The sequence below is a fragment of the Musa acuminata genome, chromosome BXJ2-6 (assembly GCF_036884655.1).
Source record: "Musa acuminata AAA Group cultivar baxijiao chromosome BXJ2-6, Cavendish_Baxijiao_AAA, whole genome shotgun sequence".
In the NCBI taxonomy this organism is placed as follows: domain Eukaryota; kingdom Viridiplantae; phylum Streptophyta; class Magnoliopsida; order Zingiberales; family Musaceae; genus Musa; species Musa acuminata.
In genome coordinates, this window is record NC_088343.1 from 33467643 (window position 1) to 33538725 (window position 71083).

A 71083-nucleotide genomic window follows, 5' to 3' on the forward strand; every position below is an offset into this window, starting at 1 on the left:
AAGAGCACACCGAATTTATACCGAATTTATAATAGTTCGATCGTTGTGACCTATGTTCACTCTCGATTCCTCTTCTATCGAGGCCACCAACTTTTACCAATGATCTTCTTTCAAAGGGCAAAAGATTAACTACCCTCTTACAACTCTCTTCTCCTTTTGACATGCTCGGGAGAGAAACTTTATACCCCTTTTTTATAAGGTAACCCTCACACACCTCCCTTAGATTAACTTCTAAACTCAAGGAGGAGGGAACTCAACGTTTTGGTAGAGTTTTCTTAGTTTTTTGCTTAAGAATTCTTACTCCTTTCTTATTACCCAAGTGGGGTATTTATAAGCCCTAAGTAGTTTCAAAAATGGAGCCAAAAATTTAAATTTTTTGGTCTTTCAGGTACGAGCGGTACCACCGCCTGCTAGTCTAACACTGGGCGATACCACTGTCCAAAATGGCAATTCCATCGCCTGACACATTGACACTAGGTGGTACCACCACCTAGTCTAGCGGTACCATTTCCTAACAGTCTCGGAGACTGGTCTTTTGACTTTTCTAGCTCATATATGGTTCCACTGCTAGTTTGGCGGTGCCACTACCTAACCCAACTTTTGGATTATTGAATAGGCCTCCCAATGAGCCCAAATCAATCCCAATTTTGGCTCAATTGGCCTCTAGTTGAGTTAGCATGATTATACTAAAAACTAACTCAACTAGTCCCCTAAACTACTTCGATCTAGATAAATGATTACAAAGCATGAATCCTTTGTTCGGCATATAATTACTTCATCCGGCGCTTCGTCCGATCTTTCAGCGCATTGGCCTCTCCTTCAGCATATTATACAATCGGCATGTTGACCTTATGCAACTTCTAATTTCCTTGGCGCAATGTCTGATCTTTCGACCCGATGCCCGAACTCACGGCAAGAAGTCCTTCCGGCATGTCGACTAATCCTTTAGCCCAATGTCCAATCTTCTAACATGTTCAACTTTAGCCCAACGTCTGATTCTTCTACTTTAATTAATTTATCTTTTCATGATCAAAGATATTCTTGCATTATTCAAATATTGATTAGATTATAATTTCATTAATTAATTTTATCATCAAAATTCGAGATTCAACATATAGTAGCAGGTGCATGTTGTGCATAAGTTATATAAATGAAAGACATTTTAGACGACTATGGAATTCACTTGAAAAACATCCATATAAAGTGTGATAATACTAATGCAATATGTTTATCAAAAAAATTCATTCGATATTCTAGAACTAAACATTTTGATATTATGTATCATTTTATTAGAGATTATATTTAGTCAAACTAAGTACGCTTTAGATTTATTAAAATGATTTAATATACATAGTGCTAAGGCTATTAATACACCAATGAGCACTTCCACAAAGATAGATATGGACCATTATGGAGAAAATTTTGATCAAAAGGCCTATAGGAGTATGATAGATAGTTTACTATACCTTACAACAACTAGACCGAATATTATGTTTAGTATTGGATTTTGTGCTAGATTTCAATCTAATCCCAAACAATCCCATTATAAAGCAGTTAAAGAGGATTTTTAGATATTTAAAAGGAACCCCTAATATAAGATTATGGTCTCCAAGATCAAAAAATTTTAAAATAATTGCCTATGCCGATTATGATTTTGTTGGATATAGAATAGATAGAAAAAGTACATCTGGAATATGTCAATTCCTAGGCCATGAACTTATCTCTTGGTCTTCCAAGAAACAAAATTCGGTTGCATTATCTATAGTCGAAGCTGAATATATAGTAGTAAGTGCATGTTGTGCTCAAGTTATTTGGATGAAAAATACTTTAGAAGATTATGAAATTCACCTGAAAACATCCCTATGAAATGTGATAATACTAGTGTAATATGCTTAACAAAAATCCTATTCAAAACTCTAGAACTAAATATGTTGATATTATATATCATTTTATTAGAGATCACGTTAACAATCATGATATATCTTTAGAATTTATTGATACAAAATATCAATTAGCTAATTTTTTTACAAAACAAGGAACAATTTGATTTTATTAGAAGAGAATTAGGCATATTAAATCTTCTGAATGCATGAGTTCCTCTTTTACCTTTTCCGAATTTCTCATTCTTTTTTTTAACTTGAGTTTCCTTTTAAATCAAAATTGTTTCCTTCACTCCTTCTTGCAATTCACAAAAAAAGAGATTTGATTCATAGATTTTTGGCATAATTAATCTTTTATGGGATAATCATTTCCATATAAATCCTTCCTCTTTCTATTTATAAAAGTAGAAATTTTATTCATGGACTTTTGGTATACTTGATCTTTTATGTGATGATCATTTCCTTGAATCCTTCCTCCTTATGAAAGTAGAAAATTTATTCATAGACTTTTGGTATATTTGATCTTTTATGAGATGATCATTTCCATATGAATCCTTCCTCTTTCTATTTATGAAAGTAGAACCTTGATTCATAGATTTTTTATACTTATGACTAGATGTGATGAATGAATTCCTCCCTTCTTCTTCTTCTTCTTATTTTTTTATAATAAAGGAGAGAAAGAAACTTGTTAGTATCTCAAGAAATACAAAAATGCTAACTTGAACATCTCAAGAAGAACCAAAAATGCTTGCACATCTTTTAAAAAAAATGCTAATTTGTCCATTTCAAGAAGCAAAAGTTACTATCTTGCACATCTCAAAAGTTGCTATTTTGCTCAACTTCACTTGCTAGCTTGCATGTTCTAAAGTGATGCAAAACTTACGTATTAGGTTCAAATATTTGTTGAACGTTTCTCCTTTTTGTTGATAACAAAGGGGGAGAAATGATGAATGTTTGGTATCATGCCTAAAATAATGTTAATTTTGGTATCATGCATTAAGTGATAAATGGTTAAAATTTTAGTATTATAGTATCATGTATGTTATGCCCAAAATGATGTTAATTTTGGTATCATGCATGCATGAAATGATAAATACTTTAGTATCATGTATGTTATGCCCAAAGTGATGTTGATTTATTTATCATATCATGCATGAAGTGATAATGAATGGTAATGTTTTGAAATTGTACATATTACATTTTGATAATTTGAAACTATAATTATGCACAATGAAATTTTGATATGATATATTATATTTGATTACTATGATTGAAATTGTTTTACTTGAATTTAAAGGTTACGATTCCTTTTAAATACAAGTTTATCTTATCTAAATATACAATATAGATAGAGAGAATTAAGGTTAACTCCGTCATCAATTGGTTGTCATAATCAAAGGGGGAAGATTGTTGAATCTCAAATTTTGATGATGAAATCAATTGATAAATTAATGATCTAATTCATATGTTAAGAAAAATAATGTAGAACTAACTACGATCATGAAAAGGTAAAACAATTAAAGAATAATCAAATGTTGGGCCAGAGTCAAAGATCGGGCATCAGGTTGGAAGAATCGGGGGTTATGCTGAAGGTTCATATAATGCGTCGAAAACTCACCGGGAGTCCGTCGAAAGCTCATCGAAAGATCACTAGGAGTGCGCCAGAAGTTTCGTTAGAAATTCGGATGAACAACTGATGTGTTGGACAACTAGGATTGCATTATAATTGTTTAGCCTTAATTATCATAGTTAGGGTTTCAATTGAGTTAATTTTGGGTGAAATCCTACTAACTCAATTAAGGGCCAACTAGGCCTAAATTAGGGTTGATTTAGGCCGGATGGATGACCCATTCAGTGACCTAGTGCCACATCAAGTGGTGGCACCGCTAGAGCTGGCAGAGGAACCGCTTGAGGCTTGGCCTCCCAAGGAGTTTGGGCGATGGTACCATTAATAATTAATGCTACCACGCAATGGTACCGCCTAGTCAAGCAATGGTACCACCAAAGCCCAATCTCTGAGGCTCTGTTAGGCAGTCATATCGCCCAAACTGGACAGTGGTACCACCCAATGTCAGTCTGTAGGTGGTTGTACTGCCCAATAATGGTGGTGGTACCGTTAGTATCCCGAAAATCGAGGATGTGATACTTTTTGGCTCCAATTCTGAAGCTATTTTATTCTTAAAATTATACTTGATTTCATATCAAAATAATAAATATCTATCATTATGATGAGGTATCGAACTTATCATGCTTAATTTCCTACTTCCAATTGGTATCATGCCTCGAATTGATGAATTATCATCTTTTATCAAACTTAAAATTTGAATCTTGCTAAATTTCATATTTGAAATTTGTATCATATTTGAAAATGATCATTCGATATTGGACTTAAAAATGGATGTCAGACATCACATTTATTGTGATAAATATATTGTATCGTATTTTGAGATGGTAAATCATGATTAGTATCATGATATGCATGCCGATAAGTTTAAATGCATACAACTTATCAGTTTGATGCTTGAATTCAAAGGCCTTGAATTTAAGAGTGTATTTTCTCAAGTATGGCATATAGATAGGGGGAGTTAAGGTTTACTCTGTCATCAATTGATTGTCATCATCAAAAATAGTGAGATTATTGAATCTCAGATTTTGATGATGAAATCAATTGGTAAATTGTTTGATCCAATCTCTATATGTTGAGAAAAGTGTGCAGGATTAACTACGATAGCGATCAAGGCATAAAGCAAAACAAAGTGCCGGAGTCAAGATCGAGAATTCGTTGGGAGTTCGAGAGTTCGTCAAGAGTCCGGAGGTTCATCGAAAGTGCCAATGGAATTGGCCAAGAAGTCCAGGAGCTTGCCAAAGAAGCTCGTCAGAACTCGTCAAGAAGATCATCGTGAAGTCTAGGAGCTTGTCGGGAGTCTACTAGAAGATTGCTAAGAGATCATCGAAAGTTCACCGAAAGCTCGCTAGAAGAAACATAGATTTATTGGACTTGTTTTGTTTAGTGTATGCTTTAAAAATCGAAGTTAGCACATAATTATGATTAGGTTTGGGAGGTAATCCTATTAAACCCGTTAAGTACCAACTGGGCCCATAATTAGATAGGTTTGGGCCAGATTCAAGGCCCAAATAGGTTGCTAAACCTTGTTTGGTGGTGGCATCGCCAAATTGGGGTAGTGGAACCACCCAGGGCTCAGTCTCCAAGAAGCCTAGGCGGTGGTACCACCAGAACCTTGAAAACCGAGAATGTGACACTTTTTTGCTCCAATTCTAAACCCAATTGAGGGCTATAAATTCCTCTTACTTCTCAACTGGTAAAACATAGAGATGTAATAAGAACTGAACTGAAACTATAGTGAAATAGCTTGCAAAAGTTAAGAGTTCACCTCCATCATTTCTAAGTGTGAAAGTTTGTAAAATGAGAGTGAACCACTTATAAAAGTTCTGTAAAAGGGTGATTATAAAAGTTATGTAAAAGGGTGATTGATCTTTGCCCTTCAAGAAAGATCAATAGTGGAAACCAGTAACCTCATTAGAGGAGGTATCGAGAGTGGATATAGGTCAGACGACCGAACCACTATAAAATTAGCATATTCTCTTCTTGGTGCGTACTTTACTTTTGCTGCATTCTATTTTACTTCATTTCAAACTGTCCAATCCCCTCCTCTCTACTCACTTACAAACTTATTCGAGTCAAACGTCTTTTCAAAATAGTTTTTGTCGAACTAAGAGTTTCATCGTATGAAGTTTTTCGAAATTAATTAAATTTATCGTTTTTGTCCCCTGCACTAATCCCCCCCCCCCCCCCCTTTTTATTGTCGTTCTTGATCCTAACAATAAATACTCCCCAAACCCATTGTCATTACCTCCTTTTATATGTATTGACGCTCCAATGATGCACAAATACTAGTTGTAAGATCTAAGTCAACCTTACGCTACTAAGTCCTCTCATAAAATCTCATATGCCACCCTACCTTACCCTAACTTATGCTATCAATCTTGCTCAACTAAAGAAGAGTCATTGGTTACTTTATGCTAATACTCCTCTAAAATGTCTATGGCCTAAACCCATTTTCATCATCATATTCTCATTTTGAGTCACGTCATCGATATCTTATTAACTCCTTTTATATGTATTGACACGCCAATGATACACAAATACTAGTTGTAAGATCTAAATCAACATCGTCGTTGCAACTATCGTATTGATCATACATGAGTTCATGCATGGCCTATCTATATTTTTCTTGTTCTTTGGCTTTCTTTTGTAATGAATCCTCATTTGTTTATTGTAACTTCTATTAAAATATTTTATCGACATCCATAAAAATCTTTTTACATTTTACAAATTTAAAATATTTGCCAACCAAATGTTATTCTAGTCGGGTGATTTCTCTACCCGATTGATATAATCATAATAAATATACTGCGAATGATAATGGTTGTTGTCCAAATGATGGATATGATCTTAAGTAGTATTATATGTCTATTCCTTTAGTGCTATTTTTCTACTAATATTTATAAAATTAACAAGCTACAATTAACTCTAATTATCATCAAATTTGAAATAACAAGTTATGATTTATGTAATAGGTCTAATTTGACACTAAAAATATGTGTTTGACCCTAATCATTATTCACTAGTTTGAATGGAGGGTCTAATATGGTTCTAGTCAACATTAATTTCACTATCACATAATTAAAAAGTTATGATAATGCTTAACCCTAAAACACATTAACTAGATAGAAAGGAACAAATATGAGTCTAATATGGATGGAATAACATTAATTTCACTAATCACATACTTTAAAAACTATGATAATACCTAATTAACCTTAATTTGTCATTATAAATGTGTTTTACCCTCAAAGATATTAACTAGATAGAATGAAGCTAATCATGTCATAAATTAATTAAGATTATTTTTTAAAAAAATATCGTTGATTGAGAGTAAGAGTGACAAATGATTTGAGTGAGAAAGTGTTAGATTTATTATGAATGAAAGAGGGGGAAGGAATAAAGTTAAATACCCATTCAAATTGATCCAATGGTCATATTGACTATTGGAATCAGATAAATCTTAACGATTGATCAATCTTAGTCATCGACCGATATCGACAAAACAATCTATGTTCCGATCAACTATTGAACTGGTACATATCATCTATCATCTATATCGATACATTCTGTGTTCCGGTACATATCAGGTGTGCCTACTGACAGGAAAAACATAGCAAACCTCAGGCTGATCTGGTAATGTAGCCAATTCTGGATTTAAAGGTGATTGCCACTGAAACAGTTGATCCAACGAACAAGCAGCAACAAAGCAGATCATAATGCCAAAGAAGCAACATATTGAGGCCTTATCAACGAAAGTTCGACCATGTCCAAAATTGCAGCAGAAAAACTTTCTAACAGTTCCTTAAATTCACTGGCAAGATCTTGTGAGACTGCTAATAAACCTTAAAAGAACTAACAGAATGCTAGACAACAGCAAGGGCACAATATGGTCGTATGAAATGTTGAGAATCTTCATCTTCGGGGATGATACTAAAAGTTCGAGCACCGTTTCATTTCGTAACTTTTCATTGGCTAAGGAGCACAATGAAGGCCCCTTCTCTCAACTCCAGTAGAAAGACATTAGTAAAAGTTACAAAAGACAGTTGATTCCTTAGGATGACTAATTCAGTACGACCTGCACAATGGGTCCTAATAATCAGATTTCGCTCTTTTGCTTTTTCTTTTGCCATACTGCTTGAGTTTACTGGGGACTATAACGTGTGTCCATGCTTGCCAAATCCCTAGTCTGGATAGACAACTTTCTGGCAATCTCCTGTCATCAAGAATGGAAATTTAAGAGAAGACAACAAAATTAATTACTTCCTCTCCTTTCAAAGATCATATTATAAGAACTACTTGCACTCCATTAAAAGAACAAGGGTCTGTTGTTACCTAATTGATAGCTTCCGGAGCAATACCATCCAAGCAAAATGCTATAAGAAACTCCATTGTGTGAAATTGCCAGGAAAAGTACCAGAGCATGACTGAGTTGTTAGTCGCTAAAACATTTCGTGGCAGAGACAACCTTAAGTAGAGTTCAGAAGTTCCAACAGCCTCACTGTCTCTTCTTCTTTCACAACCTATCACCGTTCAAATTTGAAAATGAATAGTCCACGTCAGATAGATAGAGGACAAGAAACAACCAAAGTTTGAGAATATCAGAAAAATACATGTACTTAGGAAAACCATTATACAGTAATTCACCAAAGTTGTGATTTTTATTATTCTAAGGCATCAGATTCCAAATAAATAATTTATAATACAAAAAAGTCTCCTGATATTGATGATACTTGAAAATTTCAATTCAAAATGATAGACCATGCGATTGCTGTATTGGCAGTTTGCTTTTACTCTATTAACAATGCCTATCACTGACATCATTTGCAGTCCCTGGAAACAAATTTAACCTTTACATTTTTTTCCTTGATCCAACCCAGAGAAATATTAGATGAAACTTAAAAAAACCAAATAGTATCCACAGAAAAATGATGATAATAATCTCCTATGGAAAAATTCAATATTTACAGAATCGACAAATTAGGAGGCATTTTGTTGCTCACAAGTGGCCTGCCTGCAAGAAATTTTGCAGCAAGCAAGTAGCCGACTTGAATGTATTGGAATGTATTGGACAACTTGCAGCACATTGTCAGCTGCAAGCAAGCATATGCTGCAAGTAGACCTGTGATTTGAGAAACCGCATGATGCCCTTATCAGCTGTGTTGCAAGTCAAATTGGATTTTAAACTTTCTTCATCCTCTCACACATTGTCTAATCAGTGTCCTCTGTTCCTCCTCTATTTCAGTCTGTATGGCCGTTACCTCCTTCCTCTCCAAGCACTGCCTGCATCCTCCTCAACCTTAGTAGCAAGTGCAAGTAGTTACTATACATGCAACCATCCAAACAACTGTACACCTGCTATTTGTAGCATTTGTTTTGACTTTTGTACACAACTACTACTTGCAGGTATATAGCAGTTGTAGGCAACCAAAGGCCTCCTTATTAATATAATTCTTATTTAAAAAGGAAAACTAATATTTAAATGATTGAAGGATTAAGTTGTCTGCTGCAAAGTAATTCCTTATGCTCCTCTATTTCTGGCAATGGATCTATAGTTGCAGAAAATACCTTACAAGTCATTCCTTAGGTTCCTCTTTAAAATTCCTAGGGCATGTTTGCTTACTAGAAATTTTGTTTACTCAAATACGAAGTTCAACTTAAGAAAAAGATGGATATGATACTCCCCTCCATTCCAACCGTCTTTCTTCCCATGTACAGCATCCCACTAATTTTACATTACCATACATCATTATCTACACAAATTGTAATATCACTTATATCTTGTAAACATTAAAACCCAACCACACTTGCAAAAAGTTACAAGCTGTGGGACAATGACATAGCAAAACAAATTACAATAAATAGCTCCACCATAATGAAGGTGATGGCAATAATGCATCACACTAGTTGCCAACAAGAATATCAATAAAAATGAAACAATTTTTTTACAGGATAAATCATTTGAAAAAAGATCAGTTGATGTATATTTTAGAAAAGGTAAAATAACCACAAATCAGCAAGAACATATATATATATATATATATATATATATATATATATATATATAGCCTTAATGGGAATAATGCAATACAAATGCATTATGATGACTATGCAAATGTCATCTTACTAATAAACACACCATTTCCATGACTGTCTTGCCTTATTGCAACAATCCAACAATCACAATGTTTCTGTCTTTATGTAAAATTGATAATTCTATTTTAAGAGAGACGAAACCTCTATCTACATGCATGTTTAGATTAGAAAGATGCCTCTGGAACTTCTTTTCAAGTGCAGGCACAGTATCACTTGATGAAGGTGGCCGAAACCGGTCGGTAGAAGCAAGATGGAACTCGCATGCAGATGGTTTTTTCTCTCTGGAACATGCAACTGTAATTCATTCTAAAAACATGCTATTCTTTACATGCATAAACCTTCCTATGCGAAAAAAAAACACCTTCCTCTGCGGATCAAAAGGAATTTTTACAATGATAATGAGAATCATCAGATGTGAAAATTTATTCTGAGGTCTCTCGAGTCTGTCAATGATCAGATCCCTAAATTTACAAATAAATGTTTAGCATTTAATATGCCACTCAAATAAGTAATCGTTAAAGAACAACCATCAAATAAGCGGATGATGCAAGCAAATAAGATATGCTCAATATTCATAAATCTGGCACCAACAAAATCAATAACTTACTGATGCTATGAAATTGATAGTGGAACTATCAAACATATGGATGCAAGGACCAGTTATTTTATAAAAGATTACCTTAATTGGGAGATCCTTTGGCAGACCAACTGAACTAAGAAAATCACGTCCAACTTGGTGCCAATCAATTGAAACAATAAGATTGTCCCTACTGCTTCTTAGTTGAGTTTGCCCATTTGCCTGTTCAAATTCACTCCCTATCCACAAATGAACACTACTACCTGTTTCTCCACTTCTGGTACTAGGAATCAAAAAAAGAAACACTGCTTTTGAATCGAGACCCTCTGTAGAAAATGTTGCTAGCTTTTCCATACTAGGCCAGCGGTACACTAGTGGCAGTTTTGGACTTGCGTTCTCTGATCTAATATCAACAAGTCTAGTTGAGCCTTGTAAAAATTGATCATCTTGTTGCCGATGATTTCCCTTATTGTCTGCATAGTTTTCGGAACTACTAATTGTAGATTCACCTAAGCATTTGACATCTGACTCTAGTCTTACACTACTTGTACAGCCTATAGCATCATTGCCTGCGGTTTCACTAATATTACTTTTATCTATGACTTCTTGTGTACTATCACAAGCAGAAGATGTATTTAACACCTTCTTGGATATTAGTGAAGGACCTTTGCAGAGTGTTGGCAGTTTCAAGGGTGAAAAGCCTCCCCTTCTTTCAGCAATAGACTGTGCTAGATGTTTAGAGGAACATATTGCTCTGAAAGATGGTTTTGATGATTTGATGGTGCTCAGAATTTGTGGGGAAGGCCCAGTTGATGACAGCAAAGTGTCAGGCATGTCATGTGATTCAGGTGACAGCACAAGAGGAGTAGAGCATGCGGAAGGAGAAACTGAAGGTGAGTCTAAACTAGACTTTGAGCAAGTGCTTGAATCAGAGGAGTGAGAGCTGGGAGATGAATATGGAGGGGAAATCAATGTCTCTGCATTCAGTGACCGCATCCTATCAGAGTGGGTATCCATATCTTTCGATGATGCAGTATCTAAAAAAACTCGACTAATGTTTCCAGGTATAAACTTCCGCCTTAACACACTCCAGTTGCTTTCTCTTGTCGGAAGGTGCATCTCATACTCATGTCCTGAAGAGGAAAATGGTGGCACGATACCTCCAGTAAGAGCCTTGTAGAAAAGCTCAAAATCTACATCATAGGACTCAACTCTCCTTTTCCCTATGCCAGTCTTGGTTGCTGACTCAATTTGTACCTTCTTAATCTTTGTTCCATCATCTGAAGGTATAGCACTCAAGAACTTCTCCCAAAAGTCCAAGGGCTCCTTCCCTTCTTCAATCATCACGATTGGCCCCTGTACTCGTTCATACCTTACCACCTGAAACGCCGCAGCTTTTGCATCCTTCTCCATAATGGACTCACAAATCTTACCAATCCACACATAAATTGATGAGAGGACATGAATTATGAATGCGCCCCTCGAATCTAGTGCAGCTGGAGAAGGATCATTTAACATCTTTGGGACAAGGTGCAAAGAATCATACGGTGAGTGAGGTGCCATTCGGTACATCCTCAGCACTGAATTGGGGCTCAGTGGGATAGCATGCACCCTCTTCTGGCACTGCAGCAGCTGACAAGCAAAACCCATGTTCGGGTTGGCAATCCCTCTTGCTGCCTTTACAAACTGAAAGGCATCATCAAAGCTCTGCCCTTCCCTCCACATCAGGTAAGCTATAACCAGCGAGGTGGACCGCGAAACGCCCTGGCAGCAGTGGACAAACACTCTCCCCCCCTGCTGTCGAACATCCTCAAAGTAATCAAACACATCATACAAGATGCTCGTGATATCCTCTGTCGGGCTATCTTGCAACCAAAGGGTCTTGTAAACAAGATCCGACTTGAAATACTCCGGGCAGACGAAGCCAACGCAATTTAGGACATGGGTGATCCCATGCTGCCGGAGGATTTCACGGTTCCTAGCCACGTAATCTCCACCAAGGTATATATGATCTGCAACCTTGGAACACTCCTTGTCAAAGAAGGCGATCTGATCCCTCTTTCCTTGGGATCTCAGTGAGGAAAGATCCAGCTTTAAGCTATCACCCAGCTTTAGGGCGTCAGGCTTTGCACCTGGGGTCGGGGGGTGTGGCCACTCTCCGATGTCGTCAGAGCCCGCCTTCGGCCACTCACCCAAGCTCCGGCGGGAGATCGCGAGCGGCTGGAGAGGCGGGAGGCAAGACCTAGCCTTCTGGGTCTGGGATCTAGGGGTAAGAGGAGGTACCATGCGGTGCTTGAACTGTCCATTGCTCGCGCTCTTCTCCTCGGAGGCACAATCCCTGGGGTGGTCCAGGGCGGAGGTCCGGGAAGCAGACCACGACGCCGATCTCCAGAAAGTTCTCCGGCCACCGGGGAGCGGCCCGGCGGCGGAATCCTCTTCACCTCCCATCGCCGCACTCGCCCTCTCGAACTGCGCCTGAAAGAAACCCTAAATCGTACTCCTCGACTCCAATCAGAACCAGATCGACATCCTCTCAAACCTAAACAATAAGCAAGATGAAATTTTTACTCAAAATAAAGCCAAAATGAGCCAAAATGCATCAAAACCCCCAAATTTAGGCTCGAAAAATAGGGAATGAGTCGAATTTTAGCTTTTCGCCAGCAGGACGCACTGGATTCAGAAAAAAATGGAGCTTGAGAAGGAGCCAAAGAAAGCCAGGAAGTAACTTTAACACATACTAGCGTGGATCGACGACTCTTGGCATCGAATCGATGGATGGAGAGACCGAGAGGTGAGACTTAACCCTACGCGAGAGAGAGAGAGAGAGAGAGCGCGCGATGGGTCGGATCGAGTACTTCGCGTAGCGAAAAAAGCACGGCCGCGAAATCGAACCATTCCGCATCCGAAGTCACGTCACAGCCGTCGGATGGATCGATCACGGGCGCGATTTCGCAATGAGGCAAGGATCACGGTACAGCTGGCGTAAGAGGGGGCCGTGTTTGACCGGTAGGGTAGTTTGACTGGCCGTCGTCTCGTGGACTGCCCGCGGGCGAACGGTGACTTGGGCCGCGTCAACATTTGGGCCCACCAGCAAGTCAAACCAGCTTGAGCTTTAAGACCAAATTGTCCATCTTCCGTGTAAATATACGACTTTCTATATTGATCGTACAAAAATTAGATTGCGTTGAAATCAATTATTTCAAGAAATAATCTAATGTTTCTAAAGATATAAAAGAAAGTTAACAATGGAATCAACTATATTAAACATACAGAATAATAAATCAAACAAGATCTGATAAATTAATGGCATGTCCAAAATAATGCAACTAAAAAAAATGATATTTGAATAAAAATCGATATTTTAAAATTTTAAACTAAATCAAGGACGAGATTATCAGTGAATATTGTGGATCATTAAAATAAGTTTTATTTTATATATATATATATATATATATATATATATATATATATATAGAGAGAGAGAGAGAGAGAGAGAGAGAGAGAGAGCTTTGAGAAGCCCAGGCCCATTATTAGGCCTAATCGGGTCGGATTTTGACTCGATCGGGTAATTGCTCAAAATGGGTCGGGTTTCACTTGTGCCCATATAAAAGCCCAGACTGGTCACCGGCCCAAGGCTTGAATACGAACACCGGATCATCAATTTAGGTTATAGGGGGAGGAATCGGGGCGGAGAGAGAGAGAGGGGCATCAGTTCGAAGCGGAAGAAATATGGCGGCTTCGAAGCTGTTCTTCCTCAAGAGCGCCCTGAGATCGAGGATTTCGCCTCAGAACCATCCCCTCATTCGAATGGTTCAGCTGAGACGCCTTTCCACCGAGGGCGAAAAGCCGCAGGATGCTTCGGAGGATCCATTCCTTCGGTCTTCCGAGGAAGGTAGGGTTGCAATCCTGCATTATTGGGGTTCTCATTTCGAGTCAAATGCCTCAGCCTAATTTCGTGCTTTAGGCTTTGGATCATCGAATATTTTTGCTGATGTTGCAGTTTGATGTTGTGCAAACATTGTCTTAATTTTACATCATGCTCGTAGTGTGGCACTGGGATTACATCACTAGGCCACACATCACGTGTTCATAGCTCAAGTTCGTTTCTTGTCAAAATGCTGACTTTCCTGTTACGATTGGTTATGACACACGATATACTCACCAACAGTTCCCTTCTATATTCAGGTTTGGTCTTTGGTAAATTGACAGGCACCGGGAGAAATGTACTGAAGACTGATGTTATCCATTTCTTTGAGGGATGTAATTTGTCAACTACTGATATAAAAGTTGAGTACAACAAGGCATATAATCCACTCGGCATGTATGTCTTTCTTTTACTCTCCTGTTTCATTGATTTAGTTCCTGTGGGTTTTGATGGATAATGTTTGCATGGATAAAGCAAATTCGTCACAAACTGGATATTGTTTGCATGGATGTGCATCTTGTTTCCCGATTGTTTGCAAGGGGTAATATATTCACACTTTCTTTGTTCTTTTTTGATGCACATGGTGAATGCTGAGCTAACCTTTTGACTGGGAAAAGGAATCATATACTTAGCATGTAGTTGATATATGAAAGAAAATGTTTTTCATACTGTTGCCATTTAGTGAATTTGGTATATTTTAGGATTTGACTTGGCCAATCAATGAACAGTTACTGTGATCTTCTGTTTGTATGCTTCTGACCTTCTTCCATAGAATTATTAGAAACCACAAGATTCGAAGAGTTTAATGTTTGTTTTTTTTTAAATCATGCCCTTTTGCCATGGTCTTCTGTCTTCATGCCTTCTGAACTTCTTCCAGAGAACTATTAGAAACCGAACATTTCAAAGAGTTTAATGTTTGTTGTAGAGAAACTCATGCCTTATGAGGAAAAACAGAATATTTAGTAAAAAATCTGATTTTTTTTAGCTCTTTGATTGTTCTATAAATTTTTTGTAACATGATATGCACAGAATTAACTTTACTTTCATCCAATCTCTTTATGTGCGATTCATGAAGAACCAGATAACATGTTCAGCATCATTTAATTTTGTAAATTTGGACAAGTGGAACATATTTTTTTGATGTTTGTTTCTTAAGTGATACATTCATATATTCAGTTGCTTCATCATACTCTTCTTGGATTTTTTTTTTCCAATTTCATACATCGGCATTAGTACCATTGACATTATATTACACACTTTATATGTAAAATATTGACAATCTGAAAGCCAAAACATTACTTGTGAAAATAGGTTGTTGCAGTTCTCTTCCCGATCTTCATTTGACATGGCAGCGAGACAAACTGTTAGAAAAGGCCGCCTGTACAAGTTAGAGAAAGTAAGAGCAGTTAAACCTGTTCTCCAAAGTTTAGTTGATTTATTCGATGAACTTCTTAGCTGAATGATCATAATTATTATCTTACAGGTGGATCGCTCCCATTGGGACTTTACAACCTCATATGATGGGAAAGCAGTGAGTAATCTATTATATTTCTTTATTAAAGTCAAAATATTTGGTTATCTAATATTTATGTGCATTATTTAATTCAGTCCTTAAGAGTGAGGAATTTTCAAGAGTCTAATTTAGCGAATTCTATTAGTTGGGGATATCATGTACATACACCCATGCTATTACTTTGTTCCATATTTGTAGAGAATTTGCGCACTATTCTGATAGATTGCTTAAAGTAGATGATTAAGCATAAAGGTAAGATTACTTGCAATTTGGAAGGAGATTTTTGGCTTTTGATCAAGATGAATTTCTTGATGTCCTCTGAAGACAAAGTGAAGTGATTGTTGAACATTACATAATCTACTGATGATTGTTTAGGTTTCAACTACCAGAGCTGTGCCCTTGATGATCACGCACAAACCTTAATGATTTTCCATTTCTATGCAACAGTCACATTGATTTCCTTTTCCAACAGATCCAACATATAGACAATGAAGTGATTTTCATATTGGCAGATTATCGATTATGAGTTTTAGTTTGTTGGTTGCAATTCTCCATTAAGAAAATTCAAGAATTTGATCCATATTTTGGTAGGAAGTAAGATCTTTGTTTGAGGGATCAGAACGTTAGATTTGCTTGCACTATCTAAGATGGTAAAGAAGCTGCAGAGGACCTGAGATTTTTTTATATTGATCAAAGCCTAAGTGACTATCCAGAGAATCTTAGCAGCTAGAGATGTTTGCATATTGTTGGGTGTTATTAAATGTCAAGCTGAAAGTTTTCTTACTATTGGATGAATAAAACAATGAACTAAACAATCAAATCTGCAATCTTATCTAAGAGTAGATAAATTAAAAACCATAGTGATGATTGCATATTAAATAAGAATTGTTATCAGGCGATAACAATGGAGTAAAGAGATTTTAGAAATGAAGAGCACATGGAGAGACCGAGAGAGGACTCCAGAGAGGTTATAGTTGAACTTGTCTCCAAAATTCATTTTTGATTAGATAAAAAGAAAGTTGGACACCACTTGAGACTTATTTAAAGACAGTAGACACAGGATTTGATTACTTTTTTTCAAACCTAGACTGGATATTAAGTATCTATATTCTATTGTCAACTAATGTATACATGCAGATGTATCAAGACCAGTAAAATTTTGTGAAGTTTTGGTTATCCAATGGCAGCTAACTTATTGAAGCCTATAATCTTTTATTTCTGCCAAGGCAAATAACTATTCCTATACATTGTTAATTGTCATTAGTATATCATTTAAGTGACCATGGCCAATGCATGCTGAGTTTGATTCTTGGTTTGCACTGTCTTCATCGTGCAGTTGTATTGTCACAATTGCTTTTTTGTTTTGGCTGAAATATTGAACAACTATTTTGGATATATTGTTCACCCATAAGTCAGATGACTAATTGCAGTGTCATATATTATACCGTAAAAACTATTCTGTGATTATGTTCTTTATTTCTGTCTTAACTTGTGGTTTAACTGATAGAATATTTGTGTTAAAATGTTTGACAGGTTCTGCTGCAAGGTATTCCTCGTAATGCCCTTCAAGAAGACATAGAGCGCTTTTTGAATGGTTGCAACTTTGATCCTTCGAGATTTCAGACCTTTGTCAGGTGTCATACTCCCCCATTATTTGCATTTATGTAGGTTTGTATCATTTAACATTAGGTACCTTATATTATTTCCTCATTGCAGGCAAGGTTTCCCAGATCCTATAAGGGTTTCACTTGTCCACTTCCCTACGCGAATTGATGCAATGAATGCCATCTGTTGGAAAAACAGGAGTTTCTGTCTCAACAATCCTATCACGATGCGAGTTCTCCAATAGATGGATGTGCTCTTTCCATTAGAACGACATGATATGGATTGGTTGGTGTGATGAGCTTATCTTTGCTGAGGTACAGAATCTTTGTTGCATTTAGCTGGTTGGTTCACTCAATCTGCTACATATTTGCAGTGACCTACACACTAGGACAACCAAAGGCTACAAAGCTTTGGATCTGATTTCAGTACTCCTAATTGCATCATTACATATTTCAGATTCCAAAAGCTACTGATTTATATGCTACAAGTTCATGAATAATAGTCTTTTTGAGTTGCTTGACAAGAAGGTTAAACCGAAGGGTTGTCTGGTCCAGTTAGACTAATTTTACTGGTGCAGTCTTCTGAGATGAGTATTTGAAACATCTAATTCTGGGTGCTATTTCTTCAGTTAGATTATTGTGGATGCATGTTAGTGTCTGTAATCATGTGCATATTATCCAGTTATCTTAGTGTTGCTCTAATCATTTATACATGGACTAGATTCTATAATATGTTAAATTCCTTCTTTCGAAGTGTTTTGACTTTACTAGATTCTATAATATGTTAAATTCCTTCTTTCGAGTTGATAGAAGAGAGCCGGCCAGCCAATTAAGAGATCAGACGGACTGTTGTTGAAACTCGCTAACCTGACTGCTGACTGCTTTCATTGCACCACTTACTACATGCAAGTACTGATCAACTACTAACGTACTCAGAATAATGACCTACCAATTGTAACATCTTTCTTTATGTTTGGAATCGGTAGCTATATAAACGCCACAGCCAATGCCCAGTTGAATGAGAAGCTGCTTATAATTACCTCTCCATTCCCTGCAAGAGTTTTAGAATAAAATGCTACCTTATTGGGTGATAAACATAGTCATGTAGTAGATATTTGACTGATACAAGGGAACATTCAACCTGATGTGGTTTTAGAATGACATGCCACCTTTACATCCAAAAGATTAGTTTTGGTGTTTGAGAGTTCAAATACTAGTCTAACTATAGTTAAGTTGGTAAAAACTATATTAGATCATGCTGTGTTAATATCATTAATGAGAATGAAAGGGTTAGAGTATCTCCAGGATATAATACTAAGGGTTAAGGTGTAGCGCACTGTCAACATATCTATTCTTGGCAACAGTGATGAAGATAAGATTTAAGGTTTTTATTAATTATGCTAGCTATTACAAGTTTGGTAGTCAGCTAGCTATCATCATCACCTTCCACACATCACAAATTTGGTAGCTAACTAGCTATATATATCACCTTCGATACTTAAAACAAATTTGGTAATGAGAAGTGGGGGAAAAAAGTGAGGAAATGTGATGGAAGGAGTCGTAGGAGAGGAAGGAGAAGGCAAGGTTTTCATCTTCAAAACCATAAGAAACATACATAGTAGTTTGCCCAGCAGTGAGTGAGGGATTGAGACGAGTGCTCTGGACGGAGTCGTAAAAGTAGCGATGGCGACTGTCGATTGCTCTACTACGGAGTTAGGGACTGCATAAAGGAATCAATCAACGGTGTTATCGGATTGCATTCACTTGAACCCGAATCCGATAAACTTATGAATTCAAAACAGGATTCGTACGGTACCAGGTTTGTGCGCATTATTGCGTGCAGGTAAGAAGGAGAGGGGACCCATCCCCAGTCCAACAAGTTTATTGAAGTTTAGATAAAATATTGAGGCTCCTCCGTATACAATAAATTAGGCAAGAAGTTGAAACTACATTCCACATACTCTTTAAGTGACTAACTTCAAATCAATCATAGTTGGCATTCACACTTCCATAATAACCATCACTTTGAGTACACAATTTTAAATAATAAGATATTTAGAATAGTACATTGTGGTGTATATTATTTTTAACGATTTAAAAAGATATTATTATAATAATAAAATTTGAGCTTCATTGCAATATACTATAATGTAGGTATTGTCGGAACGCTCAAATCGATATGAAACAGGTGATATGTTTCGATGCAGACGTAGATTAATATACAAAATCGTCATCCTTTTAAACGATCCAATCTAACTCATATAAAAGAAAACCTAAAATAACTATTCATGAGCCCTCTTATTGTTATCCTCTTCTCTACTGTAATCATTAGATGTTTTCGTTGTTATTTAATATCCACTCCTTCTCCTTTCTCTTTTTTTGGCATCCCCTTCTTCCTTCCTTTTTATCCTCCCTGTCTTTCTTTTCTCCTTCATCTTTATAACATTAGTATTGATTTCTTGTCTTTCTTTGCTCCTTCGTCTTTATAACATTGGTATTGATTTCTCCTCCACTCTCTTTATTTTCTTCTTCATCTTTATAACATTAGTATTGATATATCAAGATATCTCGATACATCAATATGGTTCGATATGAATATAATATAATTCTTGCTATTATGTGTGTATTTATTCAACAAATTAATTTTACAATGTGTAGGGGCAATTAAAAAGAATGGCAAGTCAATCACGGGCGTTGGGCCTCATAATGTTCAATTTGTGTACATAACTTTAACATATAGAACGGAAATTATTGATCTATAAAGACTAAATAATCATATTATTACCTATTAGACACTTTTGAGTTAATGATTCAAGATCAATAAATTTAATCAATGGATTAATCCATCAACTGCGAACGTGACAATTTGATGACCAATTAGTGAGGTCTCACGCTACTGCTACAGGATACAAACGAGACTAATCTACGGATATGCTTCCAACTTCATAAAGGGATTTCTGTCGCATAAGATCCTGACTTCCTCCTGAAATCATACAACACCAAAGCAACAAGAAAAATATTTATGACCATCGAAATAAGTTTCAAAGATTATTTCACCCTTCATACTCAATTTCATGCTTCAACAGAGATACTATCAGCAAGTGGAACTGCATCCAGATTCATCTTCTCACCTTGAAACCAACGCTACTTCCCACAAGAGAAGAAATCCTCAGTCTCACTGCCAAACCAAAGAGCAACATTAAATGACTCGGAGTCAAATATTGTCCTGTTGCTCAATAATAAGCACAAGTACTATTTCACAAGATCACTTAGATCCCTATACCTGTGCACCATATAGGCTGATACCACCTGAACAAGGTTTTGTCACAAACGAAGCCGAGCCCTCCACTGTCAAACAAAGCAAAGCAAAGTTCCATAATTGCTAATTGTATCTAATTTTGGTGCAAATTTTCATATCGTCATGTTAGATCAAAAAATCCTCTTCCTATGATGCTATACACCTCTTCAAACACCAGATTCTTGTATTTTGCTCATGGTCTGATGATACCAATAGCAAGATCCAAGGTCGCTGAGTACATGAAGATTCTGACTCACATCCCGGATCACATTCTGCTTAGGTAGGAACACCAGCTCCTTTAAGAGAAAGTATTGGACTATGGCACAAGTTCTTATTTATCAGGGCAGAGTCTAGAAATAGAACAATGACAGTAATGTCGTCATGGAAATGTCTCCTGGTGCCACGATCCATCTTTTCCAGGTCAGAGTACCTCATCTCTCTTTTCCTTGCCGCTTCTTGAATTGCAGCTTTGACAAGCCTCCTTGCTATTCCCTGCATGATTAAGCACTATAGGTTACCTATCGTGAAATTTGGATATTTAATAGCAGATGGAAAGCCGAACCTTAAGCATAAGAAAACAAATTCCATAGCAAAAATCAAAAGACACTATGAAGCTGCTCAGAATCATAATCAACAAAATAATTTTCTGAATGAATTGCATTGATGAAACTAAGAATCCTGAAGTAGTAGGATTTGTTACTTTGGGCTGATAGCACTAATATAGAAACTTGTAAATTTATTAGTGAAGTGTGACTCAAAAACAAGTCCACCATATGAACTCAAACTTAAAATATGATCTACAATGCATAAGCATTTGACCGGTAACTTTTCAAATAAGAAAAGACTTCCATGAGTTTTTACAGAAATGCACAAGATTGCTCATGAATAAGGAATCAGAAAGAGCATCCAATTACCACCTTCAAAAAAAGTGATTTATATATCAGTAAAAGTCACCATTTTAAAAGAAGTGATTTATGTATCAGTAAAAATTCACCACTTAAAAAAAAGTGATTGATGTATCAGTAAAAATCTTGGTAATATAGCAGTGCATCATATTAGAGCCATGATGCAATCATATATCTGCTAAAGGTAAAAAGTTCACAAAAAACGAAAACACATGACTTGTACTGTTCAAAAGATAAAACCTAAAGGAGAACAAGAGAGAAGATGATCTTACACTACGAGGTGTGTTATGGATCATATCCACAGCCTCTTCATTCGTCAAATGCTCCCATAAACCATCTGATGCGAATATCAAAAATTGATCTTCAGGACAGAGTTTATGTGTCACTATTGATGGCTCAGCACTAAGGATTGGTTTTTCGATGGGTTCAGGCAGCCGAAACCTTGACAATAGAGGTTCACAGTTGAACTCTGCATTTTTCAGATAAGCATCTCCAATAGACCTTGAAACCTGCAGAAATTAAAGAAATCAAGAGGTAGAAGATGTTTAGAAGATATTCATGGTCCAATTTTCTAACCCTAAAATCTTCTTGTATGCACAAAAGCCAGACAGAAACACTGCCATCCACATGAAGGGTTATCTAGAAATATTGGCCAATGGCCAACATGTTACAAACTACACACCTTTAGGGTCATGTGCAAAGAAACTGTTGCTATAATATATAGAAGAAACTATTGCAGACTAAAAACCCAAATGACTAATTCTGCAAGATAACAAATTTAATAGCATAGGTTCAAAATGACTCCAAGTGGCAGTTCAACTGAAATTCATATTTTGTATTTTAACCAAGTTCAATTAATTTAAAAATAATTTGAGGTTCAATTTTGGTTATGATGTACCGCTATGATAGAAAGCGATATAGCCAACTATCCAAGTTTAATTTGAGACAAAAAGTTTCTAGAGAAAACAAGCCATTAGAATTGTCTAGGAAGGTATATAATGGTAAAGATAATGTTCCGATTATAGCCCCAAAAAATTAATTTCCTCAAGCGTCACACAAAAGAAATTATTCAATCTCCAAGAACCCTTCGCTCACCCTAGGACGTTGTCATTTGATGCAAAAGCATAATAAACACAGGAATTGATCATGATGCAATACACAAAAGTTATTTAAAGTGCATGTTGATGTACCAACATTATAGGAAATAAAGGTGTTCAGAAGCAACGAATATTCATGAAATCTATTTCCACTCAATAATGGGCAAAACAGTTTCGGAAGATGGATTACCTGTATAAGGCCTTTGACACGCCAAACCTTGTTCTTCAAAACCACAATATTTGGATCATCAGGATGCAACGACCGCAGCTCATTCCTCACGGATTCAAAGCTTGCATTGTGCTCGGTGCACATTTGTACTGCTGTAACCTCTCCAATACCTTCCTCAAATCTCCCTAGCACTACTCGAGAATCTCCAACATTTGCCACAAAAAGCATCCCACTAGATATGACACCGACCAAACAACAGGAACCAACAGAGGCAATCTGTGGCTTGATGAGCCACTGCTTTCTCACAAAAGAGATGAAGTCCTCTTCGGTGGCTGAAAATGCTTTCCTTATTACATCTGCTGACATGTCCGGTTGTTCCGATGCAAATTCTGCACATCATGTCCACTGTTACCACAACAATCACATGCTAATTAAAAGTAGCTTTCAGACCACTGATTTTTTTCATAAAAGACGTGAACCTTTTGATTACAACGAGCAAAACATAAGCTGCAGAATAAGTGTCAATAAGCAGTTATTAACTTATCATTACGAAAAGAAAACAATTCACGTCATTAAAATTCACGAATTAAAAGATGACATAGCAAATCTTCGGGTAAAATTCAGAAGATGAGATGTGCAATGGAATGCGTAGGATGCCAACTGGGTCACACTGATGGTATAATAGGCAATAGAACATATACAGAAACACAATTCAGAGACAATGACAATTAAGCGAAAATCTCCAATGCAGAACGTTTATCCATGAAGGGAACACCCAATTTAATCAAATCTATGTTTAAACCGGAATCTGATGAAGAACACATTAAACATAATTCTACTCAACAAAGAGAAAAAAATGTGTACTTTTGAGGTTAGGGAACAGATGCTCCGTGATGAACCGCGACGCCTCCGGGCCGCCATGGCCGTCGTAGACCCCTACGAACGTGCCGTGGGGGCCATCCGCGGCCGCCGCCTTGTTCCAGCCCAGCGGCCCAGACTCAATCTGGCTCCGGTCCTCCAGGAGGTTATTCGCCTGGACCACCGCCATGGAGAACTCCCCCACTGCGTGGCTGCCGAGGTCCTTGTACCAGAGGAGGCCTTCGGCTCGGGCGGAGGAGTCATGACTAAATCTCGCCCACTTCCAGCAAGGGCTCACGATCTTCAACAGCGACGATGATCGGACCATCCGCCAGTCATTCGGATCACCACGATCGCACGCTTTGTTCTTCGATCGCCCAATCTCGACGGTAGTGGAATAAAAACGGGGAGCGTTTCGTAGGGGAAAGGTAAGAGGAGAAGGGCGAGCGTAGGTTTCCGCGAGCGCGCGTTGGAATCCGCGGCGGGGGTTTTGGTTTGCTATCGACTAAGCCGATGCGACGAAAACGACTATTTATGCTCCTCCGCTTTTATTTCCCTAAGCTGTGGGGGGTCGGTCGAAGGCAATACCTAAATGTTGTTGCCAAACATCATTATCGTATTGCTTATCTTAAAATTACATGTTTATCCTCGTTTAATTCTTTATTTATTTATTTACCATCTCAAATGCAACACTATATATATACATATATATATATATATATATATATATACATACATATATTTAAGTGGATTTTTTTTTTGTTCCCGCTTAAAATCCATAGGGCGAATTTTGGAAACAAGATTTTGGTTTTGGCTTTTTCTCAAAAAGCATCCCATTTTTAATTTTTTCCTTTTATAACTTTTAAATTTTATCCCTAAAAAAGGTGAGGGGTATCTTTCCATTCATAAGATGCCCGCAATGTCACATTGATGGTATATTAAATAAATTCTAACCACGGTAAAATAATTTAATTATTTAAAAAATATAAAAATAAGAAATAGATCAAAGTGTTATAATAAAATTATTTAAAAATAAACATAATATATTTTTAATAATAATTTATTGGAATTTTTATGATATATAATTTCTAACTGAAAATAAAAAACTTATATATTAAATATTAGCTTAAAACAATGAGTTTGATTATGTATTTTTATAATTTTTACATATTTTTTAATGTATTTTATATTTTATATATTATTATATTTTTTTAATATTAAGATGGTTTAATTTAATTTACCAGATCGATTCTTAATGCATTAGATCAGACCAAAAAAGAATCTGTTGTAAAGAGATGAAAGAGAAAATAAAGAGGGGTTATTTTTAAAATTTGAAATATAGGATTGATCTAATGAAAACAATAAAAATGAGACTTTTTTGAAAAAAAAAATAAAACCAATGGATTGTTTTGGGAATTCTCCATATATATATATATATATATATATATATATATATATATATATATATATATATATATATATATATATATATATATATATATATATATATGGAGAGGAGATAATTATTTACAATTAAGACAATAATACATTTGAAGGATAGTAGCTCAAGAGCTAATAGGGGTATTTGGGTGATTTTACTCATTCAAGTATTATTCTTTTCTCTTGAACTATTGTAAAGAGTGGGGTTGGGTTTGGTACGAAGGGATTGAATTAAAAACAATGGAGCGAGGTTGCATAAGGTTGTCTTTGATTTGACCCAGGAGAGATTTGGAAGGTGAGCAGCCACCAACCTCATGTTTTGTAGCCAACTTTTGGTCCTCTCTCTCTCTCTCTCTCTCTCTCTCTCTCTCTTTCTCTCTCTCTCATGCAAAAGTTTTTTTTTTTTTTTGACAAAAAGGAGCAAACTATATTAATCAAAATCATTATAAATGTTGCAAGGTTCTAATTGAAAGGAATTTAGAAAATAGATCAATTGCGGTGAGCTAATTCAAAAATAACTTTTATAAAAAAAAATTGATCTTTGGCATGATAGTCAATTACTATTTACTGTAAATGATACATAAGATACCTTAGAGTAAAAGGTTCACACGCAAGCATCATTAAAGTAGTCGTTAAACACATGAATACACAGGATGCACGAGATAAGTAAGGGATCAAAGATCTCATGCAGTTTAACCAAATCCCAACAACCATCAGATCACAATGATAGTGTTAAGATTCTCAACACTATTAATATTAATATCAAAGAAAATGAGCCATCTACTTAGAGGGAGGTTGCTTTAGAGGGAGATTGCTAAGCCAAGGTCTTATCAAAGTTTAGTACATATGTTATTATCTATAATTTTTTGAAGGCTGACTAGGTTGAGAAGGTGGACGAAGTCCTCTACTTGTATAAAAAACTTGAGAGGGTTTTGCAAAGGAAACCATTATGCCAACCCTTAATTTTCCCTATGACTCTATCAACCATTTCCTTAAAGGGATTCAAGAATACTATTATAAGAGACAAATGTACTCATATATGTTATGGGCCAAGATCCTTTCTTTAATACTAAAGTTGCAACATTATCTATGTTTGAAGGATGGGAGATTGTTCTTAGCAAAATATATATAAGATTTATCGAGATTCAATTTAAAGTTTAGTTAGGCTAGCAAAAAATCTATGGTAGACAATATATTCAAATAGGACTTAGACTTAGTCCTAAAAGTCACATTATTTGCAAACATAAAGTGAGAAACCTTGACTCTTTTAATATTGAATAGGGTGAGTCTATTAGAACCCATAAGGTTCAAAAGAATGGAGGCGAGTATCTGTTGCACAAGAATATAAAGATAGAAGGAGATGAGGTCCTCTTGTTAGATGCCTCTATGACTCCAAAATCATTTAGAGGTTTAGCCATTGATTAAGCGGGTGAAACTAAAGGAGGACAGGCAAGTAGATACCCAAGAGATGAATGTTGTAGGAAAGTTTGTGAGTTGTAAAACCCTAGAAATGGCAAGCTAGGAGATGCTATCAAAAGCCTTTTAAGGATTTAGCGTGAGAATGATGTGGAGAATTATCTTTATAATTAGTCATAGAGTGAATAAGTTTGGTGGCAATGAGGATGTTATCATGAATTGAGTGCCTCGGCACAAAGGCAAATTCCTATTACTACACAAGGTGGTTAAGGTGAATTATAATTCTATTAGACCTTCGATAGCAACTTCAAGATCATATTATACAAGACAATGAGTATGGAGTTCTTAATTCTCTTAAAATTATCTTTCTTAGGAATAAAGACAAGAAAGATCTTTCCCTAGCTCGAGGGAAGGGAGTGAAAATTTTGAAATATATTAAAGGGTTTAGGGACAATCTTTAAGATCATCCTAGTAGGTCACGAAGAATTATATATTAAATTCATTAGAATAAGGGCTTTTGCCTCATCCCATTTACTTTAAGGCTTTAATAAATTTGGCTTCAGAAAAAGAGTGGCACAGAAACCTATTGTTATAGTTGGTAAAGACAAGGAGAGAAAAGATTCAGTTCCATCTTTGTATAGAAAAGGGGGTCCAAGCAAGCACACAAGGAAGAATACCAGTTGAAAAAATGGGATAGAATTTCTTGATCATTCCGAACTATGTTCTCCGGTATCATACTTAATTAGATTTATTTGATTCTTACAGTATTTGTGGATATGAGCCATCTATTAAGAGCAACAAACTTATTTTGGAGAGAAAGGAGTGTGGAGTAAGCAACTATGGTAATCATTGGTTTTAAGGGCAACAATGTTCTTGCCAATATTAATAATAGCCCTTTCAAGGTTTCTGTCATGTTTGTAGTGCCAACATATAAGGAGATGACTGATCCGATTATGTTTACGGTGAAGATCGATGAGGGGTTCACTAATTCTGATATTGTCCCTTAAGTAGATGGAGACAATATTGTTGACTTTATGGTAATCGAATCCGTAAGGGAAGTGTTGGGAAATCTGGGAGCGACATCATATGCGCAGCGGAAGAACATAAAAATCAAAATCCCCAATTCTCAAAGATGTGTTTATTGTCGTGAGAAGATTAGTGTGCAAAATTCGTGAAACAAAAAACTGCGTATATTAAAAATTGTGTTAGCTATGGAGATCATATATCCTTGAATCACTATAGATCTCTATGAGAGAGTGAAGGAGGTCAAGCACCCTCCTCTCAAGAGGTGATCCATATAGTAGGGCTGCGACGACGCTCCTTAAAACTTCAGGCCTGCTCTAAGGAGGAGAAGGGGAGGAGAAGAGAACCAAAAAGGCTCTAGCCAATGAACCACTGGTTTCCTCCTATTTATAGAGGTCCCCTATCAACTTAACCCTAATGGATCCTGCCCTATTGGGTATTTGATCTTCATCTGACTACCCAAGCCTCTTAGATTAATAGGTGTCTATCCAATAATCTCTCATTGGTTTTTATTTTTTATTAGATCTCATACAAAGGATCCAATAATTCAAGGGCTTATTGGATATCCAATAAGATAGGGGCTTTGGCGGATATCTCATATATGAACCTCTACTCATCGCAATGCCTACCATATGTGTGTGACCCTCTAGGCCCAATATTAAGCTAGCCGTAAGTCATACCTATCAGAACTCCTTCTGGCTCAATGAATTATTATCTCCATAATAATTCACTTGACTCATCGACTACGGACGTATTAGGCCACCACGTCGTAGTCCTCAGATGATATAGGAGAATCCAATCAATTGAACTTGTTTGTCCTTAATTACCATATACATATAGTTCATTATCCATCTAATATCCCAAAGACCGTATACCGAGCATGGTGCTGTCAGACTCATACGGTTTCTGCTCGAGTCTCGCTCTAATTGGATTCTCCCGGAGAACTTTTTATCTCTCAATCTGAATAACCATGGTCAGGGATTTGTCTCAGTAAAAGTACATGGGATATCCCTCTCATAATACTTAAAGTGGATGATCCTCTATCGACACTCAATAGTCCTCACAAGATTGGCTACCACTCCCGATGACCAACTAAACTAGATTTAGAACCTCTAGACCTATAAGTCTAGTATCAAAGAATGGAGTACCCATACATGACATCCTTGGTGTCTCAAGTTTAAGAACTAGATATACCACTAGGACTATAGAATCATTGTCTGACAATAAGACATCATCATGTTGGGAAATCTTGGGGGGCGACATCATATGCGCAGAGGAAGAACAAGAAAACAAAAATCCTCGATTCCCAAAAAGATGTTCGTCGTCGTGCGAAGATTGGTGCGCAAAAATCCGTAAAACACAAAACTGCGTATAGAGATTGTGTTACCTAGGGAGATCGTATATCCCTGTTTCCTTGCAGATCCTTAGGAGAGGGTGAAGGAGGTCAAGCATCCTCCTCTCTAGCGGTGATCCACACAGCAGGGTTGCGACGACGCTCCTCAAAACTCCAGGCCTACTTTGAGGTGGAGAGGGAGAGGAGAATAGGAAAGGCAAGCAAAGACTCTAGCCTATGAGGCTGTGAATCCCTCCTATTTATAGAGATCCCATGTCAAACCCTAATGGGTCCTTCCCTAGTGGGTATTGGATCTGCATCCAATAAGACAATGGCTCCGTGAGATATCTCATATCCGAACCTCTACTCATCGCAATGCCTACCATATGTGTGTGACCCTCTATGCCCAATATCGAGCTGGCTGTGAGTCATACCTGTCAGAACTCCTTCTAACTCAGTGAATTATTATCTCTGTAATAATTCACTCGACTCATCGACTACGGACGTACTAGGCCACTACGCCGTAGTCCCCAGATAATACAGGGGAATCCAATCCATTGGACCTGTCTGTCCTCAGTTACCATGTACCTATAGTCCCTTATCCATCTAATATCCCAGAGACCGTATATCGAGCATGGTGCTGTCAGATGCTAGTCATAAGATTTCCCAACATCAGACTCATACGGTTTCTACTCAAGTCTCGCTCTAATCGGATTCTCCCGGAGAACTCTTTCTCTCTCAACCCGAATGACCCTGGCCAAGGATTTGTCTGAGCAAGAACACATGGGATATTCCTCTCATGATGCCGAGAGTGGATGATCCTCTGTCGACACTCAATAGCCCTCGTAAGGTCGACTACCACTCCCAATGACCAGCTGTACTAGATCTGGGACAGCCAAACCTATAAGTATGGTATCAAAGAGTGGAGCACTCATACAGGACATCCTTGGTGTCTCAAGTCTAAGGACCAGATACACCACTAGGACTATAGAATCGCTGTCTGACAATAAGGCATCATCAACCATCCAGCATTCCGTAAGCGGATCAATCAGTGAACTCATTCTCCAATGAGCACCTGTACTGTATCCCTAGTGTCCCTACACGAGCAGCTATGAGACCAGCTGCATCCATCATATGGACGGGTATACAACACACCAGTCTATCCGGTTATCACGATGTCCCTCTCGAGTAACCTATAACCGGGATTATTTAGGATATGTGTTTAAAGGTGAATCGATCTCATTATCGTGATCTCATCACGATCCGATTCCCATTGCACAAATCCAAGGACATCACAATATATATATGCATTTATACAATAGTTATAAAGTGATATACGCCAAAATATAATAAGCAAAAAGATTCTGTATCAAGTCACACGTGTCATCACTCACGTGATTGGCTTGCTGGGCACCTATGACTAGCACATCAATCATCCAACATTTTGTAAGCGGATCAATCAGTGAACTCATTCCCCAATGAGCACTTGTACTGTATCCCTAGTGTCCCAACACGAGCAGTTATGAGACCAGCTACATCCATCATATGGATGGGTATACACCACACTGGTTTGTCTAGTTATCTCAATGTCCCTCTCGAATAACTTATGATCAGGATTATTTAGGATTTGTGTTTAAAAGTGAATCGATCTTATTATCGTGATCTCGTCACGATCTGATTCCCATTGCACAGATCCATGGATATCACAATATATTCAAGTGTATATGCAACAATCAATATAAAGTGATAAAATGTCAAAATATAATAAGCAATAAGACTGCATGTCAAGTCACACATGTCATCACTCACGTGATTGGCTTGCATGGCACCTATGATTAGCAATCTCCCACTTGACCTAAAGCCAATCACCTATATGTTTGATCCCCATCAGACCCCTATGACATTCAAAGATAATCTGAGAAAACGACTTTATCACTGGATCTACGATGTTATCTTCGGATGGAACTCTTTCCACTACTATATCTCCTCGGGTCATCATCTCTCTAATAAGCTGGAACCTCCTCATAACACTTATGATGAGACCCGAGTTCCCTCATTTGAGCAATCGCCCCATTGTTGTCGTAATATAAGAGAATCGGCTCCTCACTGCTTGGCACAACTCCTAGATCTGTGATGAACTTCTTCATCCAGACTCCCTTCTTTGTTGCCTCTACTGCAGTAATGTACTCCGCCTCTATAGTCGAGTCAACAGTAGTATCTTGCTTGAAACTCTTTCGGCATACTGCTCCTCCATTCAGGGTGTACACATACCCGAATTCGATTTGCTATAATCGACATCGGACTGGAAACTCAAGTTTATGTAGTCGTCGTCAACCCTGAGGCTACTACCTCCATATACTAGTAAAAGATCCTTAGTCCTTCTCAAGTACTTAAGGATATACTTTACTGCTTTCTAGTGCTCCAAGCCTAGATCCGTCTGATACCTGCTCGTGACACTCAGAGCATGCGTTATATTAGACCTGGTATATAGCATGACATACATGATAGACCTTATTGCTGAGGCATAGGGTATCCTATCTATGTTTGCCCTTTATTTATGAGTCTTTGGGGACATACTCCTGGCAATGAGGGTCACGGCTAAGAGGCGGGCGGCGGTTGTCACTGGCCGGGAAGTTGCGGTGGTGGAGAGGGGAAATAGGATGCTATGTTTCTATCACACCACAACCGGAGCCGCTGGCGATGCTGAAGGATCACGAATGGTTGAGGAGAAGGCTAGCAACGACGGTGCGGTTGGGAGCAAGGTCGTCGAGGGCAAGGAGCAGCAAAGGGTCACCGAGGCTAGGCGCTGCCACGGGGTGGTCCGCTAGTTGGGAATAGTGGCGGTAGCCCTTTCTCGGTTGCCATGTTTTGGTCACTGCGAGGAGGGGAGGTCGAGCGGCTGCGACTGCGGCTGCGACCCAATGGGAGGTAGGCGATGGTGGAGAAGGAGGCAGCGAGGGTCACGGTTGGGAGGCGGGCGATGGTTGTCATAGGTCGGGGAGTTGTGGTGGTGGAGAGGGGAAACAGGGGTGCTCGATTTCTATCGCACCATAGTAGGTGCTAGTCATAGGTGTCCAGCAAGCCAATCACGTGAGTGATGGCACGTGTGACTTGATACAGAATCTTTTTGCTTATTATATTTTGACATATATCACTTTATAACTATTATATATATATATATATATATATATATATATATATTGTGATGTCCTTGGATTTGTGCAATGAGAATCAGATCATGATGAGATCATGAAAATGAGATCGATTCACCTTTAAACACATATCCTAAATAATCTCGGTCAAAGGTTACTCGAGAGGGACATCGTGATAACCAGACAGACTGGTGTGCTGTATACCCGTCCATATGATGGATGCAGCTAGTCTCATAGCTGCTCATGTAGGGACACTAGGGATATAGTACAAGTGCTCATTGGAGAATGAGTTCACTGATTGATCCGTTTACGGAATGCTGGATAGTCGATGATGCCTTATTGTCAGACAGCGATTCTGTAGTCCTAGTGGTATATCTGGTCCTTAGACTTGAGACACCAAGGATATTCTGTATGAGTGCTCCACTCTTTGATACCAGACTTATAGGTTTGGCTGTCCCAGATCTAGTACAGTTGGTCATTGGGAGTGGTAGTCGACCTTACGAGGGCTATTGAGTGTCGATAGAGGATCATCCACTCTCGGCATCATGAGAGGAATATCCCATGTGTTCTTGCTCAGACAAATCCCTAGCTAGGGTCATTCGAGTTGAGAGAGAAAGAGTTCTTAGGGAGAATCCGATTAGAGCGAGACTCGAGTAGAAACCGTATGGGTCTGATAGTACCATGCTCGATATACGGTCTCTGGGACATTAGATGGATGAGGGACTATATGTACACGGTAATTGAGGATAGACAAGTCCAATGGATTGGATTCCCTTGTATCGTCTAGGGACTACCGCGTAGTGGCCTAGTACGTTCGTAGTCGATGAGTCAAGTGAATTATTACAGAGATAATAATTCATTGAGTTAGAAGGAGTTCTGACAGGTATGACTCATAGCCAGCTCGATATTGGGCCTAGAGGGTCACACACATATGGCAGGCATTGCGATGAGTAGAGGTTCGGATATGAGATATCCGACGGAGCCCTTGTCTTATTGGATATCCAATAAGCCCATGAATGATTGGATCCCATGGATGAGATACAATAAGAGCCCATAAGAGATTATTGGATAGAGATCCACTAATCTAAAAGGCTTAGGTTATTGGATGTAGATCCAATACCCACTATGGGAGGATCCATTAGGGTTTGATAGGGGACCTCTATAAATAGGAGGTATTCAGTGCCTCATAGGATAGAACTTTTGCTTGTCTCTCCTATTCTCCTTCCCTTCTCCACCTCAGAGCAGGCCTGGAGTTTTAAGGAGCGTCGTCGCAGCCCTACTGTGTGGATCACCGCTAAAGAGAAGGATGCTTGACCTCCTTCACCCTCTCCTAAGGATCTGCAAGGAAACATGGATATACGATCTCCCTAGGTAACACAATATACTATATACGCAGTTTTTCAGTTTCGAGGATTTTGCGCACTAATCTTCGCACGACGACGAACATCTCTTTGGGAATCGGGGATTTTGTTTTCTTGTTCTTCCGCTGCGCATGTGATATCGCCCCCAAAGATTTTCCCAACAGCAGGAGCCGCTAGAAATGTTGAAGGATCGTGAGCGGTTGAGGAGAAGGCGACGAGCGGCGGTGGTGGCTGGGGTGGGAGGCGACGAGCGATAGTGGACTTTGGCTGGGGAGCAGGGCTGCGGCGGGATGGGACGTTGGCAATGTCGTCTCCTGGTAGTGGTGGTAGCTCGGGTGGGAGGCGATGGGTAGTGGTGGACTCTGGCTAGGAAGCGGGGCGGAGTCGGTAGTTGGCCGGAGAGCAACAGCGACGGGTGGGCTGGCCGGAAGCAGGGGACGTAGGGGTACGTGGCTACAGCTTCTTCTTCCTCTCTTCATTTTTTTTTTTATAGCTACGACAACACTGCAGTAAGAATGCCAAGGATCACCACTCTAATACCAAATGGTAAGACCCTAGGGTTTTATCATGGAAGAAAGAAGAGAAAAGAGATGTGGAATAATCACTTTGAGGGGATCGACCTCCTATGGTTTGTCAAAAGACTAAATAATATTTCATTCTTTACCAAAAGAAATGATTACATCACTATTTATAGAGTTTCACCTAGAGTTCACTAGAACTTTGACTCTTAATAATAAATAAATATTAAATAAATATCTACCCGACTCTTACTGAACTAAATAGACTCAATAAACACTATTTAAAAGCTTAGAAAATAAAATGATCATAAGAGTGACCCTCTTGAAATCCAATAAAAGTCATTTCTCTTATATGTCAAACTAAATGAGAAAAACTGACTCTGATACTAATTGTTAGGATCGAGTTGGCACTAAGAGGGGTGGTGAATTAGTATGTACATAAAATTACGTTGGTTTAAAAAACTCATACGGTAAAATCATATCAAAAAGCATTAAAAGCACTCCCAATTTATAGTGGTTCGGGAGTATGCAATATAACTAAATAGCAAAAAAGAGAAGGAAGAGAATGCACACCAAATTTATAGTGTTTCGGTTGTCGTGACCTACGTCCACTCTGTTGGGAAAAACCTGTTAAAGCGGAATATTCTTTTCCCTTTTTGTGTATCAAAATGGGTTCCTTATCAAAATACCAACTTGATATCCAAAAGTAAATATCAACCAGCACAGCATAAACAATAGAGCAAATAATCAACCACACAGTGAGACCAAATCTTTTTAACGTGGAATACCCAATATGGGAAAAACCACGGGACCGTAGTCCACCTCAAACTTCCACTATCAATAATAATGATAATAGGTTTATAGTATGTCTTTTCTAGAATAACTAGAGGATCAGTATAACATCAAGAATATAAATCTTGGCTCTAGCATATCATCAGGATGGATCTCCTCAAAAAAGAATTCTAGGTCTCACAGAGTGGATATCACAGGAAAATACTTTAGAGAGAGTAAACTACAGATCAACACCGTTAGGATTGTAGAGTTTGCTGCAAGGATTCTCCACATAAAATTTGGGCTGAAACTGACAACGTTTGGCCACCAATCGTCAAGTAGAAAGCTCAGAAACCTAATCTTTCTCTCTCTATTTCTCTCTCCTCTTTTCTCTACACGCCGCCGCATGCTGCCACTGTGCACTCTCACGTTGCCCTCTCTAATTTTGTCCTTTCTCTCTTAATTTCTTTGATTTGGGCTCATGGCCCAAATTTGTCCAAGCCGACATATGGGCTGGACCCAACAATTCTTTGATTTGGGCTCATGGCCCAAATTTGTCCAAGCCCACATATGGGCTGGACCCAACAATTCTCCCCCTTCAACTCATATAGTGGGCTGTACCAAGCCCGCTCTTCGCCTATATGCTTCAAGCTTCTCCCTAGGCAAAGACTTTGTCAATATATCTGATCCATTCTCATTAGTATGCACTTTTTCCAACTGTAATTCTTTCATCTCAAGCACATCATGAATCCAGTGATATCTCACATCAATATGCTTGGATCTAGAATGGTATGTTGAATTCTTGGAGAGGTGAATTACACTATGACTGTCACAATAAACAGTATATCCTTCCTGTTTCAAACTCAATTCCTATAGAAATTTTTTCATCTATAAAGCTTCCTTGCAGGCTTCAGTAATTGCTATATATTCTACTTTTGTGGTTGATAGAGCAACACACTTCTGTAACTTAGACTGCCAAGAGACTGCTCCTCCTGTAAATGTCATCAAGAATCCCGAAGTGGACTACCTAGAATCAATATCACCTGCCATGTCTGCATCTGTGTAACCTTCTAGCACAATTTCATCATTACCAAAACATAAACATAACTTGGAAGTACCTCTTAGATATCTTAATATTCATTTCACTGCTGCCCAATGTTCCTTTCTAGGATTTAAGAGAAATCGGTTGACAACTCCAACTGCATGAGCTATATCTGGCCTAGTACAAACCATCGCATACATCAAACTACCTACTACAGATGAGTAAGGCACTCTGGACATTTCTTCTTTTTCTTTCTCACTTGTAGGATATTGTTTCGAACTCAGCTTGAAATGACTTGCAAGTGGGGAACAAACTGCTTTGGCTTTACTATGTTGAATCTTTCAAGAACCTTTTCAATGTAAGTCTCTTAAGATAGCCAAATCTTCCTTTTCTTCCTATCACGAAGAATCTTCATGCCAAGTATTTGTTTCACCGATCCCAAGTCTTTCATGGCAAAAGACTTACTTAGCTCTATTTTAAGCTTTCCAATTTTTCTAACATCATGGCCAACAATCAGCATATCATCAACATATAGCAGTAAAATAATAAAATCATCATCTAAAATTTTTTTCATAAACACACAATGATCAGATGTAGTTCTATCATACCATTGGCTCATCATAAAGGAATCAAACTTCTTATACCACTGTCTAGGTGCCTATTTGAGTCCATATAAGTTTTTCCTAAGCTTACACACCATATTTTCTTTTCCCTTGACTTTGAAACCTTCTGGTTGCTCCATGTAAATTTCTTCTTCTAAGTCACCATGAAGAAATGTTGTTTTTACATCAAGTTGCTCAACTTCTAAATTCAAGCAGGCAGTTAAACCAAGAACAACTCGGATAGAGGACATTTTCACAACTAGAAAAAATATTTCTTCAAAGTCAATACATTTCTTCTGACTGAATCCTTTCACAACTAGTCGTGCATTGTATCTTTGTTGTGAGCTATTATTTTCAGTCTTCAATTTATAAACCCACTTATTCTTGAGAGCTTTCTTCTCTTTAGGCAATTTTACCAAGTCATAGGTGTGGTTCTCAAGCAAGGATCTCATCTCTTCTTGTATGGCTTTAACCCACTCATTCTTATTCTCATGTAGAATAGCTTCTTAGTAAGTTTCTAGCTCTCCCCCATCAGTAAGCATAACATACTTGGAGGATATCTGGTAGAGGGTTGTCGCTCTCTAGTGGATCTTCTCAATGGAATCTCAACTGGTGGTGGAGGTAGCTATTCAGTTGGTTCAGCATCATCAACTGTAGGTGTATCATCACTGGTATTCTCATCACAATCTTCTTGTTCATCTCCCCCATGATCATCATGAACTATAGGTGAAGGAACTGGACCCAAACTCCAAGGAATATAAACAGAGGTTTCTGGCTTCTCAATATTATCATCATCATCAAACAATTGGTCTTCAAGAAACACAACATCTCTGCTTCTAATAATCTTCTTGTTCACTGGATCCCATAATCTGTAACCAAACTCTTCATGATCATATCCCAAGAAGATACATGCTTTTGCTTTACTATCAAGCTTGGATCTCTCATCTTTGAGAATATGAACAAATGCTTTACACCCAAAGACTCTTAAGTGATTATAAGATATATATTTTTCTCTCCATACTCTCTCTAGAACATCACCTTTCAGAGGAACTAATGGAGAAAGATTTATCAGATCAACTGTAGTTCTCATAGCTTCCCCCCAAAATGACTTTGGTAACTTGGCATGGGAAAGCATACACCTAATCCTTTCTTCAATGGTTCTGTTCATCCTTTCTGCCACACCATTCTGTTGAGGAGTTTTAGGAACTGTTTTCTCAAGCCTGATACCATGGAACCTGCAATAATTCTCAAAAGGACCCCTGTACTCGCCACCGTTATGTGATCGAATACACTTTAGTTTTCTACCAGTTTCTCTTTCAACACTGACATGAAACTCCTTGAAGACATCGAGTACCTGGTCTTTAGATTTCAAAGCAAAAGCCCACACTTTTCTAGAATAGTTATCAATAAAAATAACAAAATATAGAGCACCTCCAAGAGTTCTAGTTTGCATAGTACAAACATCAGTATGAACTAAATCAATAACATCTGATCTTCTAGATGATGGATATGTCTGAAATGCAACTCTATGTGTTTTTCCAGCTAAGCAATGATTACAAGATTTATGAGATGTACCTTGCAACTCTGGTAAAAACTGCTTTCTAACAAGAGTTTAAAGTCCCTTCTCGCTGATATGTCCAAGCCTCTTATGCCAAAGATCTATACTTTCACCTTTTTGAATTGCATTAATCTCTCCTTTATATAGCTTAGCTTCCATGACATAAAAAGAGTTAATCTTCTTTCCTTTTGTCATAATTAGAGAACCTTCAGTGAGTTTTCATTTACTTTCACCAAAATAATGTGCAAAGCCCTCATCATCAAGTCTGCCTGTAGATATCAAGTTAAGACGAATATCTGGAACATGTCTTACATCTTTGAGTATTAATTTGCTCCCAATATTGGTCTCCAAGCAAATATCTCCAATACCCACAATCTTAGATGTACCACTGTTTCCCATTCTGACATTACCAAAATCACCAGCAGTGTAAGATCTAAAGAAATCACCATGAGAAGTGACATGAAATGAAGCACCAGAGTCAATTACCCAATTACTATCCTGAGCTACAAGGCTAACACAACCTTTATCATAGACAATAGTGATATTACCTTCAGTAGCAATTGTATTGGTCTCTTTCTCATTTTTCTTCATTTCATTTTGTTCTCGCTTCCAAAACCTACACTCCTTCTTCATATGACCTGGCCTATTACAGTGAAAACATTTGATATCTCTTCTAGACTTAGATCTTCCTCTATATCCATGTGAATTTCTGCTATGACTTTTTTCACGTCTTTCTTATTTTTCAGTAACAAATGCCCTAGAAGAAGATTCACCCTGTTCTTTCCTTCTGGCATCTTCATTTAGCAAACTGTCTTTAACCATATCTATAGTTAGAGTTCCCTCTGGCGTGGAGTTACAAATAGTCACCACATACGTTTCCCAACTTTCTGGTAAAGAGTTGAGAAGTAATAATCCTTGCATCTCATCATCTATATTCATTTTCATAGCAACCAACTTATTTGCAAGACTCTGAAATAGGTTTATGTGCTCAATAATGTTACCATCATCTTATACTTCAAATTTACAAGCCTTCTGAGGAGAGAAATTTTATTTCCCACTATCTTTTTCGTAAATAGATTTTCTAACCTTTGCCAAACAACATCAGCTTTGATTTCATTTGAAATATGCTTATGCAAGTTTATATTCATCCATATTCTAATATAGGCAATAGCTTTTCTATGTTGAATTTCCTATTCTTCATCGTCCATAGTAGAAGGTTTATCTTTAACCTTTATAGGCTTATACAAATCTTTGCAATAGAGCAAATCTTCCATCAGACGCTTCCAAGTGGAATAATTTGATGAGTTCAATTTAATCATATCATCTGACTGCTCCATTTCAATCACACAAGAAAAACTAGCACCAAATAACCTGTTGCTCTAATACCACTTGTTAGGAAAAACCTATTAAAGCGGAATATTCTTTTCCCTCTTTGTGTATTAAAATGGGTTCCTCATCAAAATGGGTTCCTCATCAAAATACCAACTTGATATCCAAATGTAAATATCAACCAGCACAGCATAAACAATAGAGCAAATAATCAACCACACAATGAGACCAAATCTTTTTAACGTGGAAAATCCAATATGGAAAAAACCACGGGACCGTAGTCCACCTCAAACTTCCACTATCAATAATAATGATAACAGGTTTACAGTATATCTTCTCTAGAATAACTAGAGGATCAGTATAACGTCAAGAATATAAATCTTGGCTCTAGCATAACATCAGGATGGATCTCCTCAAAAGAGAATTCTAGGTCTCACAAAGTGGATATCACAGGAAAATACTTTAGAGAGGGTAAACTGCAGATCAACACCGTTAGGATTGTAGAGTTTGCTGCAAGGATTCTCTACATAAAATTTAAACCGAAACTGACAACGTTTGGCCATCGATCGTTAAGCAAAAAACTTAAAAACCTAATCTTTCTCTCTCCTCTTTTCCATGCTCGCCGCCGCACTGCCACTGCACTCTCACGTTGCCCTCTCTAATTTTGCCTCTCTCTCTCTTGATTTCTTTGATTTGGGCTCATAGCCCAAATTTGTCCAAGCCCACATATGGGCTGGACCCAATACACTCCCGATTCCTCCTTTGTTGAGGCCATCGATATTCACTAATGATCTTCTTTCAATGGGTGAAGACCAACTACCCTCTTACAATACTTTCTCGTTTTCACAGGTTTGGGAGATAACATTTATAAGTCACTCTTTTACAAGTATTCCCTCACACACCTCTCTTAGGACTAACTCTAAGTACTAGGAGGAGGGAACTCAAAGTTTTGACAGAGTTTAATCAAGTTTTTTCTCAAGAATTCTTGTTCCTTTCTTACTACCCAAGTGGGGTATTTATAGGCCCCAAATAGTTTCAAAAATGGAACCAAAAATTTTATTTTTTTATTCTTTCGGGTACGAGCAGTAACACCACCTACACTAGGCAGTACCATCGCCTATAGTCTGATACTGGGTGGTATCATCGCTTGACATACTATCACTAGGCGGTACCATCGCCTTACAGCCTTAAAGATCAGGTTTTTTTGAGTTTTTCAACTCACATGGAATCCATTATGGTTAAGTTGACAGGGGACCTCTATAAATAGGAGGAAACCAAAGGCTCATAGGCTAGAGGTTTTTTGTTGTCACCTTCTATTCTCCTCTCCCCTTCTCTTCCTCAAATAGCAAGTGTAAAGTTTTGGGGTAACGATTGAAATAGTATCGTCGCAGCTCTACTGTGTGGATCACTATTAGAGAGAAGACGTTTGACCTCCTTCATCCTCTCCCACAGATTTACAGAGATTCAGGGATATATGATCTCCCTAGGTAACACAACTTACTCACGCGTGGTTTTTAATTTCACGGATTTTGTACACCAATCTTCGCACGACGACGAATACATCATTGGAAAATTTGAAGATTTTTGTTTTCCATTTTTCCGCTGCACATGTGATGTAGACCGTAGATTTCCCTATATGAGGGTTGTGAGTGAGGCATGCAGGGATGGGGCCAGTGGAAGTGATTATGATCCTTGTGGCGAGAGTTGCGAGCGATGGTGTAGGACAGAGATGGAGATGGGTCTGATGGAGATAGGGGTAAAATAATATTTTTCATATTTTTCATGTATAAAATTCTCAAAGTTAGAGATTTTTTTTTTTCAGAATTCACTCTTAAAAAATTATCATGATTTTATCACGTTGAAAATCACTTACTAAAATAATTTATTACAAAGGTTGAAGTTGGAAAGTCTCATCCAATAAATTTTTATATCTAAAACATTAATACGATATACATCATATCCACTATTAAATCCATTAAGTCTTATGATTGATGATGATGTATTAAATCCTGATTGATCATGAATACTAAACAAGATATTACTATAAGATGCGTCATTCATCTCACGTGATTCATCGTTTTGTTTAGCTATTTTTGTCATTGTTGCTACTATCGAGAAGAATATGATGTGTACATAGAGTAATTAGGTCTTAGGTCCCACGGTGGCTCAACCCTAGATCTTATGGTGGCTCTTCCTTTTATTTTCTTCGCCTATCCGCTTGACCTCTGGTTGTACTAAAACTTATGGTGAGTCAAAAAAAACATTAACATACAAAGATATTGCTCGATGTGACATGCCTTTTGATGCTTTGATTTGTAATAGTCGTGGTGGCAAACTGAACTCCGATCAGAAAGGGATGATTAATCTTTTTGGTATTATGCATCGATCTTAGTTCTTGTGCTAGCAATCGAGGCATGAGAATATAGATTGTAAGAAGTGAGCACTCGATCTTACTGAATCATTGTCTTATTGACATGCGCACTGTCATACAACCATACCATGATCAAATCAAATGTAGCCCATGAGGATGGATGGTGATCCAATCAAGTGAACATCATCATAAGAATGCATCACTATTAAGCGTAAAAGTGTGACCATATATAAACGAATAAAATAAAAAAAAATTAAAATTCGTACTTAAATAATCAATCATGGAAGAGTGGAAAATCGAGTCTCGTGAGCCAATTTGAGTTCATTGGGCTCACTAAAATGGCAAGAAATTAAGGGTTACGAACAAATTCGATTCAATCCATCTATTTAACCTATGGAAGAGTGGAAAATCGAATCTCATGAGCCAATTTGAGTTCTTCGCTCACCAAAATGACAGGAAATTGAGCGCGACGAACCAATTCGATTCAATTTTAGCCCGTCGCTTATTTTTACGAACGCTAACATCTCTTTCTCTCTCCGCTTTATCTTCTCATTGCTTGTGTTCCTCCGCAGCCGCCCTCTCATCGTGCCCCCCTCCGCTCCCACTTCCCTTTATATCGGCAGCCCATGTAACGGCCATGGAGATCTCGGGACTCCGCTCTCTGGTGAAGCACCTCAAGACCATGCTCTCCTCCACCTCCTCTTATCCCTTTCCTCCTTCTCCTCCTCTCTCCTCTCCCTATAAAGCCCTGCACCTTGGCCCTTCCCGAACCCTAATCCCTCTCCTTCTTTCCGGCCGAATTCGTCTCTCCGCCGTGGCCTGCCTCCTCCCCCGCCGGTGCCACCGCCAGATCCGCCTCCCCCTCCCTGGCTTCCTCTGCCATCCGACCGTCGATCGCTTCCCCCGGCCCTTCTCCTCCATCTCTTCCGACCCGGTGTTCGAGCGACGGGAGGAGCGGCAGCAGCCCACATCGTCCTGCTCCGCGGACGGCGAGTACCAGGACCACCTCTTGCAGGTCCAGCAGGAGAAGCAGAGCCGGTTCGTCCCCGTTAAGGCCTACTTCTTGTGCACCAGGTGCCCTCATTCTCCTCCCGTTTATGTGCTTGTCATTGTGGTTTGCATTTGGCTAGTTCGTTGATGATCGTGATCTTCATGGTGCTGGGATGTATCGCAGTATTGATTTGAGGAGCTTGCAGGCTCAGAATGCGTTCAACGTTATTCCGCCTACATCCCGCGCCACCAATTACGTTGTCCTTCGATACTATGATGTTAAGAACGACCCTCATGTAAGTTACTGTTTCTCTTTCCTTTATACTTGAATAATTACAAAGTAGTTCATTGAGGTTTTTGCTATGTTAAATGTTAAATCATTTACATTGATTATTACATTAGTTAATATATTTTGTCTAAGTAGTTAACTATAACTAATTGATGAACAACGATAGTAGTAGAAGACTTGATAAGAATAACATAATTGGTTAGTTTTCGTGTTTAAATTTTGTTTTTGTTGTTTTGAGTTTCATTGAAGACTTATAGGGTGGGAATAAGTGAGGATTTTGTTTATCTTTAGTTTATTGATGTCTAAATTTGAACGATGCTGGTGAGATTGGATCCTCATCTTTGGCATTCTAAATCTCACATTGCAGTTATATGGTACGAGACGTATGCATATTGGAAGAGGAACCTGGATCACTGTGGCAAGGTTGTAGAGTGATCCCATTCCATCGTCTATGCTCCAATGTTATTGACTGTGATTGGACTAGTTAAACACATGTAGTTTGTCTGCCCACTAGTTTTATTTTATTCTGTTGCTGTGATCTTTGTGCTAGAGTTCATATGATTTCTTTACACTTCATGGGCATCTTAATGCTAATTAATTACAAATATAAAACATGTAAACTAACATAGTGCCTTTCATATTTCAGGTTATGGAGTCTGGTTTTCCAAATGAGAGTGTTTGTCACTATATGGTAGTTTTTCACTATGGTTCTGTTGTTTTGTTCAATGTCACTGACCATGAAGCTGATGGGTACCTGAAGATTGTTGAAAAACATGCATCAGGTTTGCTACCAGAGATGAGAAAGGATGGTAAGTATGTCAAAGTTGCCTGAAAGAAATATACTTTTCATATATATATGTGTGTGTGTGTGTGTGTGTGTTTGTGTGAACTTATATGAACTTCTTAGATTCATGCAAATATGTTGGATGTGAGTTGGTGCAGAGATGGTGGTGTGCTTCAGAATGGTTAATATGATTAACCTTTTATTATTCACATTTCACAATGGCATATATGTGGGATTTAAGTATGTGATAGGGATACATTGGATTAAATAATGACAACAGAATGAACAAATGACTTAGTTTCACTCTAGATGTTCCATTGGGTCAGTCAGAGTCTTCTTGATTTCTCAACAAGTTCTAATCCTGATATGCTTTGAATCTCATTAAGATTTAAGATAGAAGTAGACTAAATACAAAGATCAAAGTCAATATGTTTAGGTGTAAGTACTTGAAGAAAGTTTCACACTTGTGATTTTAGTGTGGGATATTGGTAATTGGAAGGCAAAGAAGCTCTGGGAAACTAGGTCAAGATGCAGATCTCTAATATGTACTTTGGATCTACCACACATTAAACATAGAAAAAATATATAAGAAAAATGTTGGAACTAAGATTCACAGAAAGCTCTGTACAGGAGGTGTAATTTAAAGTTCTTGTGTGGTTGGAAGTTGGTTCATTAAAAACATCTACTTCAGGGATGAGTTCATATGCAGCAACTGTGAATTGGTTCTTTCCAAGTTTGGGATCCTTCAAATTCAAGCAGAAGTTGTTATTTTGGATGGCAACAAGGTCATGTAACTTAATCAAAATCCTCCAAAAATAGTCTTAAATTCAAGTTGAATTTGGTTAGTATGTTAGTTTGCAGCAGATCTGGCAGTGCCATACATTATGTGGCCCAACTGGATTGAGTATAACTTGTTCCATGAGTTGTATAATTTAGCTTTGGTTGGTGTTTTTTTTTTTCCCAGATGCCAATGACCACGTATTTTACATGCTTATTTGTGCAAATCAGATACAATAGTAACAGTTTTATATGAAGTCGAACTGTAGAAGATACTTAGCCAGTTGGGTTATTGTAGGTGGAGATTAGGTGCTGTTGGCTGAAAAAGAAAAAGCATTCAGTTACCTTTTCCTTGTTGGATGACTGATGATTAAGTCATCTTATTTTGAACAAGCTGTTTATGTTATTTAGAAGTTAGGACTGATCTGAACAAATCAGTTTGTATACTGTTCTTTTTCCAACAAATAGAGATGCCATTTAGCCCTCGAGCGTTTTTTTCCTTCTAATCCTCTATTTTTTAACCTTATGTTTTGTTTCAGTTGTTTATCAATACACAACAATTCGTTAGCTTTTTATTTTTCCAACGTGGATCCTACTGCTGGTTTTTATGTTGAAATATTGTTATGGGTAGAACCAGATCCAACTAGTTAAGTGTCCTATAGTAAGAGCAGTAATGAACTCTGGAGACCATTCCTATGGGGGCGCTGAGGGGAGAGTCTTGATTGGTAGAAAAAGACCACTCACAGAATGAGAATGTTGTGCTGTGCATAACAACCTTCATCCAAATCCATAATTACTGAGTCAGAAGATATAATCTTTATTTTTCAATCACTGAAGATCTTTCCATGTCTCTCATAAAGTAAAATAAATACAAGCTGTTTTGTCTTAAGTGGAATCGTATAGTATTGGTATGATATAGAGGTTATGGGCAAAATGACCTCTATGTTCTCATGCATGTTACATTTGATGCATTTTGATGATGATCTACAACAATCCACAACTTGAATGATGATAAACTGGTACATTTTAGCTTCTGCAATATCTAGATTCAGGATCCTATTGTTATGATACTTGACATAGGTCCATGCACTACTGAGTTTGACAATTTTACCAATAACTCTCAACTATTCTTTCCATCCATGTTTACATATGTATTTCCCTTTTCTTCTTCCTAATAGCTCATTTATCTGTGAGATGCAACCTTATGGTATGTGCCTATAGAATATACTGATATGCTTGGTACAGTGATAATATGTATATACATGTATATGTGATTGGAAAATATCTAGCTGAACTATTTTATAGCTCTGTGGTATTGCTATTTAGTTATTGTTCTGAAGGAAGCAATACTACAAACTTACAGTTCTTGTTTTTATTTCATGGACAGGTGCTTAACAACCTGTTCTTTCATTTGATCTCAATTTTGCTAATTTTGATGAATGTAAATAATACTTGCTGAAACTTTTCCTGACAGTGGTTTGAATTATTGGAACTCTAGATTATGCTGTAGTCGAAAAACCAACTCTGGAGACTTGGATGGAAGGTGGACTTGACTACATAGTGCTTAAAACTTTGAACATAGATGGTATTCGGACCATTGGAAGTGTTCTTGGTCAAAGCATTGCTTTGGATTACTACATCCGGCAAGTATGTTTTAAGATATTTATCAACTATAAAATGTGTTAATCCTGAGCACTGATGGAAGACATATGCTTGCTTCTGTTTAGGTTGATGGAATGGTAGCTGAGTTCACAGGTATCAACCGGGGTTTGGAGAAAACTGGAACCTTTACCATGAAAAGGAAAAAGCTTTTTCAGTTAGTGGGGAAAGCAAATTCAAATCTGGCTGATGTCATTCTCAAACTTGGTCTTTTTGAGAGGTAATCTTGATGTTGCAATAATTAATGCTTATAACATGTAAATTGTAAAATAGTTTTAATATGCGCACATGACTGTAGTTATCACTTAGTCAAGTTTTTGCTTTTGGGATTTCTGAAGGCAAGTGTTTGAACTAGTTTAATTGTGGATCAAACTGGTACTAGAAAAAGGTCTCAGAGTAGTATCTTGATAATTACTATTTTGCTATTATCATATGCAGACAGTTTAGTTTCTTCTGTGCCCATTAATTATTTACTTGAATAGGTGAATATGAAAGTAGGGTCAGATAATTATAAAATGGATGCTCTATGACCATCAAATGTTATCTTAAAACACTGTACTGACTTTTGATGTTATTATTGACCAGTCATCCTTATAACTGATTAATAGTGTTAGTACAAGTGTTCAAGCATTATTGACTAATCAGTTAATGCCTGATCAAATATTTTAATTCTGTACAAGTTCAGTCACAGCCAGAAAAGGGTTGGAGGTGGACCTAGAGTGACCTAAAACACAGGTTTACAGATTCATGGTCCTGGTGTGGTGGCTGGATTGTAGCTGATCAGGCACTTTGGTGGATGCCTAGGAGGGGCTATGTAGACAATATGCATGTAAATGAACTGTGAAGACAAAATCTTGGTTTATGCTCAACAGAAGCTGCAACATGACTAGCTCTGTATATACACCTTAACCATGTCGGTTTCTTGCCATCTTGTGCTGAATTTTTTGCAGCTAGTGGATGTCCTTTTTGGCCTATCTTTCTTTGTACAATAATATGTTTCTCTTAAAGTTATGCCTAAGGTCTTCCATTATATGGTACTGTAAGCTGAATGTGTTTTTCCTTTCTCCGCTAATGTAATTCTTCATACGGTTGAAGAATTACTGAAAATATTCACTTGTCTATTATTTGTCTCAAATAAATTCTTCCAATTTGTGGTCAAGCTTAATGCTTAATTATCTTTTAGTAGATAAGATTGTTCTGCTGTGGTACTTGCCAAATCCATTGCATTGTGCGAATGACATATACTACATTTTGATATTATAAAAGGTAATTTTTGAAGTGAATGTGTGATTTTACTAGGAAAAATAAAATAGAAACATACTCATCTGCAAACGATTAGATATAGCCCTCTTAGAAAATAAAATGACGAGAGATCATTTAAGATGATATAAACACGTTAAAAAGAAATCTTGTGACGTTGTGGGTAGTTGAGTTAATATATTTAGTGGTGCACTAAGAGGTGAACGAAAACCTAAGAAGCTTTTATAATGAACAATAAAGAGATACCTGAATGCTTTTAATTTAACCAAAGATGTCTTACACCAAACTAAATGGTAGTAGAAGATCCATGTAGCATCCCCCAAATATTTGGGACATTATCACTTGAAGTTATCACTATTATATAGGCCATCTGTGCTTATGGGTTAGTATTAGATATTCGAGAAGATATATGTGTGTGCATTCATGTTGACAAGGCGAGTAGGTTGAGATAGATGAACATGATAAGTTAAGACGAATGCATAAATGCTATGGTAAGCTATATGTGGGTGTTCTTGTTGAAGAAGTTTTCATTTAGTGGAAGTTGAGAGGAAGTTATGTTTTCTTAACATGTCCAAACAATTTTATCAACTCCAGTCGTAATGATTGGTGAATCAATTGAAATTGCTGGTATACTGATAGGGAATAAAACAACACATAGATCTGTGTAGAGATGGAGGATATGATGGCTCTAGATCCTTAGGAGGATGTTGCATGTAATGAGCTGAATTGGCAGGAGAGGATCTCACTATTCATCAATGGAGTTGGGACGAAGGGTTTGTTCTTGCTTTGTTGTTTTTTGAAGATGTGAGACTAGATTGTATACTACGTTTTTACTTGATCTCATATCCAATGAAACGGGTGCAATATCAGCCATATTTTACTTTGTTATAGGTGGAATATAATGATAATTAAAATATTTTTATAGAACTAGCTTATGAGCTATCACATAATTAGGTTCATTAAGCTAAAGCAAATATAGTATTGTCAGCTGTGATTTGAAAAGAGAGTCTTGTTGTTACTTGGTAGTCTTTGATTTCTAGGAGCTGATTTGTTGTAATTTAGAATCTTGTAATTTCATGTTCATTCAACATTTGCCATGAAAGCTTTTTATATGACCTTTACTGCTGATGTTCCTGATTCATGCTCTGTACAATTACCTACAGGTCAGATATTGCTTGGAAGAATGCTAAATATGCACAGATATGGGAGTATCTCAGGGATGAATATGAGCTAACACAGAGATTTGGAAATCTTGATTTTAAGTTGAAGTTTGTTGAGGTAAACCAATATGCCTAGACTGTTCTAAAATTTCTTTTGTTCTTTCTCACTCCCAAGTTAAATTTTCCAATATTTCTCTTGTGCAGCACAATATTCGCTTCCTCCAGGAAATTCTTCAGAATAGGAAGTCTGTTTTCCTCGAATGGCTAATCATTGTTTTGATTGCTGTGGAGATCCTCATCTCTCTTTATAACATCTTTTTTCATCCAACACCAGTAGTTACCCAACAAAAAACAAACAACCAGAAAATTTCTCAAGAAGGATCTGTCGACTATGATGGCTAAATTTGCGGATATGGATTCTATTATAGCCAATAGTCTTTAATTTTTGTTAATCTTCCTCAGATCTTTTTGTAAAGTTGCTACAATCTGTAAGATCATTTCTCTGGATAAATTATTTCACATGTTATCTTTAATGAAATGATCAGAAGCAAAAAAGAAAAGCATTTCGTTTGCAGTCAGTATTGCTGCAGTCCAGAATCTGGAGCTTCAGCTGTGAACGCAAGTGCTATCAAAAAATACTATTCAGACAAACGATGGTTTAGTTATTTCCAAGACTTTAACTCTCTCGTAGAGCCAAGTCTCAAAAGCTTGGATAACAGTTGAGCTTCAGCTGCAACTCAAGTGCTATCCAGAAAAACCAATCGGACAATGAAGAATTGCAAATGGCTGTCGTTTGGAAGATATGAAGCTTCTGGTTCACATTTGTCTCTGTTTTCCTGTTCTACTGGTGAGAGCACAGGTGAGAGGTCTTTGTTAAGTGGCTGTTCGTACCTTCTGAGCACCCTTTATTCTTTCCTGTGGGAGTGATTTAAAACAATTTCATGTCAGCAAGTCCAGAACAAATCACATTATTTGTGTATTCTTGGCTAGGCATGAACAATTTTTAGCATTAATAATCATCATCACTCACCATTTTGCTGTTCCTTCATGAGTTTTCGGTGGACTTTGACTTGACCTTAATGTTCACTTCTAGAGAATGTAATAAGCGGATCTCTTAGTGAAGCTATCTGGTAAGTGCTGAGCACATCTTCCTATTTTACTTGTTTTCCTTGCTGAACATAAATGCTACTGTAAAATATCATTCGTTTTTCCTTTTTCTTTTTTTTCTTAGTGCAGAAGCCCATGTGAAGATGATGGAAGCTAGGTAAAGCTGCATAAAATAGGACAAATATACTTGTATTGTACATGGAAATGACCCATTTGCGATACTCTCTGGTATGCTTCAATCTCTCTCTCTCTCTCTCTCTTTCTGATGTGGACTCTGATATGGGCAATCAGGTGGGTACGACCCTAGTGCATGTGACCCGACATTTTCGCGGCCGAGAAGGACTGCCCACGTGGTCCCGCTACGCCGCCCCAGCCGTCGATTGCGCTGCCGCCCTTTCTTTATTCGGGGGGACTCATCCCCCACCCACGGCAAGCACACTCGGTTTCGACGCGAAACATCGTCTGATGAGACTGCATCTCTCCCTTATCAAACACCGACCACTTTGTTTTATGATTCATCCTGATCTGGATTCTTATGGACTTGTGTACTTTTTTGTCAGATGATTCGTTACCGAGAGCTACGGGAAAAGATCGACAAAAAGAAGGCGGCCACCTGTAAGTTGAGAGTTGTAAGCTCAGCGCTTTAATCTCGATGCATCTCACTCATCTCTATTGTCATGAAGTAATACCAAAATCTAAGTCATAGCTGGCTTTCTTTACCTAAAACACGTGTCATCTTATGTCATCCAAGTCTCATCATTAATTCTTTTGAGCTGTACTTAATGCCAAAATTAAAACCAAAGAATTTGTTCTCGAAAACAGATTACATTCTTGAACTCCAGTAAGCTAGTGGTTGTTCCAAGCATGTCTTTTTCTCAAGTCTCTGTTTCCCAGGAACCAAGCATTCAGAATCTGATATGGCATCTTTCAATTCTTTATTGTTCTCCAATGGTGTCTAATCATCCTTGGAAATGTTTGACATTAAAAAAAAAAACTGTTTTTGACACATCTTTCTGCATGCAAAGCTTTTTCTTGAGGACATCCAATCAGATATTAGGTGATGATGATTATTTCATAAGATTCCTGTCTTCTATCAAGTTATTTCTGTAGCTTACTTGTTATTCTCTCTTAGGTCAAGCAAGATAGGTGTTCTCATCCACCCGATAATAAGCTACTGTGAGTCGTCTTTCCGGGATTTGTGCTTTCAGAGATTTGAGGAATGTGACTCCCCCAGCGTGGCAATTTCCACTGAGGTAACTGTAACTGCTACAACCTTCTCCACAGTCCAAGCAACATTAGTCCCCACACGCTTCTTTAAATTTAACTGCACGTGTACGGCTGTCGTCAGTCTACTGATACATACTGCCATTAATCTATTATAACTCACCTGCCATCTCCGGAGCTCTCTTCATCCAAAGGCAAACAAAGCCCCTCCCCCTTCCCAATCTGCAGAGAATGAACAGAGTAAGCAACGAAGCAGAGTGCCACCAGCAGTAAACCAGAGAGATGATCCGAGGTGCCAACAGCCTGATAGGGGCTGTGAACTTTGTGACGTTTTTGATATCGATCCCTATCCTGGGCGGTGGCATATGGCTGAGCGCCAAGGCCAACTCCACCGACTGCCTCCGCTTCCTCCAGTGGCCGCTCATCATCATCGGCGTTGCCATCATGGTCATCTCCCTCATGGGCTTCGCCGGCGCCTGCTACCGCCTTGCGTGGCTGCTCCGCCTCTACCTCTTCGCCATGTTCTTCGTCGTCGTGGCGCTCCTTGGCTTCGTCGTCTTCGCCTTCGCCGTCACTGACCGCGGGCACGGCCAGGTCGTCATGAACCGCGCCTTCCTCGAGTACCAGCTCTCGGATTACTCCGGTTGGCTCAAGGACCGTGTCTCCGACCCCGGGTACTGGGCCAAGATCAGCGCCTGCCTCCGCGAAGGTCATGCGTGCTCCAAAATGGCAAGATACGCCCGAGATCCAACCACAGGAGTGCTCGTACCTGAGTCCCCGGATATGTTCGACCGGAGAAATCTCTCCCCTATCGAGGTTGGTTCTTGGATCCATCTTCATTTTCCTCTGTTTGTTGGCCTTATTCGAATTCTTCAAGGAGGTTTCCTAAAAAGGGGCATCTCTGGGTGCAAGATTGGATTTTTAGGAGTAGTGAAGCTAAAAGACGCCATCTTTTGGCGAAATAATTAGAACAGTGTTAATTTTTGGTAGTGGGATATCTTTGATTGCGGATTTGGTGATGATCTTGGAAGATTAGATCTTGGGCTTTCATGTGAATTTAAACAATATTTTCAGTCAAGTAGTTCTTATTTGTATCTTCATCTGCTTTTTAATGTTATTGTTTAGTTCTTCTCTAGAAGCACGTCCTCTCACTATCGATTACTTACTAGAGCAAGTATGAGGAATATGGAGAGGAGGTGTTGATTTTCTTTTTATTTATGAATATATCTGCTTCTCCGCTTCCAACTAAAATCTTCTCTTTGTTTTTGCTTGTGTAAAAAAAAAAAAAGAACTCCCGGGCAATATGTAGATGGAAGATTGGCCTTCCGGATTGTAAAGGCTAAGTAATTAGAAGTTCCATGGAAGAATATTCATTCTTTCTTTGGGGAAATACTATAAGCTCTATCCTATCTTCTTGACTGATTCTTAATAGTACAAAGTAAAAAAAAGGTTGATGCTTATCTTCATCAAAAAGTTGGGAAATTATATCAAGACCTAACACACAGACCATAATCTCCATCCTACCTTTAAGATTTTAAAATAAAAAAGGGTAGATGCTTATCTTCATTAAAAAGTCAGGGAATCATGACAAGACCTAACAACAAACAGAATAAGCTGCTTTTTAACTTCTTGATTGATTTTTTTAAGAAACAAAGTAAACAAGGGCAACATTTTTTTCTTCAACTCTGTGACCGTGATGTTTGAAAAGTCTTGTCCAGCATAAACATCCTCAGGAATTACTACAGCTGCACCATATGACAAAACTACTTAAGAGAGATCATTACTCTTCATTCTTACCAGCAAAAGAAAAGGACCTTCACCACTGCTGCATGATCAAGCAATGATACAACATCACATGAGAGATTGAAAAAGATCAGATAGGTACAGTGGAAGTGCGCTATTCTTATATAGATACAAAAGCACATGTTCTTTTTAGGGTGGAGGACCAATTGTGTCTTTGAATCCTCCCTCATCTCCTGGCCCACACCACCTTAGTTGAATACTTGGCTTGTTCTCCAATTGTCTATCATATGTTTACCTTAGCCAGAATATAGCATGAAGAGAGCTCATTCTGGTTTAAAAGTAGAGTTCCTTTAGATTTGAGGTTGTAGAGAATCTCTATGGCCTAAATATGTGGAAATTTCTGTTTACCAGATACATTAATAATCTTTTCTTTCTAAGGAGTTATCTGGCTTTTTATCCAACAATTGTAGTAGTGAACTATTGCAGCTGTCAAAATTATACATTAAGTATGTGATGCGATTTTTGTATATGAGCCGCCTTAACTGTTATATGAGAAATCCTTATATCTACCAGATACATCAATATTGTTTGGGAATTTTACCGGAAAAAGCTCCTACTATTGGCTTTTCACTGAATGACGCCCCCCATGTTCGTTTCTACCTAGGTGTGACCCTTTTTTTCTATTTGGACCAAAATACCCTTATATTTTTACTAAATAACTTGAACATATATGTTATTAAAAAAATCTCTGATTTTGATAATTAATTATCATAAATTATCAAAAAATAAAAAATGATTCTAATAATCTCATAATCATGCCTTAATAATTTTAAGATGATCAGTATCATTTTTTATATATTTTTAAAATTCTATGATAATTAATAATCAAAATTATATATATATTTTTTAATAACATATGTGCTAGATCATTTTAGTAAAAGCATGAGTATATTTTCTTCCAAATAGTAAAAATAGGTGCCCTCAGGTTAAACTGAATATGGGGGGCACCATCTGGTAACAAGCCAATAGTAGAGATTTTTTTCTGGTAAAATGTCCATATTGTTTTTATTTTAATAGTTAACTGGATTTTTTATGCTAACATTTATTTGCTTAATTGTTTTGTTTCTCAAACAATGCAGTCTGGATGCTGTAAGCCTCCAACTACATGTGGCTATGCATACGCAAATGAGACATTCTGGACCGCAGGGGCAGGAATGATGGTTAATGACATGGACTGCACCAGGTGGAGCAATGATCAGCAGTTGCTGTGCTACCAGTGTGACTCATGTAAGGCTGGGGTTCTTGCAAGCATCAGGCATAGCTGGAGGAAGGTCTCAGTGATTAACATTGTTGTGCTCGTAATCCTCGTCATTGTCTATGTCATTGGTTGTGCAGCATTCAGAAATGCGAAAAGGGTCGACAATGATGAGCCCTTTGGAGAGAACAGAATTACTAAAGCAAGACCTAGCAGGTTCCAGTTTTAGGAAGTTCTGTGGAATAGAACTATTCTGTACAATACAAACATATTGGAATTTGAGGAATCTAGTTCATGTACTGGAAATTGGTTGTTTGGCCTTAAGGGCCTAAGGACAAAAAGGCTTCATCAAATTCCATTTGGCTTGTTTTGTTCATATAATAGTTGTGTGTGTCTCAGTTTTCTTTTGTGTTCAACACAGTCAAACAAACGACACTGGCTGATCCTCATTGTACCTTAGTCCAAATGGTGTTTTGTTTTACCAGAATGTAGGATTTCTTCTGTTGCTTGTATCGAACTTCGTATACATGGAGAATGCCTTGTTTGTGTGTTGCTTTTATCAAACTTTGTTTACATGGACAATATATCACCTGTGTGTATGACCTGCATATCGGAGTTCTCTAGGAATCCAGTGAAGTTTGCATAAACTATTATAAATGTTTTTCTTCTAAATGTCAACATTGTATTTATCCTTCGTGGTTGTTAGTTGGTGGTCCTTCGGTATGAGCTAGCATCAAGTGGCTACAGCTTCTTGAATGTGGGATGATTCAGCATTTGAAACCAGAAAGGAAAGCCATCACAAGCAGGAGAACATAGTACTCCCTTGAGCTTTTAACTTGAAGAGTATCTTGTCAATTCATACTTATAGTTGAATCACTCAGAGGCAGGCATCTCACAGGATCAGGTACATAAGTCACATTTAAGCTATTCTACAGTTGCTCTTATTGGTTTTATGTGTAAATTACGTCATTCTTACCAAATCATCTTGCCTGTCTGTTTGATGCTCATTTTCTTGAAAAAATATATTTCTTGAATCCATTAATAGATAATTATTTTCATCTTTACTGTACCAGTGACATTTTTTTCTGAAGACTTGAGCGTTATATATCTCGAACCATGACTGCCAGTGTATATTTGCATTGGCATTGCATTGTCACTATTGCATTTGCTCCTTTATGCATATTTGTTGCTTTAGATTATGCTTCACGATGATGGACATTAGTCATTAGGCCCCTAACATTGGAACTACAAAAATTTACTGATGTATTAGACATGCTGGTGATTAGCAAGTCTCTCAGTCGTCTACAGTGGAAACAGCAACCAAGTTCCATGCTCGTCTACCTCCTATTGGTAAACATAGTGGTTAGCTAGGTTTTAATTCAAGGAGAATTTTTCGCTTAATTTTGACCATGATATATGAACCTCATTGATACACAGTTGGCATTTGCAAGTTCAACAAAGTCCCTGTTGGCAAATATATCTACATCTCTGACTAGCCATCCTATGTAATAATGAGGCATTAGTTGTAGTTCAAAGAACCTCTTAATCTACCAGCTATTGTTTTCTGTGGTGTGTGTATCAGTTTCTAATATGCTAGTAAGCATCTGTTCTTTTCCATTTCTCCATTGTTTTCTATGTACTAATGTAGTATTTACCTCTACTGGTTCCTTCTAGATCCTGTTAAAAGTAAAACATAGTTATGCCCTTAGTTTGTCTTCTGCAAACTTTATCGCCTGAGTACTTAAGAAATGTGGATTAGTCGCAACTTCTTTGAAGCATTCTTTTACTCCTGTTTCCATCTCAATTAGTGTTATAAATTATCACATATTAGGTGAAAATTGTATTTTGTAACTTGGTGCAACTGATTGGCTATGCTTTTAGAATGCTTTTAAAACGTTGACAGTATGCCTAGATGAATCATGTTAATGCATTTGCTGCGGTATACTTGAAATATCAAGAGGAAATAATTGCAAGAACAGTTAAGCAAATACCGAATATTTACGTCATCTAGATGAATTGAACCAAACAGCCTTCACAGCCATTGCATCAAAATGTCTTATTCCATTTTCTTTTGACCATATCAAATAACGGTTGCAATTTGCAGTATCGTGTTTGGGTTTCTGTTCTGGCAGGGACTTTGTATCTTGCAATCATTGTTTACAGCTTGATGGATTGTTTGAAACTGAAACAATCTTTTTATTGCCATGCTTGTTTTTTGCTTTTGACATCTTGCTTGCTTGAACCAAAAGATGAAATTTGGAACCTCTGAAATGAAACATAAGGACAACAGTCACCAATAATGTATGATAAGCACATCCATAATGGTGCCTCTACTCAAAACTGGTGCAGATCTAAAAGTTCTGACCATTTTGTTTTGCGGAAAGTTACAGACCGATTACCTTCTTGAGTAACAATTCATTTTGTTTCTCCATTTCAGTGATTTGTTCCAGAGTCATCCCAAACCACTCATCAATCCAAGCAAAACAAAGCTTGTGAAATTCCAAAAGAACTGCCTTCTGACTCTGTCAGGTAAAAGGTTTACATCAATGATATTCTTAAGGAAGAGATGAGGTAATTGATCTGGCAAGAGTAAACAAAAACCTGACTCAACAATGGAATCAAATGTTTTTGGTGTATATAGTTTTAGGCTTTCTCAGCCATAAGTGTGCCGTGGTTCAGTACAGTTTTGTTTTACTTATCATGAATACATGTTCAATCTTCTCATCTCAACATTGTGAAAAATGATTTTACAAGATTAATCTGTGAGTTTCATAACATGGTTATCTACATATGCTAGAAACAAAGTAGACTGCATTGAACATGCTGCTTAAATCTTGCTATAGTTTTTCTTCTAGTGATGAGCAAAATTTTCAAGCTTGGGATATTTGATTACAGAAACTACAATTTGAGTGGTAAAATTCGAAGTCAGACAGAGTTTTGTATCTCCCTCTTTTAACTTCCATACTAGAAGACAATAGATAGCAATTACATGTTTCTTTTATTCAAGTAAATTGATGAATGTTTAATTGTAGGAAGATAAGCTTCTAAAGAAAAATGTTGTTTGAGCATAAGAAAGCATTCTTGAGATGGATGACTTCTCATCCATATCTTATGTTTGTGACAAAGAGAAGTGAATCAGAACATACCGCAATTATGGCTTCCTCCATACAAAAGCCAAGGCCCCAAATAGGAGCATCCATGGTCAATAATTTGTATGTTGTCATGACTGGTTGACATGAAGCCTATAGAAAAATATCACCGAAATATGAGTTGAATGCTATGCTGATCATATCAGACAGTAGGAATAGAAGAAACAATGTGATTTTGTAGAGTCCTATGCTTCTTCTTGATATCTGGATTCCATCATGGCTTCATCCAGTCCTCTCATGGCAAGTCATCGTTGCCACATACTCGAAATGTAAATATGGATTCTTCTGGAGTCAATGTTGATCGATGTCATAAATGAAATGAATCCTATATTCAGGTGATTTTATGTACATGATGAGATTTTTCAGCGAGGACAGGGAATGAAAAGAGGAAGGGAACAACTTTCTCTCTATCTTGATACAATTAGAACTACCCCAAACTCATGCGACTTCCAGTTCCAGTCCCAGCTACCGGAGGACACTCCTTCCTCATCTCATTCGCTACAACAACAGACATACTGGATGGACCTTATAATGCTCCTCTTTCTAATGCTATTGTGTATGCAGGATCAAGACATTGCCGAGCAGATCACCATGGAACTAGCATCCACGAGGGCAGCAACGTTGACCTTGTTCACAGCCCTCTCCAATCAGAATACTCTCAACCCTCAGCCACTGTTTTCTGTGTAGACCAGACCAGCAAGGGACCATCATCTACTACGAATGCTGAGCCATTTGGGACGCTCTCACCAAAGAATTCCATAGGTGAGTTTTGTTTTGGATTTTTGGTGTGAAAGAGGTGTATGTGATAAACAAGGCGTAGGATGCTTTGCCAAAGTTGATTAGAGTCATCGACGATAGTTTAGGTTCTCATAGAAAACCTTGTCAACATTTGCATGAGAGAAACAAGAAGCTCAACTTCATATTGCTGCCGTGTAGGTTGGGCGTATGTGAGATAGGGAAAATGCGATTCTCAAACTCTTTCTTATGATCTATAAACCAATACAGAAATCATAACAAATATGAGAGGATTTTACCTGCCATCCTCTCAGAAGTGGACCTCGACCGCTCTTGTGTGACTTGAATTCAGACAAGTCTAGTTTGGAAGTACCAGCGACCTTACTCCAGTAGTCTCTCGAAACAGAAGCTATGTCGATGATCTCCACTTTTCTTTTGGCTACTAATTCTTTGCTCAAGCCATGAACCTAGTTGTTGTCACATATGCAGTTATTTCCCAGAGATCTTAGCCTCTGACTACCATTTGTAATGCTTTTGACATGTTTCTTTGGTAAGGAAAACTTCATGATGGAAAATATATCTATCTGATGAAGCTGAAGGAGGAGGTCTTCTTACATTCTCAGAACAGCCGTTGTCAGCCTTGTTCATGGTTTCAATCGTCAGGCAACACTGCTTGAGGTACGGGCACTGCCGACAAGCAATTCAATAAAATTTCAAATTATTTATATATGTATACATACGTATATATGGATATGGATATTTCTGTTCCACATAGATAAAGCAATACGATTGGATTACCTTTATCACTGGATCGCATGATGTTCATATTCATGACAGCAAAAACACAAAAAAGAATTTAGTGCAAGTTTGATGGCTTAAATTGAAATGATGTATATGCTCGAGGATGAAAAATGAACCGCATGAACCTGTTTTGCTTTTGGGGTACGCATTCCAGGATTCTTCTTCCAAGGTCAGGACTTCAGCTGGTGTAAAAGTTTTGAGCCAGGGAGGAATCACGCTGCAGATCGATTGATGAAGTTGAGATGAAATCTATGAGGGAAATGAGTGCATTCGATCCGTCAAATCTAACCTCTCAAAATGATAAATCTTTGTCTGATGCTGCCCCTTCCCAAGCTCTTCGTTCTCGAAAGCTATGCTCCGCAATGTCTGCACCCCTTGTCCGCTAGTGGTGTTCTGTTGCTTCATCTTCATGATGGTATACATCATAGCAATCTCATACTGCATGACATGAATTTGACTCCATAAAACATGTTTGCAAGATGCAGTAAGCAAATCTACTCCTACCTCTTCCAACGAGATGGGCATGACGATCCTTCTGAAGAAAACCAGGTCAAGGAAGAAAGATCAAACAAAGACAAAGATCGAATATTTTAAATACTCGAAGATCAACCGTAGAAAACCTCCATCTTTTTTTCTGGATGCATGGAAATCTTTGCATGAAATAACTGCTCGAACATGAATCTGTCATCAAAGGATACAATTCTCTGATCTGAACCATGTTTGACGAAGCTGGAAACTCTCCTTTGCCGAAGCAAAGCTGCGACCCCCTATTTGTTCTCCGGAAGGCACGAAAGGAGTCGGGATCAGCTTTTGCTTCCATCAGCACATGGACATGGATGAGCTTGCCAAGGGCATCAGGACCGTCCGTCGATGATCGGATGGACCAAACAGGATGCTTTGGAGCCTCGTGGCCAACCGTGGTGCAGCGAAGACGGTCCACAGGATTTGGCCTACTCAGTGATAAAGCGTGAAGTCGCGGACTGCCTTTGCAAATATTCTACTGGAATTTGGCATCTGAAGCTTTTAGGTTTGACGTATGGTCTGATGAGGATGAAGAAGAAACAAACGATGTCCAACTGATGCTCTTCTCTCATCGGAAAGAAGAAGCCAACTACTGGTCGACCATCGTCTCAACTAGGAGTCCATCACCGACCAAACATAGCCTCTTTCATCCTCATCACTTCTCGTCCTTTGATGGTGGTGGTTCAATTAAATAGCTGCGTACTGTTGCATGCACAGTATGTGAATCTTAAAGCTTGATGGATTTCAAGGAAGTTAGGTCACATCATAGTTATTGGAATCCAATTGAACGGCCAATAACCCACATGGACTGACCTGATTCGATCGGTCCAGTTTCGTAAATGTAATTAAGATTGCTTAAATGCCTTTAACTTAATTTATTATTATTATTATTATTTATTTTTTTAAAAAAATATTTATGTCAATTTTAAAATTATGATTAACAAGAGAAAGAAAATGGCCTCTCACCTTTGGTTATCCTCTATAAAATATATTATTTTTTTGAAAAAAATAATTTGAGATTATCTATAGACCTCTTCAAGTGATTTTGGAGTTCCCAAAAAATCTTTAAAATTTTCGTTTATGCTATTTTCTAAAAATAGCATAATTGACTTTCTTAGTTAAATCGATTCAATCTTGTGCTTGTAGTGTGAATTTAAGGGGTTTTTTTTTATATTTATCAAAGAGTATTATCTATTTATGATAATCATTAAATATTTACTTGGCAAAGTAGTTGAAATTATGAATCAGGTAAAATGATCCAATCTCCCTATATATATATATATATATATATATATATATATATATATATATATATATATATATATATGATTTACACCATTAATTATAATATTTTTGAACGGACATAATATTTTCAATACCTTCACTGAAATATTATAAGTTTATTAAAAAAATATTCTAACTAAAATAAATTAACTCAAAACTTAATGAAAATGCAAATATATGGTTTTAGATAAGTATTCTTTTTGGTTTAACAATAAAAACAACTAAGATAGAGACTTTGAATAGATTTATGATATTTTTTAAAAAAGTATTATAATTGAAGAATTGGATAGATTCACATCTATTCCATAAAAACCACAGGATTGAAGAATATAATTAAAATAATAAACCGATTGGAAAATATGAAAAAGGGTAGCTGAAAATTAAAAGGTGGGTTTTAACTCAATTGAGATAATATATCCATGTAAGTATAATTAACCAGCAGCTGACAATTTCGACCGTCCGATGATCTCAATCCAACAATCTTAAAGAGGTCTTTGGACCGGATATATCGTGCCCCTCAAGGAAACCACACTGGCCGTTGGATTCGAAATGGGCGGAGACGGCATGGTGAATTTGTGACGGTCAGATCGAAAAATCGTGCGGCGGAGAAAGAAACCCTAAGTGACTTTACACAAACGATGGACCTCTATATAATGACCCCGAGTGACGTGCAGCACCAGAACACTTCTCTCGGCCGTCTCTCTCCGCTCTCTCGTGGGAGCAGCCCTCTAGGTGCGATCCAATCCCTAGATCTTCGTTCGTGTAGTAAATTCAACTCTTAGATAAAGTGTGTGCGATTCAATCCTTTGATCCGTGGTTTTACTTGATCTCGTTCTTTTCCATCAAGCAAAAAATAAGCGAATTGGGTCTCTATTAGAATCTGTGGTGATTAATGTTCATTTACAGTATTAATCGTTTTAGTCTGTATTTTATATTGGAGATCAAGAGAATGATGTACCTTAATTCTTCGGATTTGGTCTTATTAAAAGGCTTTTTTTATTTATATATTCTATGTAACTTAGATGTTACCGTCGAGTGAAGATCCTTTTGTTCTTGGGTTTATGGTTGCTTAATGATTGTCCTGGATTTAAAATTTGATTTTGTTGGATATTGTTCTGCTCATGTGAGATCTTGATTTGATTTTTGAATCGATCATGCATATGTTTGTAGAATCTGAAAAGTTGAATTGTGTTCTTAAGTAATTGGGGTTGAGAAAAAGCGTCTATTGTCTAATGGAAAGGACGAAGGTTCTGTGGACCTTCGGTATAGGTTCAAATCCTATTGGACGCTGTTAAGTTTATTACATCCCCCGGATTTGGTTCTAGTGCCAGTGCGTTTGACATATATTAGAGATATGCTTCTGATATGCCTGACGAAGAGGTATTTTAGAAGGGCTAATGGCCTTAACGGGCATATCTCGTTGTGCACTGTTACTGGTATGAGCCTGTCCTTATCTGTTCGTGATTTGTTAATTGTTCCATTTGCCAAGTATTGGGCCAGTGATTTATGTATCACCAATTCATGACAGAGCAGTAATTAAATAAGATTTTGTGCTTGCTGTAAAGTTATGTGTTGGATGGACTATTCTAAGCTTGCATAATTAGCAACTCTAGTGGCATGTGAATGGAGATACTTAAGAATAGTTATTTGCTGTTCTTATTTCTTAATATGGCATCATATTTTTGGTATCAAATTCAGCCAGAATTTGATATTCTTTGCTCAAAAGTTTATTGGTAAGATCCATAAACCAACATGCATTCATTTGAATGATTTTTTCTTCTTGATGCATATTTAATAGAGACTTAGACTTGATGAGTCCATGAATGAGTTGGAATACCTTGATGTTGCTTTGTGCTAAAACACTTCTTATTTAATTGGAGCCAACTTGAGGTGGTGGTAATATAATAATTCTGTGAACCATGTCTTAATATTTGAAGTATGGAAGTGTTACTTGCTTTCACTTTGTCTCATTTCAGTATCCAAATTGGTAGAGACATCTCCCTTTGAGGACTGTCATTGATTTTGTTTTGCTGTTGCAATTGTGCAGTTACCACCTGAGTTACAACATCGAGGATGGTTCCATGTAGATATTGTGTGATCATTTTGCTTTTATCTGTATCATTGGCCCATGTTCTTGACTAAAAATTATTCCTTCTATGGTTTCAATGAAATTTGTTGTTACAGGCCCATGTCTTGAGTAATGTAATTTGACCATTTATGTGGCGTTTTCCATCTTTCATTTTAGTATTTTGATGAAATCTGGATCTGTGATTGTCATCTGGGAACTTCTGTGATCTATCACTCAGTGGTAATTTATATGAAATAATATATTTCTGATGCTTCCACTTTACTGTTTTGGTTCTATCTTACTTTTAATGTACTATTACAAGCTTGATGTCTGATATTATTTCTGAAATTTTTTTTATTGGTAGTTTCTTTTGCTTTAAGTTACTGTTACCATGGGGAAGGAGAAGGTTCACATTAACATTGTGGTCATTGGTCATGTCGACTCTGGGAAGTCGACCACCACTGGTCATCTCATCTACAAGTTGGGAGGTATTGACAAGCGTGTGATCGAGAGGTTTGAAAAGGAGGCTGCAGAAATGAACAAGAGGTCGTTCAAGTATGCCTGGGTTCTTGACAAGCTTAAGGCTGAGCGTGAGAGAGGGATTACCATTGATATTGCCCTTTGGAAGTTTGAGACCACCAAGTACTACTGTACAGTCATTGATGCTCCTGGACATCGGGACTTCATCAAGAATATGATCACTGGAACCTCCCAGGCGGACTGTGCTGTTCTTATCATTGACTCAACCACTGGTGGTTTTGAAGCTGGTATCTCAAAGGATGGACAGACACGGGAGCATGCCTTGCTTGCTTTTACTCTTGGAGTTAAACAGATGATTTGCTGTTGCAACAAGGTAAACATTGTTTCAATTCTTTGAGAAAAGGTTGATCTGGTGTTTATTTGGTTGGCATGTTTTTTCTATGAAATTCTTGCAAATTTAAAATAGTTAAAACTCTTTTTTTTTTTTAATTTAGCTTTTGCATAAGTCTTTTTTTTTTGTCTTGGAGGATCCAGTATAATAGTTTGTCTTCATCATGCGCTCCTCCTCATACCTGATCATTTGTGATTTGTATAATTTCTCCTTTTTCTCATGAGTTTCCGTGGCTGTCTCATTGCAGATGGATGCAACCACCCCCAAATATTCCAAGGCCAGGTATGATGAAATTGTGAAGGAGGTTTCTTCTTACCTCAAGAAGGTCGGTTACAACCCTGAGAAGATTCCCTTTGTTCCAATCTCTGGATTTGAGGGTGACAACATGATCGAGAGGTCTACCAACCTGGACTGGTACAAGGGCCCAACTCTTCTTGAAGCCCTTGACTTGATCCAGGAGCCAAAGAGGCCCACAGACAAGCCCCTTCGCCTTCCTCTTCAGGATGTGTACAAGATTGGAGGCATTGGTACTGTTCCTGTTGGACGTGTCGAGACCGGAGTACTCAAGCCTGGTATGGTTGTTACATTTGGTCCGACAGGTCTGACAACTGAAGTAAAGTCCGTCGAGATGCACCATGAAGCACTCCAGGAAGCTTTCCCTGGTGATAATGTGGGCTTTAACGTGAAGAATGTTGCCGTTAAGGATCTAAAGAGAGGTTTTGTTGCATCTAATTCCAAGGAAGATCCCGCAAAAGAGGCTGCTAGCTTCACTTCTCAGGTCATCATCATGAACCACCCTGGCCAGATTGGCAATGGTTATGCCCCCGTGCTCGACTGCCACACATCCCACATTGCCGTCAAGTTCGCCGAGCTGCTCACCAAGATTGATAGGCGATCTGGAAAGGAGCTCGAGAAGGAGCCTAAGTTCCTCAAAAATGGTGATGCTGGCTTCGTGAAGATGATTCCTACCAAGCCCATGGTTGTGGAAACATTCTCAGAGTATCCTCCCCTCGGACGTTTTGCCGTGAGGGACATGCGCCAGACCGTGGCTGTAGGAGTCATCAAGAGTGTCGAGAAGAAGGATCCTACCGGTGCTAAGATCACCAAGGCTGCTGCCAAGAAGAAGTGAGTAAATCTGCAGCAACTTGAGACCTTAGTGGTATTTATCCGATGTGCTATAGGTTTTGGGTGCTTAATGGTTGTGGAACTCATGGAAGGGTTTTTACTGGTGGTCCGAAAGATGCTTTTTGCTGCCTGGGAAGATTTTTAGGCTTTCTACTTCTCGGCTGAGCGGTTCTGATACTTATATTTCTTTGCCTTTAAATAATGTTATGACATTATGTTTTCAGTAAGAATTGCCTGCTTTTAAATCTGTTTGGTTTTTGTTTTGAAGTGTTTTTATGCTTTCTGTCTTCCTGGAATATCAGAAAATTGTTTTAAAAAACAGATTTAAGATTGTAGAAATTACAAGACCATAAGAATGTGTTGGTTGCAGCAGTTCTTCAAAATTCTCTCCAAACATATATGTATATATATATATATATATATATATATATATATATATATTAGATTAATCATTCTAGTTTGAAAGGATACAAACTATACTGTAAATTAGAAATTAATAAAATCAATATGAAAATATGAAAAGCAATGTCAGCTTGTCTTCTACGGAATATTATTGATAATGTCATTTAGATAATTATGTTTATCATCTAAAATAGATAATTTTCGAGATTATTTAGTCTCAAGGAATATTGTAAATTGGAAATTAATAAAATCAATATGAAAATATGAAAAGCAATGTCAGCTTGTCTTCTACAGAATATTATTGATAATGTCATTTAGATAATTATGTCTATCATCTAAAATAGATAATTTTTTAAGATTATTTAGTCTCAAGGAGAATCAAGGATTCATAAGTCTGTTAGGACTCTCTTATCTTTAGAGGTGTTTTTTGGAGTTCACATATTTTGAAAGGATAAAATCGTGCGTACGTCCATTGTCCAAAGCGGACAAAAGGCCTGTACCTCGATTGAGCAAACTCGCTCCCGAGTCGTGTATCTTGGTTACGAGCCCTTGGCTCCCTTATGGGAGGGTGCACTGATAATATCATTTAATCCCATATTAGTTGAGGAGTATGAGAACCAAGGGTTTATAAGTCCGTGTCTTCCTTACCCTTTAGCTTGAACGGGATCGAAATATGAAAACTAACCTTAATCTCCTCTTAGTTTACTATACAAATGCACAAGTCAAAAATTACGAGAACTTACCACCTAAGGGATTCATCTATGAAAGAGCGATCTTCCTCTAACAACCTCGATCCTTTCTTCGGGGGAAGAGGACGCTTGTCTTGCCACCACCAAAGGAGGTCATGAGACTAGTGACTCGCCCAAGCCCGGCTTGAAGACAGAAGGTAAAAAGGATTATTAGCTGAAATACATCACAAACATTTTACCTAAGATTTAGAAGTTTGATTTCTGAAGCCTCATATGCTGCTCTGAATGCAATTGAAAGCGAAAGGAGCACAAGTAAAGGAAGAGTCTTATTTATAGGGGTAAAGTGACTCTTGGGCTACCCCGTATGACTATTCGATTACCCAATTATCAACCTAGATCAACAACATGTGATCACCTCAATGAAAGAAGATTATCCATAGCATGGATTATAATTTCGTTGAATCCCTATCAATTTAACTCTACATAAGATAACGATGCAATGATTTATGAAATCGAAATGATCATGAAGCATTACCATCAACACCAGCATGACTGATTTGGCTAGAATTGCTACATCTACGACTTTTGTATGACTAAATTGATCACAAACCCTGACCTTCATGTACTATGCATGTTGGAGGGGAGCAGATGACACGAGTAGATTGACACCTAACGAGCTATCGATAACTCAGCAATACGTGGTGACACTTCAACGACACGTTAAAGACATCTCAACGACATATGATTGATGACTCAACTTTTGACGGATGATTCCATAGTTATCTCGTGATTTACCGTAACTATCACTAAAGCACAATTTGTAGACTCCAAAAGATTACATGAAATTTATCTCACATAATGCATAAGTGTCGAGCTTCCAATTAATTAAATTGGGTGGGTGGGTCGTGTTGTGTTTGATCAAGTTATCAACAATTTTTATGGGTGATATGTAACTCCATCCGACCATACTTTACCTGGTCAGCTACGTCTTATGGATGGAGAAAGAAACGGGTCCTAGTCGGACTTTCAAATGAGGCATCGTCGCTAGTCGATTAAGTATTTTTATTAGCAAAAAAAAAATGAAAGAAGTATGTCACAGGACTAATTATGAAAGTAAAAAAAATTATATTTATGAAAATTATATTAAAATTTTTATATTTATGAAAGTAAAATACTTAATCTTATTTATCTTAACATCACCGATTATTAATGATAACAATAATGATTGATCTTACCAATGTTGATTCAAATATCGACGTATGTGGCTTTTGTTGGGAAATCTTCGGGGCAATATCTGGAAGAACAGAAAATAAAATCCTCAATTTCCAAAGATATGTTTGTCTTCATGCGAAGATTGGTGTACAAAAATCTATGAAATAGAAAACCACGTGTGAGATAGATAGTATTACCTAAGGAGATCATATATCCCTGAATCTCTATAGATCTCTAAGAGAGGGTGAAGGAGGTCAAGTGCTCTCCTCTCTAACGGTGATCCACACAGTAGGGTTGCGACGACGCTCCTCAAAACTCAGGCCTGCTCTGAGGTGGAGAGGGGGAGGAGAATAGGAGAGACAAGTAAAGGCACTAGCCCATGAACCACTGAATCCCTCCTATTTATAGAGGTCCCCTATCAACTTAACCCTAATGGATCCTTTCCTATTGGGTATTAGATCTTCATCCAACTACACAAGCCTCTTAGATTAGTAGATCTCTATCTAATAATCTCTCATGGTCTCTTATTGGATCTCATAGGATCCAATAATTCATTGGCTTATTCAATATCAAATAAAATAGGGGCTCCGACGGATATCTCATATCCGAACCTCTACTCATCATAACGCCTACCATATGTGTGTGATCCTCTAGGCCCAATATCGAGCTGGTCGTGAGTCATACCTGTTATAACTCCTTCTAGCTTAGTGAATTATTATCTTCATAATAATTCACTCGATTTATCGACTGTGGACGTACTAGGCCACTACGCCGTAGTCCCCAAACGATACAAGAGAATCCAATCCATTGGATATGTCTGTCCTTAGTTACCATGTACCTATAGTGTTTCATCCATCTAATATCCTAAAGATTGTATACCGAGCATAGTGCTGTCGACCCATACAATGTCTATTTGAGTCTCGCTCTAATCGGATTCTCTTAAAAAATCCTTTCTCTCTCAATCTGAATGACCATGGCTAGGGATTTGTCTGATCAAGAACACATAAGACATTCTTCTCATGACATCGAGAGTAGATGATCCTCTATCGATACTCAATAGTCCTCATAGGATTGACTATCACTCCCGATTACTAGCTGTGTTGGATCTGAGACATCCAAACCTATAAGTCTAGTATCAAAAAGTGGAGCACTAATACAGGATATCCTTGGTGTCTCAAGTCTAAGTACTAGATACATCACTAGGACTACGGAATCGCTATTTGACAATAAGGTATCATCAACCATTTAGTATTCCGTAAGCGGATCAATTAGTGAACTTATTCCCCAATGAGCACTTGTATTGTATCTCTAGTGTCCCCACATGAGCAGTTATGATACCAGCTACATCCATCATATGGACAGGTATACAACACACTAGTTTGTCCGGTTATCTCAATGTCCCTCTCGAGTAACCTATGACTGAGATTATTTAGGATCTATGTTTAAAGGTGAATCGGTCTCATTATCGTGATCTCATCACGATCCAATTCCCATTGCATAGATTCAAGGATATCACAATATATATATGCATATATGCAACAAGCAAAATAAAGTGATAAATACCAAAATATAATAAGCAAAAAGATTATGTGTCAAGTCGCATATGCCATCACTCACGTGATTGGCTTGTATGTCACATATGACTAGTAATATCCCACTTAACTTAAAGCCAATCACCTATGTGTTTGATCTCCATCATACTCCTGTGACGCTCAAAGACAATCTGAGACAACGACTTTGTCAGTGGATCTGCAATGTTATCCTCGGATGGATCTCTTTCCATTGCTACATCTCCTTGAGTTATGATCTCTCTGATCAGGTGGAATCTCCTTAGAAAATGCTTAGATTTCTGATGAGACCTAGGTTCCTTCGCTTGAGCAATCGCCCCGTTGTTATCGCAATATAAGAGAATTAGCTCATTACTGGTTAGCATGACTCTCAGATCTGTGATGAACTTCTTTATCCAGACTCTCTCTTTTACTACCTCAACTGCAGCAATGTACTCCACCTCTATAGTCGAGTCAACAGTAGTATCTTGCTTGGAACTCTTCCAGCATACTGCTCCACTATTCAAAGTATACACATACCCTAAATTCGACTTGCTATCATCAACATCAGACTGAAAATTCGAGTCCGTGTAACCTTCAATCCTGAGGCTACTACCTCTATATACTAGTAAAATATCATTAGCATTCAACCCTTAGCAATTTTTGCTTTATTGCTCATCTTGAGGTCTATCTCACCTCTCGCCAATCTCCTAAGCCTTGCCAGAACCTACAATGAATTACAAATATGATAAGCACTACTGGTATCCAATACTCATGTGTTATCATAAGAGTCTGACAAATGGAGACTGATCATGAATGTACCTGAAGCTTTTCCAAGCTTCTGTTTCGCCCTCTCTGCAAGGTACTCTTTACAGTTCCTCTTCTAGTGCCCATCTTTTCCGTAGTGGAAGCACTGACCTTTGTCCTTTATCGGGTCTTTCTTAGCAACCTTTGCTTTACCTGATCTACTCTTTCCCTTGCCTTTCTTAAGGAAATTTTTTGCTTTCCTTTTCTTTCTAATCTCACCACTATTGAGAACTTGCTTCTCTTTCTTGATAGTGCTCTCTACCTCTCTCAACATATTGAGGAGCCCTGGGAGAGTCACCTCAAGCTTGTTCATGTTAAAATTCATTATGAACTATGAAAAAGAATATGGTAGGGACTAAAGCATAAAATCCACACACAAGTTATCCTCTAGGATCATTCCTAGACCTGTGAGTTTCTCTATCCACTCAATCATCTTTAGGACATAGTTCTGAATCGGTGTCCCCTCAGTCATCCTAGCGCGGAAGAGGCTCTTGGATATCTCATATCGCCAAGTCCTTCCCTATTCCTCAAATAGTTTACAGACATGTAGGAGAATGGATCTGACATCCATCTTTTCATGCTATCTCTGTAACTCAGGAGTCATAGAGCCGAACATATAACACTGAGCAAGAGTGGAGTCATCAATGTACTTCACGTAGTGAGCGATCTCATCCTCGCTTGCCCCTTCCTCAAGCGTAAGCATCACTGTATTAAGGACGCACGTGATTTTCTCCGCTACGAGAACAATTCTTAAGTTGCAGAGTCAATCCGTATAATTTGGACCAGTGAGGCAGTTGACATCAAATATGCCACATAAGGGATTTGAAAGCGATATTTTCTTAAAATAAAGATGTAGTAAAAATAAATAATATGCATATTTTGTAAAAAATAAACAATCAAGATATGAACTTCTATCTTAATATGCTCTCACTATTTTACTGGCGAGTCATGTGACACCCTCAGCACATGAAATAGAAGTCTCCGACATACTTCTAGTGGAGATTAGGATCCAATCAACATCTTACTATAACCTCGAGAGACTCTGATGGGGATATAAACAGGAATAACCTTTGTATAGGAACAAATACTAGAAGACCAAAATACGCAGCGGAATAAAATAGAAACACAATCAAACAGAACACCAAGATATACGTGGAAAACCCCTTCAATGTGAAGGGTAAAAACCACGGGGCAAACTAGAGATAATCCACTATGAGAATAATGAATGTACAAATCTCAATCTCTTGCCCAAAACCCTAGCAATAACCACAAGAGAATAACTGGGATACAAGGATCACGTCACTGCCCACAATATCTAAAACCTCCCCAAGTAATCACAGCAAGAGTCTACTGTAGATTTGATCTAACCTGAGATGAGAACACTGCTAGATGATTGTGAACAGTCTCTCTGCGTTATCTTTGTCTTCTTCCCTTTCTTTCTCTTCCTTTTCTGCCTTGTTCTCCTTCTTCTCTTTGGAATCTCGTCGCTCCAAAGATCTGCCTTGTTGCTGCCTTTTTATAGCTTTAATCTGCCTCTAAAACGCAGCCACCACACCCCATAATCTTAATTAGGGTTAGGTTAAGAGGGGGTGTGGGCTGTGGGCTGATAAAGCCCACATGGGCTGAATATGGGCCATCAGCCCAACAACCTCCCCCTTCAGCCCATAAGGGAGGCTGTCCCATGACTCCTCAATGTGAAGCCATACCGACCAACTGTCGACATATCTCCTGTCTTTCTTTTGGTAAGGTCTTCGTCAACATGTCTGCTCCGTTGTCATCTGTATGAATTTTCTGAAGTTGCAACTGCTTCTCTTCAAATACATTTCGAATCCAGTGGTATCTGACATCTATATGCTTTGACTTGGAATGAAACATTGGGTTCTTACACAAATGGATGGCACTCTGGCTGTCACAATGCACCACATAATTTTCCTGTTTCAGCCCCAATTCTTGTAAGAATTCTTTCATCCATAACATTTCTTTGCATACCTCTATAGCAGCAATATATTCTGCTTCTGTGGTGGAGAGAGCAATACACCTTTGTAACCTGGATTGCCATGACACAGCTCCCCCTGCAAAAGTAAGTATATAACCTGAAGTAGACTTCCTCGTATCTATATCTCTTGCCATATCTGCATCTGTGTAACCTGTTAACACAGGT

General features: G+C 37.9%; 7 protein-coding genes across 10 annotated transcripts; 4 read left to right on the plus strand and 3 right to left on the minus strand.

The window, feature by feature from the left end:
* Positions 1-7221: 7221 nt before the first annotated feature.
* LOC103988887 (protein-tyrosine-phosphatase MKP1) lies at positions 7222-13017 on the minus strand. Of its 4 annotated transcripts, none has more exons than XM_009407558.3 (4): positions 12916-13017; positions 10280-12716; positions 7840-8027; positions 7222-7720 (listed from the first exon to the last, which is right to left on the minus strand). In XM_009407558.3, the coding sequence occupies exons 2-3, from the start codon at positions 12623-12625 to the stop codon at positions 7974-7976; spliced, it is 2400 nt and encodes a 799-aa protein (XP_009405833.2). In that variant the 5' UTR covers positions 12626-12716; positions 12916-13017; the 3' UTR covers positions 7222-7720; positions 7840-7973. The 4 variants fall into 4 exon arrangements, with proteins under 4 accessions (XP_009405833.2, XP_009405836.2, XP_064969675.1 ...); XM_009407561.3 differs by having other exon boundaries at positions 12849-12980; XM_065113603.1 differs by having other exon boundaries at positions 12829-12937.
* Positions 13018-13838: 821 nt separating this feature from the next.
* Positions 13839-17847, plus strand: LOC135615303 (uncharacterized). The gene is made up of 6 exons (XM_065113602.1): positions 13839-14069; positions 14363-14498; positions 15414-15498; positions 15586-15633; positions 17149-17249; positions 17332-17847. Exons 1-6 carry the CDS (start codon positions 13907-13909, stop codon positions 17462-17464), a joined length of 666 nt encoding a protein of 221 aa, XP_064969674.1. The 5' UTR covers positions 13839-13906; the 3' UTR covers positions 17465-17847.
* Positions 17848-20590: 2743 nt separating this feature from the next.
* On the minus strand, positions 20591-24091 carry LOC135615305 (probable protein phosphatase 2C 38). Its single transcript, XM_065113604.1, has 4 exons — positions 23553-24091; positions 22710-23077; positions 21695-21931; positions 20591-21009 (listed from the first exon to the last, which is right to left on the minus strand). The coding sequence occupies exons 1-4, from the start codon at positions 23872-23874 to the stop codon at positions 20794-20796; spliced, it is 1143 nt and encodes a 380-aa protein (XP_064969676.1). The 5' UTR covers positions 23875-24091; the 3' UTR covers positions 20591-20793.
* Positions 24092-42005: 17914 nt separating this feature from the next.
* Positions 42006-48955, plus strand: LOC135585146 (protein RETARDED ROOT GROWTH-LIKE-like). Its single transcript, XM_065113606.1, has 7 exons — positions 42006-42536; positions 42637-42748; positions 43388-43550; positions 45801-45949; positions 46030-46181; positions 48385-48499; positions 48586-48955. Exons 1-7 carry the CDS (start codon positions 42100-42102, stop codon positions 48781-48783), a joined length of 1326 nt encoding a protein of 441 aa, XP_064969678.1. The 5' UTR covers positions 42006-42099; the 3' UTR covers positions 48784-48955.
* A 1893-nt stretch (positions 48956-50848) lies between these two features.
* LOC135615306 (tetraspanin-3-like) lies at positions 50849-54222 on the plus strand. Its single transcript, XM_065113607.1, has 2 exons — positions 50849-51528; positions 53595-54222. The coding sequence occupies exons 1-2, from the start codon at positions 50995-50997 to the stop codon at positions 53937-53939; spliced, it is 879 nt and encodes a 292-aa protein (XP_064969679.1). The 5' UTR covers positions 50849-50994; the 3' UTR covers positions 53940-54222.
* A 1467-nt stretch (positions 54223-55689) lies between these two features.
* On the minus strand, positions 55690-59562 carry LOC103988881 (uncharacterized). Its single transcript, XM_009407551.3, has 10 exons — positions 59094-59562; positions 58900-58930; positions 58685-58833; positions 58521-58612; positions 58393-58400; positions 58210-58281; positions 57894-58061; positions 56857-56952; positions 56110-56232; positions 55690-55975 (listed from the first exon to the last, which is right to left on the minus strand). The coding sequence occupies exons 1-10, from the start codon at positions 59213-59215 to the stop codon at positions 55907-55909; spliced, it is 930 nt and encodes a 309-aa protein (XP_009405826.3). The 5' UTR covers positions 59216-59562; the 3' UTR covers positions 55690-55906.
* A 1246-nt stretch (positions 59563-60808) lies between these two features.
* On the plus strand, positions 60809-64512 carry LOC135615307 (elongation factor 1-alpha). The gene is made up of 3 exons (XM_065113608.1): positions 60809-60933; positions 62634-63122; positions 63388-64512. The coding sequence occupies exons 2-3, from the start codon at positions 62661-62663 to the stop codon at positions 64267-64269; spliced, it is 1344 nt and encodes a 447-aa protein (XP_064969680.1). The 5' UTR covers positions 60809-60933; positions 62634-62660; the 3' UTR covers positions 64270-64512.
* Positions 64513-71083: the final 6571 nt, after the last annotated feature.

Excerpts from the sequence above, each read along its gene's own strand:
- LOC103988887 (XM_009407558.3), bottom strand. The coding sequence starts at position 12,625 with ATGGGAGGTGAAGAGGATTCCGCCGCCGGGCCGCTCCCCGGTGGCCGG. Across the intron at positions 8,028-10,279 it reads CAAAGGATCTCCCAATTAAG|GTTGTGAAAGAAGAAGAGAC; the intron begins GTAATCTTTTAT and ends GAACGGTGATAG.
- LOC135615303 (XM_065113602.1), top strand. The coding sequence starts at position 13,907 with ATGGCGGCTTCGAAGCTGTTCTTCCTCAAGAGCGCCCTGAGATCGAGG. Across the intron at positions 15,634-17,148 it reads CCTCATATGATGGGAAAGCA|GTTCTGCTGCAAGGTATTCC; the intron begins GTGAGTAATCTA and ends AATGTTTGACAG. Across the intron at positions 17,250-17,331 it reads AGATTTCAGACCTTTGTCAG|GCAAGGTTTCCCAGATCCTA; the intron begins GTGTCATACTCC and ends TCCTCATTGCAG.
- LOC135615305 (XM_065113604.1), bottom strand. The coding sequence starts at position 23,874 with ATGGTCCGATCATCGTCGCTGTTGAAGATCGTGAGCCCTTGCTGGAAG. Across the intron at positions 21,932-22,709 it reads GTGTCAAAGGCCTTATACAG|GTTTCAAGGTCTATTGGAGA; the intron begins GTAATCCATCTT and ends TAATTTCTGCAG. Across the intron at positions 21,010-21,694 it reads TCCATAACACACCTCGTAGT|GGAATAGCAAGGAGGCTTGT; the intron begins GTAAGATCATCT and ends TTAATCATGCAG.
- LOC135585146 (XM_065113606.1), top strand. The coding sequence starts at position 42,100 with ATGGAGATCTCGGGACTCCGCTCTCTGGTGAAGCACCTCAAGACCATG. Across the intron at positions 45,950-46,029 it reads TGGATTACTACATCCGGCAA|GTTGATGGAATGGTAGCTGA; the intron begins GTATGTTTTAAG and ends GCTTCTGTTTAG. Across the intron at positions 48,500-48,585 it reads TTAAGTTGAAGTTTGTTGAG|CACAATATTCGCTTCCTCCA; the intron begins GTAAACCAATAT and ends TCTCTTGTGCAG.
- LOC135615306 (XM_065113607.1), top strand. The coding sequence starts at position 50,995 with ATGATCCGAGGTGCCAACAGCCTGATAGGGGCTGTGAACTTTGTGACG. Across the intron at positions 51,529-53,594 it reads GAAATCTCTCCCCTATCGAG|TCTGGATGCTGTAAGCCTCC; the intron begins GTTGGTTCTTGG and ends CAAACAATGCAG.
- LOC103988881 (XM_009407551.3), bottom strand. The coding sequence starts at position 59,215 with ATGGAAGCAAAAGCTGATCCCGACTCCTTTCGTGCCTTCCGGAGAACA. Across the intron at positions 56,953-57,893 it reads CACTTCTGAGAGGATGGCAG|GCTTCATGTCAACCAGTCAT; the intron begins GTAAAATCCTCT and ends ATTTTTCTATAG. Across the intron at positions 56,233-56,856 it reads TGGAGGAAGCCATAATTGCG|AGTCAGAAGGCAGTTCTTTT; the intron begins GTATGTTCTGAT and ends TTTACCTGACAG.
- LOC135615307 (XM_065113608.1), top strand. The coding sequence starts at position 62,661 with ATGGGGAAGGAGAAGGTTCACATTAACATTGTGGTCATTGGTCATGTC. Across the intron at positions 63,123-63,387 it reads TGATTTGCTGTTGCAACAAG|ATGGATGCAACCACCCCCAA; the intron begins GTAAACATTGTT and ends GTCTCATTGCAG.